The 72,089-nt window shown below is 35.7% G+C and overlaps 2 protein-coding genes and 3 pseudogenes across 3 annotated transcripts; 4 read left to right on the forward strand and 1 right to left on the reverse strand.

Moving 5' to 3' along the window:
- The first annotated feature begins 8,864 nt into the window (after positions 1 to 8,864).
- LOC127084824 (sodium/hydrogen exchanger 4) lies at positions 8,865 to 13,635 on the forward strand. 2 transcript variants are annotated; one of them, XR_007788801.1, is made up of 15 exons: positions 8,865 to 9,175; positions 9,488 to 9,606; positions 9,690 to 9,787; positions 9,890 to 9,949; positions 10,292 to 10,338; positions 10,426 to 10,617; positions 10,789 to 10,835; positions 10,994 to 11,060; positions 11,610 to 11,710; positions 11,792 to 11,893; positions 12,070 to 12,214; positions 12,305 to 12,367; positions 12,467 to 12,550; positions 12,846 to 13,334; positions 13,421 to 13,635. XR_007788801.1 is itself a non-coding variant. In XM_051025344.1 (14 exons), the coding sequence occupies exons 1-14, from the start codon at positions 8,984 to 8,986 to the stop codon at positions 13,143 to 13,145; spliced, it is 1,617 nt and encodes a 538-aa protein (XP_050881301.1). In that variant the 5' UTR covers positions 8,865 to 8,983; the 3' UTR covers positions 13,146 to 13,635. The 2 variants fall into 2 exon arrangements, 1 of the variants encoding a protein (XP_050881301.1); XM_051025344.1 differs by having other exon boundaries at positions 12,846 to 13,635.
- A 3,406-nt stretch (positions 13,636 to 17,041) lies between these two features.
- On the forward strand, positions 17,042 to 18,565 carry LOC127080780 (DNA-directed RNA polymerase subunit beta-like; annotated as a pseudogene).
- Positions 18,566 to 18,773: 208 nt separating this feature from the next.
- Positions 18,774 to 19,118, forward strand: LOC127080781 (DNA-directed RNA polymerase subunit beta). Its single transcript, XM_051021080.1, has one exon. It carries the CDS (start codon positions 18,774 to 18,776, stop codon positions 19,116 to 19,118), a length of 345 nt encoding a protein of 114 aa, XP_050877037.1.
- Positions 19,119 to 43,098: 23,980 nt separating this feature from the next.
- Positions 43,099 to 43,973, reverse strand: LOC127080782 (DNA-directed RNA polymerase subunit beta-like; annotated as a pseudogene).
- Positions 43,974 to 44,214: 241 nt separating this feature from the next.
- Positions 44,215 to 47,259, forward strand: LOC127080783 (NAD(P)H-quinone oxidoreductase subunit 1, chloroplastic-like; annotated as a pseudogene).
- The last annotated feature ends 24,830 nt before the right edge of the window (positions 47,260 to 72,089 follow it).

Here is a 72,089-nt window from a genome sequence, read left to right on the forward strand (position 1 = left end):
TTACCAAGAAAAGGCGACACGTGGAAGATGAGACCATATTGCTTGATGCACGGTGTAGCGCCATCATCCAAAAGACTCTCCCAAAGAAGGAGTCTGATCCGGGCCGGGTTGTTCTACCGGTAACCATTGGAAGCACATACGTTGGAAATGGTTTGATTGACTTGGGCTCTAGTATAAATTTAATCCCCCTCTCCATTGTAAAAAGATTGGGGAATGTTGAGATTAAATCGACGAGAATGACTCTACAACTAGCCGACAAGTCTACCACCTCACCATACGGAATCGCTCAAGACATGCTTGTGAAAGTGGACAAATTTTTGTTTCCGGTGGATTTTGTAATAGTAGAGATGGATGAGGACCGTGATGTACCCCTAATTCTTGGAAGACCTTTTATGAAAACTGCTCGGATGATGATTGACATAGATGATGGGCTAATGAAAGTGAGGGTGCAAGATGAAGAGGTAGCCTTCAATCTTTTTGAAGCCAAAAGGCATTTCAATGGTAAGTGTGAGTCTTTCCGAATCGATGCCACCAAGGAGGAACCAATGGAGATCGCAAACCAGGCTCATGTTTCTAACCCATCAGAGAAATCTCTTATCGGAGTCTACAAAGTTTCGACCCAAAATGAAGGAGAAGAGATGGAAGCAATGTTGCATGAACTAGAACCTCGCGGAGAACTTGTTTATCATGAAGAGACAAACGAAGGCTTGGATATGACAAAGGAAGTGGAAGAGCCAAAACTAGAGCCAAATTTGAAGTATTTGTTCTTGGGTGATGACTGTACTAAACCGGTGGTCGTTAGTAATACATTGTCCACAAAAGAGGAAGACAAATTGATTCAAGTGCTGAAAAAGAAGGAGGTTGTCAAACTATTGGAGGCCGGGATGATTTGTTCTATCTCCGATGGTGAATGGGTGAGTGTTGTGCAAGTAGTTCCGAAAACGGGTGGTATCAGATTTTATCGAAGGTTCATCAAGAACCTCTTGAAGACAACCAAGCCCTTGAGGAAGTTGCGTAACAAAGCCGGATCGTGAAGACCGTTGAACCGTCGAGCTCTAAACGACGTTAAACAAAGCGCTTGTTGGGAGGCAACCCAACGTTGTAAGTCTACATTTTAATTTTTTTCTGCTGTGTGAATTTCTGCTGTGTTAAATTTTGAAAAAATTGGGTTCTGTTTTTTACCGTTCGCCCCGCGAACTGAATTCACAGCTTCAGTTCGCGCCGCGAACAAGGTTCGCCCCGCGAACAGTGAATGGCAGAACCAATTTTTTTGAAATTTCCTTCAGTTCGCCCCGCGAACAAAGTTCGCCCCGCGAACTGAAAAAAAAAAAAAAAAAAACTTTTGTTTTATGTCATTTTCGTTTCATTCCTATTTTCACGAACTTAGGAGATTCTTTCAACAACCTCGCTACTCCACGTCCAAACCTCCAAATTTCAAAACTTCCCCTCTTCATTCCCTTCCTAAGAGGATTTTGTTGATTATGCTAAGTGGCCTGAGGGCAGGCAAATTTTTTTTGGGGGGTGCAGGAGGTGGTGTAACCCATGGCGATGAGTTGAAGGAAGATTGATGAGTTTGTTGAATTTTAGAGTTTGTCTTGATAAGTGCATGAATACTATTTGAGATTTATGTGTGTTTTTAATCAACTTGGTTTACCAACATTTCTGTTAAATTGTTCTTACTCTTAAGTCAAGCTTAAAGCAACCGAGAAATGATCGCAAAGAAAGAAGCATAGGACACTTCGAGCGGTGATGATAAGAAATAGTGTCGGTATTTCAAGGTACACTTTATCGCTTTCTAGACTTAACATGAGTAGTTTGATGGTTTGTGCAAATTTCATATCATAAACTCATTGAAATGTATGTCATCTTTGAATCAAAATAGGACTTAACCATTTGTGAGGAAACTTTCCATTGTACACTAAAAAGCGGGAAACCCGAGCATTATTTTAACTCATTCTTATCATGCTAAATCATGCATCAAGCTATTTGTGTGTAAATTTTTTGAAAATGATAGAGGCATTGTTTGTGAGAAAAACCACTTGACCAAAAAGTTTGAATCAACTAACCTTGTGAGGAATAATCCTAAGTTAAACCCCTTTGAGCTTAATTTAGGATTCATTTTATTGATCATTGAAAAATCAATTGAAAATTGTGAAATAAATGAATCCTAATTTCTTTCGTGTCAATTGAAACCTTAATTCGAGTTGTTGAAAATTTTGCCTTTTGCTTATGTCTAAGTAGGGAGCATTATTGAATAAATTTGGTTTTGGAATCTAAAGTTGGGGAGAGTAAAGTGAAAAGTTGATTAGAAACTTGGAAAAGTGAATTGTTATGAAAGGGTGAAAAGTTGAAAAGAAACAAGAAAAAGAAAATACCCTTGAAACCATAGAGCATAGAAAAAAGATTAGAAAAAGAATAGCAAAGAAAATGCTCATGGTTGTGTGGAGTTGAAAAGAAAAGAAAAAGAAAAAGTTAGGGACCAAGAAAAGGAAATTGTGTAGAGTTGAATGTTTGGGAATGCTCCCTTAGGATAGGCAACTTTGTAAATTCTCTTAATCATATCCTTTCTTGTAACCTAAGCCACATTACAACCTTTGAAAGACCTCTTGATTCTCATTTTTCACATGATTTGGTATTTGTTGTGATAACCGCATGATTTGAGTTGTTGTTGATTTAATTGCTTGGATGAGTGAAAGTAACCCTTCATGTTATTCATCATTATTATGATGTGTGTGTAAGTTTGATTCAATTTTGACATATATGGTTTTGAATTCCATTGGAATGATTTTTGCACTCAACCATTTTCCTTATTCATGTTTTGTCTAGAATTAAGATAGATGGACTGAGAAAAATTACCAAACACTTTTGAACCATTTGAATGTCCTTGGTAAATCCTTGTTCCAATCTTTTGTGTTATTGTCTTGGTTGTGAGGGTGGAAACTTTTGTTTAGGGACAAACAAAATGCTAAGTTGGGGAGAGTTGTTAGGGACCAATTAGTACTACTTTTTATATCATTTTATTGGTCCCTTTTACCAAGTTTTGATGTTATTACACACTTTTATTCACACTATTTTGTATAAATGCAATTAGGTTTAATTTATTTTGTTTTGAATAGTTATTTCACATATTTGTTAGTTTTGTAGAATTTTTGGATGAGAAAGCTTTGGATTGCAGCATCATAATATGGAAGATTTTGGATGAAGCTTGCAAAGCAAGGAAACTGAGGCAGCTTCAGTTCGCCCCGCGAACTTAATGACAGTGTCAGTTCGCGCCGCGAACCCTGCGAATCCAGCAAACTGATTTTTGGGTCAAAAGTGCTGTTTTGAAGGCCAGCTGGTTTTGCCATTTTGGTGTTTGCCTTGGAATAGCTTTTCTGCTTTGGATGAGAATGACCAATTAGGGAAATGTCAACCCTTTTTGTAAAGAAAAATACATTATTCTAGGGTATTCATTATCATTCACACATTGAGATATTTTGTAAGGGAGAAAACAGAGTTTTCTCTTCTTTAACATTCTGCTTTGTAACAATGGTGATGAGGAGCTAAACTTCCTTTTGTCAAGATTGGAGGTAGTAGCTATTCTCATCTGTTTATGTATTCACTTTGATTTATATATTTGATAAAGATTGTTGATGTATTGAATACTGTTTTTGCTTTACTTTGAAAACCAGATTTGAGTAGTTGTCGAGAGAGATTACTTGAGTTTAGACATAAAACAGATTTTCAAGTAGTGAATAAGTTGTAGAGATAGATTTATTCATTACTCTTCTTTGGTATTAAACATTAAAGATTGCTATATTGATAGTTAGGTGGAGAGATCGTCTAAGGATCAATATAGTGATTATCACGATATCATTTAGACATAAATGACTTTGAGAGGATACTTGAACATCATCAATAATCTTGAATCTATTTATTTATCATAAGGAATCATAAACATTTGAAATAGTGAACTCCAATCTTGCCAAGCTTTTATATTTGACTAAAACCACTTCATAGTTTTTGTTAACATTCACTCACAAAATATTTTTCCAAACAAAACAACCCTGTTACTTTCTAAACTTATAACATTTGAATTATAGAACGGCGGTAATATCAACCAATCTCTGTGGATACGATACAAAAATATTTGCCGAAGATATACTTTTCAACACGCACACGCACACAAATTATGAGAGGCCTCAACTTTTGAAAGTGTCAATATTTATTTCGTTAATATTACTAGACATAAAAATACTATAATAAAAATTCAATAAATAAAAAATATATAATAAAAACTCAATACATAAAAAATGAGATTGATTAAAAGTAAAAATAATTATAATTAAATTTATTTTTGATTAATATATAATTATATTTTTTATGTATAACTTTTAATTATTATAATTGCACTTTTAAAAAAAAAATTGGTCTATTTTTTAAATTAGAATGGGTCTTCGGGTTGATTGGTCCGACCCTGTTTACATCATTGTTAACTGATATTTTTAAGCGTAAATAATTAGGAGGTTACTTTTTTTACCCTTACATGTGCTCCCCCACCATCGTGAAAAGTCACAATTGCCCTTGACGTCTGGAGATGCATATTCGGACGCACCTTTTTCACACGCATCTCATATGAAATTGGTGAGATCCCTTATATTACTAAAAGTAAGTTCGGAGATATATCTCTGGATGCATCTTTTTCATACATACCTCATATGAAATTGTTGAGATCTCCTATTTTACTAATAGTAAGTCAAAAGATCCATCTCCGTATGTGTAAAAGGGTAATTTTGGAGATGCATCTCCGGAATATGTCATGTTAATTCAAACCATAAACAACCAAGAACAACGGAAAAATAATGAAACAATAACATAAATTAACTTCAAAATAAATATTACATAGATAAAATGTAACGTTAACATAGATTTTACATTACATTTAATTATAAACTGATGGTTCAGAACATCACAACATCTTTAGAATATCTTCGGTCAATCTTGCAATCGTTGCATCCAATTCAATCACACTCTTTATTGAGAAACGGTAAAATATACTCCACATAACCTTTAAATCTTCACCCGTCTTCAGCTTAAGCATGGTGAAACATATCTTCCCTTCATTATCAATCGAGGGTGAACGATACTCGAGCTCGACAACTCTCTGATTTTATGGTTAACACATGAGAGTATTCATTTTCGATTTTATATCGACGAGAAGTATGTCCTCGGAGAATCAAAGTTGAAGTGAGATTTTGCGACATTGAAATAAATAAATACAAGATGAAGGATATGTATTCATTTTAGTTTGTATAAAGAAAATGGAAAGAGAGACCCTATTTATATAAGTTGTATATTAATAAGGACCTTACAAACTCTATCATATCATCGAGGGGCTTTAAGGAGATGCACATCCTTATTATCCCCTATTTCATTTTTTAATGATTAAAAGGTGCCTCCATAGATGCATTTCTGAATATGCTAGATCTTTTTTCCAAAAATAAGTGGATTTGTGGAGATACATTCATAAAGTCCCCTATATTATTTTTTATAAGTAAAAGGTGTGTTCAAAGACGCATCTCCGGATCCATCCAACCCATTGTTCACACAAAACCAATGTATTATGCAGTATAAAAATTGTCCAAAAATTACCACCAAATTTTATAATATTATGCGACACATTACATACAAATAAGAGTTACATTATTAGATTAAAACTAAAATGCATTAAAATATATGTTACTACCTAAATCTATTGGTGATTCCTTCTTTGACCTTTCCTTATTTGTTTCTCTTTTAATGTCGCTCAACTTGGTGAACTCTTCCATTCTTTCCAGAATGTGATCCAACTAAGTTTCAACATCTTATATTAAATGTGTCGCCCACTCCGGTGATCTTTTTGGTATCGGACATCCCAATTTCAAATAAACTTGAACAAAATGTTGTTTTTTATAGCCAACCAATACATATGACACGTTTGGATGAATTTTGAGATGACTTACTCCGAAGTGGAAAGAATGTTTATGAGAAACCATATCGTGTTAAATAAATACACACCCTATCATAAGCATTTGCTATAAGATTTCCCATTTTCGGGAAGCACGTCCATTTTTAAACGGTGTCGGACCACTAAGACAAGGAACAAGAGCATTGATAATTGTATCATAATTTTCTTTGTTCCCATATAGCTTTGTGTATTATTCCCTATGCGTCATCATCTCTTGTATAAGATGACGATGAACAAATTTATTGTCGTCCTCTCCTTTACTGAGCAAACCCGAAATAGCTTGAAAACCACAATTGTCATAACCTTCAACATTTACAATCCACTCAATGTATTTGTGCATAAAAACAGACATCTCTTCAATGTGTTTTTGGTAACAACAATGAAGGAGATGGTTTACTAATGCGAGCATCCTTAAAAATATTTTTTTTTTGGGATTTTTGAGTCGGAGAATCTGGAAAATATGAGTCAACATATTCATAGTATGAAGGAGACCGTCATGTGGAGTTATCACTTTGTATCTGTTTGACCTTTTTAGGGACACCCTTTGTTTTAACCAATTCCGACGGTTGTTTCAAATCCAGTGTTTCTAGACAATCAATCTTCCTCATTGGCTCTTTAATGTGAAATTTCATGATGTCATTAACTTTCATGAATCTCTCTTGGATCACTTCCCACTCGATCATGATAGATATGTTTGATTGATCATCCTTCATCGCACCATCATCATCAAAACAATGTCTTTTCCAGTGAGTGAAAACTTCATCCATACATATTGATTTTTCAATATTCATACTATTTGAAATTAAACAAGCACATGGAAGACCATACGTCTTCCTAAGTGTACATCCATACTTTGAACTATATGAACATGCTTTATCTTCTCCCTTGGCTTCGTGAAAAATAAAATTCAATGTCGCCCGAGATATGTGGCCAACCAATTGTGAATAAATGATGTTGTCTTTGAGTCGGTGTTCTAACACAGTAGCGCTCCAACCAAAAGATGTATTTATCTTATTATGTTGGTTTAAGAGCATTTGGTTCACGACGCCCGAATCTCAACAAAAATTACCTTTACTATTTCCCAATCGATTCTTCAGTCTAACATGTGCAAATCCAACTCTATTGGTTATTATATTGCTAAAGTGTCGAATCTGATCGGTCCAGGAATAATCAATCTTCTCTTTAACCTGATCCAAAACATAGTGCCTTCAACATATTTAAGCAAATATAGATATCTCGCACACACACTCCTAAAATGTATTACAAATTTGGCATATAATTATTTCGTGGAAGAATTTATTATACCATTCCATGCATCCATTATATTTTCCACCACCACACCATGTTTGACCATTTTTTCATCTTTAAATTTGATTTGTTTGGTGCCAACCACATGTTTTACTCGACTTCTCACATTTTTGATTATGTGATACTAACAAAGTAATGCAGACGATGTGTGAAACACCGTTGCAACCAAATTCACCAATGTAGTGTTGCATTCGGTGATTATTACCTATGACACATTTTCTTAGTCCTTCAGCATAGTCTTCCATATTTTCAAAGCCCATGAAACATTTTCCTCTTTTTTGGATTCAAAAAATGCAAAATCAATTGAAAAAGTAATTCCCGTAGAAGTAACACCAATAATTTTCAAGAGTAGAAGTATATACTTGTTTGTTTTGTATGTTGAACCAATTATGAGCATGGTGGTAAAAGTGTTAAACAAATTGATGGAATCAGGATGACTCCAAAATATATCTCGAACAATGACTTTATCCTCACAAAAGTTTCAATATAGTCATCATTTTCCAAAAGTTTCAGCAATTGTTGCATCTCATATTTTGGTGCTCTTACCATCTTGTTGTTTCGAACACACACGTTCATTATTTGCTCGATATTTGAAACATTTATAGGTATTTTCCATTTCAAAGATGTGAATATGTTTTTCGGTGCCATCACGTTTAATGTCATGTCCTAAACAAGTTCACTCTCCTCCGGAACAAGGCGACACACAATGGAATGACCGACTAACTTGTCAGTCAAGGCATGATTATGTATATGAGAAATCACATTAAATTTACATGTTTCATCCGTCATATGTTATCCGCTCAATTTAAAAGGACACTCAGATTTTTTGGATCCAATGTCATCTCATTTCAACTTCCTAATTTGTGGTTGGTACATGCCACTTCTTTCGTATTCAATTTTCCGCTTGATATTTTTCTATATCCATCTTCAGAAATATCATTGAGTTGTTAATTAAATCAACTCAATGAATAAAAACACCATTAATGATACATGGAGTATCTTAGAGATGCATCTCTGGATACCTCTATTTTATTGACAAGGATATATATCTATCTGAATACACCTCCTATCTACGTAACCATTAATAATATATAGAGACACATCTTCACACTCTATTTTGTTCAATATTGATCCTATTTTATTCAATATAGGGTTTATAGGATGAATATTTTGTTCAATATCATGAAACTCACCTCCATTTCATAATTATAATACACATCTTAAGTAGGAGAGATACATAGAAATTAATATATAAAATAATAATGATTTTATAATGAATGATGTTTTTCAATTTTAAATATACTATTAATTATTTTTTAACTAATATTATTTAATAAAGAATATTTTGGTAAATTTTTTTATTTATATATATTTTTTACTAAGTGTCAAATGATCAAAACAAATATCCAAATATAATGTGATGATCCAATAAGGAAAGTACACATAACACACATAAATTAAAGGTAAAGAGTGACACGTTAACACTTCATGCATCTAATAAAACGTGTCATCTTTTCTGTTATATCCTTTCGGTTCATGCACATCTTTATTTTGTTTTTCACTTTAGGGTTCACTCAGATTCACCTAATATAAAAACTTAACCTGATTGTCTGACATCAACTTTTGCCGTACAAAAGGTTGTTTGAGTGAGTGAGAGAATCATTGTTCAAGAACTGAAGAAAAATAATAATGGCCATGATCATGAGCATGATGAGGGTTGCATTTGATATCCCATCTGATATGGAAAAAAATATGGCTCATGATCATGCACAGGTTGTTCCTATAACACTCTTTGTCGCTGTTCTTTGCCTCTGTTTACTCATTGGTCACTTGCTTGAAGAAAGTCGATGGGTTAATGAATCTATTGTTGCCATTTTTGTTGTAAGATCCATACTCGTTATGAAATCTATAATTTCTATTTCTGTTAATATTGCTGTCTCATCATAATTCTTGTTGTCTGTTTTATTGCACATAAGCCATTTGTTGTTAATCATGAACCGTTGAAAATTTAGTTGATTTCACTGATAAATCTGTCATGAACATATACAAATCGACACTGATAATAATTTTAGAAAAAATAAGTAAATTGAACGTAATTATATTCTGATACATGTCAGACACCAGACACTTCTTTGTTCAGAGGTCTCGGTGCTAATAATATACTCTATGCCTCTAACATATTCACTTTGGTAGGGGTGCATTGCTGGAGTGGTTATATTGTTAATAACTCAGGGAAAAAGTTCTCGAATCCTTACATTTAATGAAGAAGTATTCTTCATATATCTCCTTCCTCCTATAATATTCAATGCAGGGTAAAACTTTCTCTCTTGTTTCAGACTTGAAGCATCTCTAGACATTCCAAAATTTGATGTTTTTGAGTTATCTTTTCTGACAGATTTCAGGTGAAGAAGAAACAGTTCTTCCACAACTTTTTGACCATCATGCTGTTTGGAGTGGTCGGTGTTTTCATTTCAACATCTATTATTACTGGTGGTAATGACTGGTCTTTTAGTTTTTCTCTTTAGTGAAGTGTGTAACTTTATTATTTCGATTTCGATAATTTTCATGGATTCACCTTACATTTGGTTCACCTAGGCAGCTGGTGGCTGTTTCCCAAGTTGGGCTTCCCTTCCCTTACAGCGCTAGATTATCTCGGTAAGATTAACTGCATCATCTCAATATTATGCAAAAACACATACAATATTTTTAATTGGTTGGTACATTTCAAGTGTAACATTATTGTAAATTGGACAGTAGCATTTAAATACAAACCCTAATCTTAAATGCTAAGCTTGAGTAACTGAAAGATACTGCACTGCAGTCAGTCTGTAGTTGGACACGTAGGAACAATAATTTCGTGATTAAATCTCGTCTGTTCTTTGTTTGTGTTTTTCTTATCTATTTTCTTTTGAATCGGAGTTGTTGTTCTAAAAATAATGATCGATAATCTATATATACGTATTTGGTTAACAATTTGCTTATCTTAATTTGATTCAGCTTTAGGAGTAATTTTCTCCTCAACCGACACAGTATGTACGCTACAGGTTGGTTAGATTTGTGAATAGCTTTATCCATTTAATTATATATCCACATGATCTTAGTTTAAATACTGCATTTGGAGGCTCTTGTAGGTTCTTAATCAAGAAGCTACTCCTTTACTATACAGCTTAGTCTTTGGGGAAGGAGTGGTAAACGATGCAACATCAGTTGTACTCTTCAATGCAGTCCAAAAGCTTGATGTTTCAAGACTTGACGGCAAGGCATTCCGTGTTATCGGTGATTTCTTGTATCTATTCGCAGCAAGCACTGCGCTTGGAGTCATAGTGAGTATTGTTAATGAGCATTGTAGGCAACAAATGACCAAGATATGTTTTTTCAAGTGTTATTAGCTGAATTCACGGCTTCCTATAAATTCTTTAGTTAGTCGATCGCATTACGCTCGTAGTTTTTTCTCGGGAATTCCTGTTTACTTCGATGAATTTTTGTTTATGCAGGCTGGACTTGTCACAGCATATATCTTGAAAGCGTTAACCTTTGGAAAGTATGTACATTTTTATCTATAAGTTCTGTAAAACTAGTATTTAAAGATTGATCTGAAATGTAAACATCAAAGCTCAACAATCCCATTTCATATTCTTGAGTTATGAAGGTGAAAATTTGAGGACAAGTTAACAAATTTTCCCCTGCATATGCATGCAGACATTCAAGTGTTCGTGAAATTTCAATGATGATGTTAATGGCATATCTATCCTACATGCTGGCAGAGGTATTGGATGCTCACTTATTTTGTCTTTTATTGATTTCGCACCAGTTACAAGCCTAAAGAACTAAGGCCCAGTTTGAATAAACAACTTAGTTAAGCACTTAAAATATAAGTGCTTATTAAATACTAGTAAGCTCTTATGTATAGCTATTTCTACAACAAAAGATAAAATAAAGTTAAACTATTTCAATTTACCTATAAGTTGTTTCATAAGTTCCATGATCTATTTTGATTGACTTATTTTGAGCTTATCTACTTACATAAATTTTGTGAGACTATTTCCGTGAATTTATGAAAACAATTTTACTTTATTTTATCTTTTGCTGTACAAATACCTTATGTAAGCTTATACATAAGTGCTTATCAACTGCTTTCGCTATAAGCTGCAAATGAGCTATTTATCGAATTTTTATACCAGTATTTATAATGGCTGAAAAAATCAAATAAGTTTGTCAAAACAGACAGTCATATAACTTAGAGATTTTTGCTTTTTATTAAGTTTAGATACTTTTTTTTTTCCACCATCCATCTAAACTGAAAATTCTTATACAGCTACTTCAACTAAGTGGAATCCTCACTGTTTTCTTTTGTGGAATATCAATGTCACACTATGCATGGCATAATGTGACTGAAATTTCAAGAACCACAACCAGGTATTTGGTTAGTCCATGGTAGAGTTTAGTAATTTCCAGACTCAAGGTCTTAGATTTCTGATTTTGGTTTCTCTTCTCCAGGCATGTGTTTGCAACAATGTCGTTTATTGCGGAAACCTTCATATTTCTTTATGTGGGTATGGATGCCCTTGACATTGAAAAGTGGAGGATGACCCATTTAAGGTACTATACTTCTCTACGACTCTATACAATTAAGTGTATCTTTGGTTCTGCGATGATTAAAACTGATTTTGACTAAAATAAATTTGTAAAATTGACCTTGTGTTTCTAATATCGTCTTCAAAATAACTTGGGAGATTCATTGCAACATAAATATTTTCTTGTCAACTTCATTGCAGATTTGGAAATTTGTTGGGAATTTACAGTTGCTTAATCTTCTTAATATTGCTGGGGAGGGCTGCATTTATATTCCCCCTCTCCGCACTTGTCAATTATATGAATAGGCGCGTCGAAGAAACACCGGGTATCACATTACAACACCAGGTTACTCTTCCTGTTTTATATGATAGTCTTATAGTGTCACAGTTATCTGAGAAAATTAGATCGGTTTCTTATGTTTTGTGAATGATACAGATAATCATTTGGTGGGCTGGACTAATGAGGGGAGCAGTCTCCATCGCTTTGGCTTTCAAACAGGTATGTTCATGACGTTTTCATTTCTAGACATTGTCGTTAGAATGAAATTTATACCAGTGTAGCATAATGAGCCATTGAATTTTCATTTTTTTTATGCAGTTCACCTTCTCTGGGGTTACTTCAGACCCGGTTAAAGCGACAATGATTACCAACACCATTATTGTTGTACTTTTCACTACACTGGTGAGTTGTTATTCTCCTTCGATAGATTTGATAGAGGATGGTTGTCTAGATTATATTTTATAAACCGGCCTAGAAATCGGTCTGTTATGCCCTCATTTTTAAAATAATGATCTAACGTGTGACATCAGTTTTTTTCCCTATATGCTCTTAATCTTAGTAGCAACAGATAACAACTTAGGAATGCTCATGATGGAGCTATAAGAGATTAATTTTCCAGAGTTTATCATCAAGCAAATTATCTTTCATTTGATTATTCTCAGAATGTTTCAATATAACTAAAATGATGGCATTGCAGGTGTTTGGTTGTCTCACAAAACCACTTATTAGATATCTTCTTCCCCACCATGTAAGAAGGATAAACACCAGACATGAAGAATCATCGGAGCCGGGGTCACCAGTTGGGGACTTGAATCTACCTTTGCTATCCTTCCATGAGTCAACAGAAACCAACATTAGCCGCGCAAAGGAAAGCCTATCCATGTTAATAGGAAGTCCTGTGTACACCATACATTACTATTGGAGGAAGTTTGATGATGCGTACATGAGACCTATATTTGGAGGACCTTGCTCTAACCCTGACACTTTAGAGTGCTAGCAAAGCAATTCAACAAATCATATTGGATATCTAAGAGATGCACTTGAAAGTTGGAAAACAAATGATGAACTTCTATAGTCCATTTTTGAAGATTAAGCGGCTTCAACGCGCATTCAACGCCACTGTTTTGGAATGCAGTAGCAACTCAGGGACGAATATCACATAAAAGCGTGAACTTGAAGCTCTAAGGTAGTAGTTAGTTTCTTAAGACATCAATGGTTTTCTATATACCATCTCCTTGTGTTTCTAAATGTGCTTTCATGCGGATTTTATAGAAGTCAATATTCTCTAGAAAATAGAGGGGGTTTGTTGCTACTACCACCATCTTTGAAAACCGGGTTTGCGCTTGCGGAAGCCATCTTCTGGATCTAAGGAGCAGGTTACCAATAACCCGCTCTTATGCCAAATATAAGTTGAATATGCGCCTAAGAGAGGGGTGAATTAGGTTCTTTGAACACTTTTTCCGGTTTTATGAAAATTTGTTCTTTCTTTTCTGGTTTGATTATGCAATGAAACGGTAAAGTGCATAAAGTCAAGAACACCAAGATGTAAAGTGGTTTCCCTCACAATTCGAGAGTACTCCAGTCTCCTTACCACATGTAAGACATTTTATTATAGTTAGATTTTATGGACAAGACAACCTAGTCTTTCTATACAAACTCTAACAACAATACCAAGAACAATTCTCTTGTATTTTTCACTAAGTCCACTAAGAGAACAATCCTCTCTCAATGACTCTCTTGTTTTCAACAATCCTAGACAACAGGATAATAAGAACAATATGAATTTTTACAAGTTTTTGACAGATGTAATAATTATATCAATCTATTAATTGATCTTCTCCTTTTAAGTAATCAATTTTCTTTATGACATACAAGTGTTTTAAGAATGATATGGATGAAACTATATGAATGTATATTGTAATTATGTGTAGAAAATTTCCCAGAAAATTTAATCAAGAACACTTGATAGAATTTTAAAAGATGAAGAGAAAAGAATTGTTTGAAATATTTGTGTGAAGGAGGTCACTTCAAATTCTGAAAATATGACTTATATATAGCCCTTAGACATATTTCTAAATGGTCATAATTCATTAATGGATGTCATGCTTCATGAACACATTTCAGAAAAGGTTTTCATGAAAGAATGCATTTCTTTGTGTCACTGGTTCAATGGTAATCGATTATCCAATATGGTGTAGTCGGTTACACCTGAGCCAACGTTAAAATTTTTGAATTTTTTTACTGTGTAATCGATTACCCGGAACATGGTAACCAATTACCTGCTGCAAAACTTGTCACAGGAGACAGCACATACAACTGGTAATCGATTACCTCAAACTTGTTAACCGATTACCATCAAGGAAGAATGACAGAATACAGTGAAAAATGAAGTGTAATGTCAAAACCGATTACCATCAAGGCAGAATGACAGAATACAGTGAAAAATGAAGTGTAATGTCAAATGAAAATATTTAAGAGGCCTAAATGAAACATGATATGTATGTATGAAAAACCTTGAGCACTTGAATTAACATAGGGAGGTTGAGAACTTTATACCTTAATAATTTAATCAAATCAATAGAAATATTCAAGACTTTGAATTCTTTTATAAGTGAAGTTTGGCTTGAGCTTTAGTCTTGAACCATTCTTTTTACGATGCACATTTGCTTGTAGAGCATGTCTTCATCAAAAACACTTTGAGAAGTTTGTCTTCACAATTTCTTGTATTTTTCTCACCGTCAGTTGAAATTAGATCAGCTCTAATATCTTATTTTAGTACTTAATCATGTAAGAGTATAAGATGTTTGAGAAAAATGGTTGATCATTAAAATGTTAATGTTGAAGAAACAACTATTCCTTACTAAGTCAAACCTCTAATGTTTATTTCCCACATATTTGACCATTGAAAATATAAACTTTTATGTTTCTTCATATTTCTAGATTAGAAACTACGGTATTTGGTAGTTAAAGGTTATACGCATCTCAAAGATGATGAGGGAAATTATATGGATATGTTTGATATAAACCCTGAGGAAAAAAAGTGAACTCAAACCACATAAAAAGGCCATAAGAGTATACAAGATTCCTTACAATAAATCAACAAAGTTTATTATGATTCTTTGTGTCTCAAATATGAAGGTAAGAAACAATTAGAAGAGTTAAAAGATTTTTTTTAAACGTAGTATGAGTTATTTAAGATGAAAGAAGATGAAGATGTGGAAACCATATTTTCTAGATTTCTAACTATAGCTTTTGAACTTAAATTTTTGAATAAATGTTATACCAATCGCTTATGACCATGTAAAGAAAATTCTCAAGAGTCTTGTAAATAAATGAAGAACAAAGATAATTGTCATTCAAGATGAAAAAGCCATATACATCTAATCTCTTGAAAATCTAATCAGAAACCAACATTATCCGCGCAAAGGAAAGCCTACCATACATTACTATTGGAGGAAGTTTGATGATGCGTACATGAGACCTATATTTGGAGGACATTGCTCTAACCCTGGCCCTTTAGAGTGCTAGCAAAGCAATTCGACAAATCATATTGGATATCTATGAGATGCACTTGAAAGTTGGAAAGCAAATGATGAGCTTCTGTAGTCCATTTTTCAATATTAAGTGGCTTTAATGTGCATTCAACGCCACTGTTTTGGAATGTAGTAGCAAGTCAGGGACGAATATCAGATAAAAGCGTTGAACTTGAAGCTCTAAGGTAGTAGTTAGTTTCTTAAACTGATCAACAGTTTCCCATATACCATCTCCTTGTGCTTCTAAATGTGCTTTCATGCGGATTTTACAGAAGTTAAAATATTCTCTAGAAAATAAAGGGGGTTTGTTGCTACTACCACCATCTTTGAAAATCGGGTTTGCGCTTGCGGAAGGTTACCAATAACCCGCTCTCATGCCAAATGTAATTTGAGTATGCGCCTAAGAGGGGGTAAATGAGGTTCTTTGAACACTTTTTTCGGTTTTATGAAAACTTGTTCTTTCTTTTTAGGTTTGGTTATGCATTGAAACGGTAAAGTGCATAAAGTAAAGAACAACAAGACGTAAACTGGTTTCCTTCACAATTCGAGAGTACTCCAGTCCCCTTACCACATGTAAGACATTTTATTATAGTTAGATTTTAAGGACAAGACAACCTAGTCTTTCTATACATACTTTAACAAGAATACCAAGAACAAACCTCTTGGATTTTTCACTAAGTCCACTAAGAGAACATTCTCTCTTAATGACTCTCTTGTTTCAAACAGTCCTGGACAACAGGATAATAAGAACAATATGAGTTTTTACAAGTTTTTGATAGATGGAATAATATATCAATCTATTAATTGATCTTCTCCTTTTAAGTAATCAATTTTCTTTATGACATACAAGTGCTCTAAGAATGATATGGATGAAACTATATGAATGTATATTGTAATTCTGTGTAGAAAGTTTCACCAGAAAATTTAATCAAGAACGCTTGAGAGAATTTTAAAAGATGAAGAGAAAATAATTGTTTGAAATATTTGTGTGAAGGTGGTCACCTTAAATTCTGAAAATACTCTCATGGAGCCGAGCAAATACTGAATTTATTTTTTGGATATCAATCGAATTGGGATATGGAATATCATACTATACTAATAGTATACATAGAATTCATTTTTTTTAGATTGTAAAAAATACCCCGACCCGAAGTTTACGTGAAAGTTATCCATTTGTTTCCATGATATTACAAGTTTAATTCTATTTGTTTTGTTGGAAATTCTAATTGGAGTATCCAATTTCCTCTTTTCATAATAGGTATTTCATAGACGTAGTTAGGTAAAATTTCATGTGATTCGGTAAAGTAAAACGAACAAAAATTCCATTATTGATAAATCTATTCATGATATTCGATGAAGAATGACAGCAAATAATGGGATATTTTCTATTAAAAAAGGGGGGAAATAAAAAATGCTTGGAGTTGGGAATGAAGGAATGTCTACACTATCCGGATTGAATCAAATACAATTTGAAGGATTTTGTAGATTCATTGATCGGAGCTTAATAGAAGAACTTTTAAAGTTTCCAAAAATTGAAGATACAAATCAAGAAAGTGATTTTCAGTTATTTGTGGAAACATATAAATTAGTAGAACCCTCAATAAAAGAAAAATATGTTGTATATGAATCATTTACATATTCCTCTGAATTATATATATCCGCGAGATTAATTTGGAAAAACAGTCGGGATATCCAAGAACAAATTATATTTATTGGAAACATTCCTCTAATGAATTCTCTGGGAACTTTTATAGTAAATGGAATATACAGAATAGTAATCAATCAAATATTGCACAGCCCCAGTATTTATTATCGGCCTGAATTGGACCATAACAGAATTTCAGTTTATAGTGGCATAATAATATCAGATAGGGGAGGAAGATTAGAGTTAGAAATTGATAGAAAAGCAAGGACATGGGCTCGTGTAAGTAAACAGAAAATATCTATTCTAGTTCTATCATCAGCTATGGGTTCGAATTTAAGAGAAATTCTTGATAACAATTGTTACCCTGAAATCTTCTTGTCTTTCCTCAATGAAAAGGAGGGGAAAAAATAGGGTCAAAAGAAAATGTCATTTTGGAGTTTTATCGACAATTTGCTTGTGTAGGCGGAGATCCCATATTTCCTGAATCTTTATGTACGAAATTACAAACAAAAAAATTTCAACAAAGATGTGAATTAGGAGGAATTGGTCGGTGAAATATGAATCGAAGGCTAAATATTGATATACCTGAGAACAATACATTTTTGTTACCGCTAGATATATTGACAGATGCAGATCATTTGATTTGAATGAAATTTGGAATGGGTACACTTGACGATATGAATCATTTGAAAAATAAACGTATTCGTTCCGTAGCGGATCTCTTACAAGATCAATTTGGATTGGCTCTCGTTCGTTTAGAACATATAATTATAGGAACTATCTGTGGAGTAATTAGATCTAAATTGAGACGAACTCCTCATAATTTAGTGACTTCAACGCCATTAACAACCACTTATGAATATTTTTTTGGATTACATCTGTTATCTCAAGTTTTAGATATAACCAATCCATTGACCCAAATAGTTCATGGAAGGAAATTGAGTTCTTTGGGTCCTGGAGGATTAACGGGACGAACTGCTAGTTTTCGGATACGGGATATCCATCCTAGTCACTATGGACGCATTTTTCCTATTGACACCTCCGAAGGAATCAATGTCGAACTTATTGGATCCTTGGCAATTCACGCAAGGATTGGTCGTTGGGGGTCTATAGAAAGTCCATTTTATGAAATTTTTGAGAGATAAAAAAGAATATGAATGCTTTATTTATCACCAAGTAGAGATGAATACTATATGGTAGTGACGGGACATTTTTTAGCACTGAATCGAGGTATTCGGGAGGAGCAAATTGTTCCAGCTCGATACCGTCAAGAATTTCTGACTATTGCACTCCTCAGAATTTCTGATTTGCTCTACTGGGGATTTGTAGTGGGGATGAACCGGCGAAGCTTCAAAGTATTTTTCCCTTCCAATATATTTCTATTGGAGCTTCCCTCATTCCTTTTATCAAGCATAATGAGGCGAATAGAGTTTTAATGAGTTCTAATATGCAACGTCAATCAGTTCCTCTTTCTCGGTCCAAAAAATGCATTGTTGGAACTGGATTGGAACGCCAAGTGGCCTTAGATTCGGGAGTTCCCGCTATAGCTGAACACGAAGGAAAGATTGTTTATAATAATACTCATAATATTCTTTTATTTGGAAGTGGGAATGCTCTAAGTATTCCATTAATTATATATCAATGTTCCAACAAAAATACTTGCAGGCATCAAAAATCTCAGGTTCAGAAAGGTAAATGCGTAAAAAAGGGACAAATTTTAGCAGATGGTGCTGCTACAGTTGGTGGTGAACTTGCTTTGGGAAAAAACATATTAGTAGCTTATATGCCATGAGAAGGTTACAATTATGAAGATGTCGTACTCATTAGTGAGTGTATGGTCTATGAATATATTTATACTTCTTTTCACATACGGAAATATGAAATTCAGACTCATGTGACAAGCCATGGTCCTGAAAGAATCACCAATCAAATTCCACATCTAGAAGCCCATTTACTCCGAAATTTAGACAAAAATGGAATTGTAATTCTGGGATCTTGGGTAGAAACGGGTGATATTTTAGTGGGTAAATTAATGCCTCAAATGGCAAAAGAATCCCCCCATACTTGAACTAAACATTGGCCCCAATGTTTACGAACAAGGACGAAGGAGGTAACTCACATCACTCAACTAAGGAGGCGGGGGCGGGATATGCAACATCAATTACTGCATCATGAGGATCATTTCATCCAACGTTGCCCCTTGTCGGGCTTACTCGATGCCTTGCCGTGTTTGCTCGGTCCTCGGGTCACCGAGCTCGATTTGTACCCAGGCCCATTGATCGGGAGACCAGGAAGAGGATCTTGCTTCCTGATGGATATGTTCCAGAGGTGGGGGGTACCAACTGCTCTTGAGGCTCTGCCTCTTATGCTTTTGTTGCATCCGCATGGTCACCTGCAAACTGCTCACCTGTAGCAAAGTGCTCAGCGTCGTAGCCTTCTTCAGTGTCGGGGTCAACACTCACATATGGCCAGTTTACACAGTCAGTAATACTAACTCTTTCCAGATCTGGAAGAGCCATAATAAACCGTTTATGAATTAGAATATAATAGTAAGTGGGTGCAACGAAAATCATACATTGTCGTATCAGAGCTGCCATGTCAACTTTGGTCTTACCTTCCATCGGAGTGTCTTCAAGTAAAACCGCCTGATACCCAAAATGTTCCACAATCTGGTGATCATGCCTCCAACGGAGATGCCCCTGGAGTCCTCTCGACCAACTCTGCCCAAATAATCAGTTGCAAAGGCAGCCATATTGATGGCCTTGTTTTGCACCATCAAGTACATAAAAAATAACTCCCACTGAGTTGCCACCCTCGTGTTATCACCCCGTCCGAACAGGGTGTGTGCCAAGCCCTTATGGGCATAGCAAAAACATGGGTTCTGGATGCCGAAGGCTTTAGCACCCTTGGAGGTGTAATCAGTTCTCCCTGTGATGGCAATACAGAAATCTTTTGGCAAAAACCCATCCGGGACCGCCCCCGGTCCGTACAGCGGGAGTCGGAGGATTCCTGCCAATTCTGCCACACACAATTCATGATAATTATTAAACAGACGGAAACATAATTTCCCAAAATAATACCTGGTTGTGTCAACCCGTCTCTTTTTGAGTTGGAATTCCAGCGTGCTTAAAAATTCGAGCGTGATGCGCTTATACGTCAACGCTTCAAGGCTCATGAATTCCAGCATCCCCAATACGTGGAACATCATGTCCATCTCAATTTTTAGCCCTAATTCATTCTAGGTTTGCTCGTACATATACTTGGTAGGTGTGAGCTTTCGCTTCCGGTGAACGTGATACCTCTTTTCCTGCTCTGGATTGTTGAATAGAATGTTGTGCGGATTCGGGTTCTGGATGGGTCTCTTTCGTGACCTCGACATCTCGGCCAGTTACTGCTTTCCAGTCAAAATACTTCCCAGGGGCATTTTGGACCTGCAAAAAAACGAAATTTCGGATTTTTGGAAATAGAAAATTTTGAAACCGTGGTTAGGACGGGGGCGGAAAATGGAGTAAGAGTTGTGAAGGAGGTTTTTGCGATGAGGTAATGAAGGTGGTAAAGGTGGGAGCTTTTAGTGGGAAGGTTTAATGGAGGTTGAAGAGGATTTAAGAGAAAAAGTGTGAGGAAGATGAGATTGTGAGAGAGAAGGATAAATTAGTGGTTAAAATCTGATTATGGGGAATGGGGATAAGTGGGTAATGAGTGGTTAGTGGTTAATTAAGATGGTGGGTCCCACAAAATTTCAAATTTATCAAAAAAAATTGAATTTCGTCTGCCTAACACAGGCCGTGTCAGTTGACACGGCCGCCCGTGTTAGGCTACTGTTCAAAGAGACCGTTACACGCTTCTTGACACGGGCGACCGTATCAGGCCACTATCACAACCCCCAAAAAATCACCCTTCAGTGCTCCTGACACGGGCCGTTTCAGCTGACATGGGCGACCGTGTCAGGCCACAATTTTACTTTTGTTTTTCAGTCTTTTCCAAGATCCTGACACGGGTGCCCGTGTTAGACTGCAATTTTTCCCGATTTTTGGATCTTCCATTCCTTTTATCCTTAGGTATCGTTCTTCCCTTCAACACGACTTTTGTATTTATTGAAGTGCTTTTCCCCTCCTTTGTAGAGCACTGTGTAAACCTACAAAACATACACACACTGATTAAATTTAAAATTGCATGGGTTCCCTTCCATGAAGCGCTTCGTTTAACGTTGCATGGCTCGACGGTCCTTCCTCTTTTTAGGTAAGACAAACTTTCTCTATCAGACCACCCTACTGCCCTTGTAGGTACGGTTTAACTCTCTGCCCATTTACTTTAAACGTGTCTCTGTTTGTCGGGTTTCTAAGCTCAATGGCTCCATTCGGAAATACCTTATGTATCACAAAAGGTCCCGACCATCTCGACCTTAGTTTTCCAAGGAACAACTTCTACCTGGAATTAAATAATAACACCAGTTATTCTTCCTGAACTTCTTTCTTCTGAATGCGCCGGTCATGCCATGTTTTCGTTTGTTTTTTGTATATCTTGGCATTCTCATATGCTCGATTCCTGAATTCTTCTAGCTCTTGTAATTTAAGAATCTGGGATTTCCCCGCTTTGGAAAGATCATAGTTTAGAAATTTGGTACCCCACAATGCCCCATGCTCGAGTTCGAGCGACAAATGGCAAGCTTTACCATAGACCACTATGTATGCCCATAATGAGTCCTCTAACTTGATCGACCAATCCTTTCACGATGTGCGGACTGTATTTTCTAGAATCTACTTTATCTGCCAATTCGATATTTCAACATGTCCACTTGTCTGAGGATGGTACGGTGTGGTGATTTTATGCTTGACATTGTATTTCCTTAATAGGTTCTCCATCAGCTTGTTCAGAAAATGGGTACCTTCATCACCAATTAGTGCCCTTGGTACCCCAAACTGAGCGAAGATGTAATTCTTTAGGAAATTGATCACCACTTTAGCGTCATTCGTGGGTAATGCTACGACTTCCACCCATTTTTGACACATAGTCAACTACGACCAAAATGTACTGCTTTCCAAAGGACGGTGGAAAGGGTCCCATAAATTCTATTCCCCACACATCGAACAGTTCTACCTCCAACATGGCATTCTGAGGCATATGATCTGTTACCTGTCCTCTGACATTTGTTGCATTCTTTTACTATCCCTTGTGCATCTTTGAACAATGTAGGCCAGTACAGTCCAGACTAGAGGACTTTTTCTTCTATTCTATCTCTGCTAAAGTGTCCTCCATATTCTGAGTTATGACAATTGCTATGGATATCCCTTTGTTCTTCCTCTAGAACACATCTCCGCACCAACCCATCTATTCCCTTTTTGTACAGGAGCGGATCGTCCCACACATAAAACCTGCAATCATGCAAAAAAAAATCCTTTTGTTAAAATAAAAATCATCAAGTATTAGTCCACCTACCACAAAATTCGCGTAATCAGCGAACCAAGGGATATCGTAACGGCTAGGATATGTTCGTCGGTGAACTCGTCTATGATGGAGTGTCTTTCTTCTGTTTCTTGTATCGGAGTCATCCGAGACAAGTGATCTGCAACAGTGTTTTCACTCCCCTTTTTGTCTCTTATTTCCAAGTCAAACTCTTGTAAAAGTAGAATCCATTGCAGCAACCTCGATTTTGATTCCTGTTTGGTAAAAATATATTTTAAAGTTGCATGGCCAGTATACACAATTACCTTTGATCCCAACAAATAGGATATGAACTTATCAAAAGCATAAACAACTACAAGGAGCTCTTTCTCGGTGATTGCATAATTCATTTGAGCGGGGTTCAATACCTGGCTTGCATAGTAGATCACATCCAGGAGCTTCGCTTTTTGTTGTCCTAACACTGCCTCTACTATCACTTGCATCACACATGATCTCAAAAGGGAGAGACCAATCAGAGGCAATAACTATGGGGGCAGACACAAGTTCCTTCTTCAGGGTCTCGAAGGCTTCGCTGCACTTTTTGTCAAAAAGGAAAGGTGTGTCCTTCACCAGTAGGCTAGTTAGTTGTTTTGCGATCTTGGAGAAATCTCTTTTGAACCTGTGGTAGAACCCTACATGTCCCAAGAAGCTCCGGATGCCTTTTTCATTCACCGGTGGTGGTAAATCAACTATTACCTCCACTTTTGCTACGTCCACTTGGATGCCTCAGTTGGAAATCTTGTGTCCTAATACTATCCCTTCACGTACCATAAAATGGAACTTCTCCCAATTTAGGAACAAATTTGTTTCCTGACATCTTTCTAACACAAGGGACAAGTTAGTTAAACATTTATCGAAAGAAGAATCGAACACCGAAAAGTCATCCATAGATACTTCCATATGCTTTTCGAGCATGTCAGCAAAGATTGATGTCACACACCTTTGAAAAGTGGCAGGTGCGTTGCACAATCCAAATTGCATTCTTCTGTAAGTGAAAACACCATAGGGGCATGTGAAGGCGGTCTTCTCTTGATCTTCAGGAGCCACAACAATCTGATTGTATTCCGAGTACCCATCGAGGAAATAATAGTAGTCATGATCGACTAACCTTTCCAACATTTTATCAATGAATGGTTGGAATTAACTCTCCAACCTGTAACAGTTCTGGTTGGAATTAACTCATTCTTCTCATTTTTAATCATTGTAGATCCCCCTTTTTTGGTACCACATGGACTGGACTCACCCATGAGCTGTCGGAAATAAGGTAAATTAATCCCGCATCCAACAATTTTACAACCTCTTTGCGTACCACTTCTTTCATGGTTGGGTTAAGTCTTTGTTATGGTTGCACCACCGACTTAAGATCTTGTGCATGCAAATTGTCGGGCTTATACCTTTCAAATCCTCAATTGCCCATCCAATTTCACCCTTGTAATTTTTTAGCACTTGAATGAGTTCTGCTTCTTGGACACTTTGTAAACTGGCGTTGATAATAGCTGGCCATTTTTTTTCAGTATCTAGTGTAACACAGTGGGAGAACTGACTTTAGTTAAATGTTGCGGATAGCAAGAGTCGCCACCGACTTTTATTTTATCCAAAAGGAAAGGACATAAAAGAACAGGAAAGACCTTAAAAAGATTTTGAGTTCGGGGGGTAGGTTATACAAAGGGAAGGTATTAACACCCTTTATATCCATGGTTATCCATGGGCTCTTAGTTACTTAGCTCACTTTGTTTGTTTGCAAGAGTGTAGTGTGTGATTAGAAAAATTTCTTTAAGTACTTTGTAATGACCCTCGTATGGGTGTATACAAAGCCTAGTTTAGAAATTGTGAGGTGTAAAAGTAATTTTGAAAAGTGTGAGCAAGTAACTATGAGATACCTACCCTAGATTAAGTCTTTCGTGTTCTCGTATATTCTTTCAATGGTAAGACTGTCCCTATTATTAAGGAATAGGTAGTCATTACCTTGGATGTGTTTAAGGGACGGGCGTAGGGTCATCGTATGGTCAATGAAGGCAACATAAGGGGTGTCTTTAGCAACTCGTAGGGACTATCATCATATTTACCGAAGGGACAAGATCATTATATCGTAGGCAACCTCGTAGGGACTTGATCTTTTAAGTTTATAAGGACTTGATGATTTTTCTGTTTGAAGGGACTTTGCTTAAGACACCCCTATTTTCGAGGGACTTGACCATTTAAAGAAGGCAACCAAGAGGAATATCCTAGGAAGTACAGATGGCGATCAAAGATCGACCTACGTGTGTGAGTGTTATTTTTCAGATATTTGTCTTGAATTTAATTTTCTAAGTTCAATTATTTACAGTTAGTTTTTTGCACTCCCTAAATTACTAACCACGCAATAAATATTTACAAAAATAAAAGCAAGAAAAATAAATTCCTAAACTATTACATGGCTATGAGACAGATACATAATAATCAGGCGAGAAAGAATAAATTTACAACCTATACATTTGTTCCTAATATTATAAATAAAACAAAATTAAAATAAGGAAAATAATGAAGCAAAAATAGAATAGATAAAAGCAAATAATAATAAAATAATAAATAAACAATGGTAATAAAGCAATAATAAAATAACAATAATAATAAAGTGATAATAAAAAGGTTAGAATTTTAAAAGAAATTATTTTAGGTTAAACAAGTTAGATTTTTTTTTAGAAGTTATTAGAAAAATATGAGTTTAAAATAAATTAGTAATAATAAAAGAATTTAAAATACATTAATGTACAAATTATAAATAAAAGAGTTATATGAAAAATATTAAGTTAGTTATTTACAAAATAAATAAAGATTATAGAAAATATCAAATTATTAGATTAATAGGTTTATTATTATTATTCAATTAGAAAAATGGTCAATTAGATTTTATTTACAAAATATATAAGGATTTATTATTATAAGTAAGTAATAAAAAAGTTATTAAAATAGTTAGTATTTATTATTTATTTACAAAAATATAAAGGTTATAGAAAAATATTGAATAATTAATTTAGTAGGTTTTCACGCCCTACATTACTAAACCACGCAGTTAATATAGGATCAATGGCAGGAATTTAAATGGCAGAAAAATGAATGGCAGAAAAATAAAATGGCAGAAAATAAAATCCTAATTATTACAACGCTTTGGTGCAGTTACATAATAAAGATGGCGAAAAGTAAAACTGAAAATATTACAAGTTAAAACTTAAAATATTACAAGGGCGAAGCAGTTACAGTGTATGAATAACATAAATAAGAGTGAAAATAGGAAATAATAATAAGGTTTGTTAAGGTTTAAGAAAAGGTTTATGATTTAGAGGAAACAACACGGTTAAAGTTTTAGGTTTGAAATTTAGAGTTTGTGACGAAATTGTCAGGGTTTAGGAAAAATCAGGGTAGTTAGTTATGAAAAAAATGTGCAGATCTAAATATATGTATATAAAAAAAAATATGAATTAAAAAAACACACTGCGTTGCTAGCGCAAAATTGCGATCATCGCAACTGGATCGGATAACACAAATGTCACGCCTCATACACGTATATGTGAAAACGGCGTATTGACACGATCCGATCCGAAAACATAATCAAATTATAACATAAAATAGAAATATATATATATATATATATATATATATATATATATATATATATATATATATAATATATATATATATATATATATATATATATATATTATATATATATATATATATATATATTATATATATATATATATTTAACACACTAGTTACATATATGAACATGTATTTGAAATACAGTAACAAATATATCAACAAAATAGATAAAGTATATATCATATATAAACTATTACCAAACTGTGTGTACGATAGTATAGATCAGCCACTCTCAGTTTCTCTTTTTTTGTTCTGTCTTTTGGCCTCCCTCTATCAGTCATGCTAGTAATATATATAGGAACAAATTAGGTTAATGATAATGGGCCTAAGTTTATTTTGATACCCAATATTAAATTAAAAACTGAATAAAGTTAAATAATTAAAATAGTTAAAATTAAAATAAAAACTAATTAACCTATTTATTTATTCTAGACTCAATATAAAAATAAATAGACTAAAAAAATAAAAGTCGGGCACCAAAATGCTCGAAAAAATAAAATGAACACGTCAAAATAATCAGCGCGAAATAAATGACTCGGAAAAATACAGCGTTTGGTCGGATTTTGAAATAAAAATTATGACCGTTTAAACTGCTCAGACTGATCAACATATGACCAAAAATAGTCGTAAAAATATTTTTAGCATGTCAAATTAAACCACGTGAACCGCAGATTAATGTTACCGACATTTGCAAACTTAAACTTGACATTTTTTTGTTGACTAATTTTAGGCACAGTTAAAAAGTTAATTTGACCAGTCTGTTTGTAAATTCCGAGAAATTATTCCGGCTAATATTAAGACAGAAAAAAATGTTATGCTATGAAGATGATGCAAATGAATGTGAAACAAAAAATTGATTAGAGTTAAAAATAGAGGGCAAATTTTGGGGTGCAACAGCTGCCCCTGTTCAATTTTCTGAAACCTGAGGAGTTAGATTGGCCTGTGTGCCATTCGTGACTTGGAAGGTTGAAGGGGATTGAACACAAAAGCCCAAAAATTTGCACTCGCCGGTGCGTAAAGTAACACTGATGACTGGTTGTATATGCTTAAGTGGGCTTGAAGATGCCACTTGGAAGAACTGGAGATGGGCTTATAGATGCCATCCATAATATCAGGAGGTGATAATATCTTGATGTTGATACTGGATATCAGTACTAGGTCTTCGTATAGGCCGTCTCTGAATCGTATCTAAGAACATACTTTTAATTTAAGTGTCAGAACCAAATCTTCGTGGCGATTTCTTTCTGAATTAAGTATCAGCACTAGACCTTCGTATTGATCGTCTCTGAACTGTTTTGAATTGTTGAATAGACCAGTAGAAATAAATCTTCGTGATGATTATCTCTTCTGGAAATATCCTGGATTAGGGAATAGATCTTCGTATAGACCGTTTGCCTAATATCCAAGAACAAAAGAGTGTCAGGATGAAATCTCCTGAAAATATCCTGGACTAGGGAATAGATCTTCGTATAGACCGTTTGCCTACTATCCAAGAACAAAAGAGTATCAGGATTAACTTTCCTGAAAACATCCTGGACTAGGGAATAGATCTTCGTATAGACCGTTTGCCTACTATCCAAGGACACCTTGAGTAATGATTAAGTATCAGCACTAGATCTTCGTATAGATCGTTTCTGACCTGTTGTGAATTGTTGATAGTATTTTATCTGTATATAACCATCCTGCAAGGAAAAGGTTAGTTTATGCAATATGTATGCATGCATGGCATGGTGCATCTAAGTAAATGTATTATGCACTTATGGATATGCCATGGTATGATGTAAATGATATATGTATGAATCATGCGGCCTGAAGCGTCCGGATATCTTTGTATAACAACTGCTGGCTAGGGAAAATAAATCCCGATTCGTTGCTGAAGAATATGAGGAACTCGTTCCCGTCTTGTTTGATAGTATAGTATTTGTCACTTCCCGTATTCGTTCGTCGTACTTCTATTGAAGGAATAAGTTCCTGAGTATCCCGATTGAGGATAAAAGAGATGGACATAAATTCAAGGGGAGATGTAATTCGAAGCATCTATAAAGATAGATTTGCTCTACTGGGGATTTATAGTGGGGATGAACCGGCGAAGCTTCGTTGAACTACTACCCTCGTTCGTCCTTAGTAAATACTATTACTGCATTTTATGCATTTCTGGTAAACATCAATCGTATTCAAAAGCATACATACATTCAAACACAACCAATGGACGTTTTCGCTTATGTAAATAGAGTAAAAGTAAATCTGGATTCAAAGATGAAATTTTATTTATATCACAAAGTGACCTATACATAGGCAAGTTTGTATAAGGAGACAGAAATCCTAGTAAGAGGAATTCGTCGTAAATTTTTTATAAAACAAAGAAAACAGCTATGTGAAAAATGATCCTATTGAGTTTCAATTCTACTATTGCCATTATCTTCAAATATCTCATCTTCTGCTGTTGAGACAGAAACGATTGGATTGATCTTTATCTGTTTGAACTTGATTTAGGTAGCACCATCAGTTGAAGTTACATGAGTGATCCAAACGAGACATAGTCATACGCTTTAATCCCTAACTTTTGCCTGGATTGCCCTTTCAGGTTTTCAATCCACCGGGATACCCTTTTTTGCCCAAGCCGCCTTTTCAAGTTTTCGACTTGCCGGGTGTACATTTTTTTTATATATATCCCTAATTTTTGCCCGAACCCTTTTGGTTTGCTGGGATGCCCTTATTTTTGCCTAGGCCAGTCAACCTAGCGGGTCTCTTTTTATGCGTAGTATTTTTTAACTATGTCTGCATTTACAGGCTGTGGAAAGTCTTCACCATCCATAGTAGTAAGCATCATGGCACCTCCTGAGAATACTCTTTTGACCACAAATGGTCCTTCATATGTAGGAGTCCACTTGCCCCTAGGATCACCCTGTGGTAGTATGATACGCTTGATTACCAAGTCACCAGCCTGATATACCTTTGGCTTAACCTTCTTATTGAAAGCTTTGGTCATTCGTTTCTGGTACATCTGACCATGACAAACAGCTGCCAACCTCTTCTCATCAATCAAATTTATCTGGTCAAGTCGAGTCTGAATCCACTCATCTTCATCCAAGCCTGCATCCTTCATGATTCTTAAGGAAGGGATCTGAACTTCAATGGGCAGAACTGCTTCCATACCATAGACTAAGGAGAATGGGGTTGCCCCTGTTGAAGTACGTATTGTAGTACGATAACCATGAAGAGCAAATGGTAACATCTCGTGTCAATCCTTATAAGTAACAGTCATCTTCTGTAGAATCTTCTTAATATTCTTATTAGCAGCCTCCACGACGCCATTCATCTTTGGCCGGTACGGAGAAGAGTTATGGTGTTTTATTTTGAACTGCGTGCAGAGTTCAGCAATCATCTTGTTGTTCTTCCGGAGAGAGCAGGTTTCTCAGATGTATATTTGATAAGATCCATCTTAGAAATCAATAAAGTGGTATGATTCAACATATACTGTCTTAGTCGGCGAGCAGCCTAAGCCAAAGCATAGCAAGCTTTCTCGAGTTGGGAGTATCTTGTTTCACAGTCGGTACCTTTTGCTAAGGTAGTATATTGCATGCTCTTTTCGACCAGACTCGTCATGTTGCCCCAACATACACCCTATTGAATTTTCTAACACGGTCAAATACATGATTAGAGGTCTTCCTTCAACTGGTGGCATCAGATTTATAGGTTCTTGGAGATACTTCTTGATTTTGTCAAAAGCTTCTTGACATTCATCATTCCATATCATCTCTTGATTTTTCCAGCGAAAACCTCTACATAGTCACGTAACATCCGACTCAATCTTTCTTTGACACTGTTTTCCAAGCCTGCTCCTATTTTGACTTCTTTCTTGTCTACTTCAGTACCCAGATTTACAACCTCAATTGATTCCTCATGCGGCTGTGTAACTTTCTCTTCTTGTTGTAATAACCTAGAAAGCTCTACAGGTACTTCACAATCTTCATCCTTTCCATCTTCAGCTTGATAGATCGGATTCTCGAAATTATAATTGGCAATAGTAGAACTGTTATCAAAAGGATCCAGGGTGGATGAGGATCTGCATTTTAGTGATGTGGGTGTGTGTAAGAACACATAGCTGATGAAATAAAATAAAAGAAAAACAAAGAGCCCAATATTTACGAAAACGAAACGTCCATTGATTTTTATTGAATGAAGTATGCAAATGAAATGACATCCCGAAACAAGCATACCATTGTGCCCCGGGTAAGGCACAAGGCTTAAAAATAACAACGCAGTAATAGTATTTACTCCTGACTAAAGGAGATAGGAATAACGTCTTCAGTCTTCCAATTGTTGAGCCCATCACCCACAGTAGGAAAAATCCAGTTATCCAGATTGTAGTCTTCAATATAGTCACCCATAACATTGATTTGATCCTTCATGTTCCCTTGATTGGTGATACGAACAGCACGAGCACGACGAACAGCCTTCTGGGACTCTGCAGTGAAACCCAAACCAAACTTGTCAGACTTGTAAGGAATGTCGGGAATCTGACCCCAAATAGTACAACCACCTTCTTCAACCACAGCTCTAGCATCTTTGAGGAAAGCCATTGTAGGAGGTACTCTGGTAACCACAAGAACTCTTTTAACCACAGGAGGAGCTTCAGTAGCGGGAACGACCCAAGGAACTACTTCAAATGTCTGGCAAGGAGTCTCAACATATTCACCTTCCACTTCAACATACTTAAATGTATTCACATGACTGACCATATATTCTTCCTCTCCATAAACAGTTACGATCTTTCCCTTCACTGGATATCTCAGCTTCTGATGTAGAGTGGAGGTCACAGCACCTGCCCCAGGGATCCAGGGGCGCCCAAGCAAACAAGAGTACGCAGGACGAATATCCATTACATAGAAGGTAGAATCGAAGACTTGAGAGCCTACTTTGATCGGGATATCTATTTCTCCATGCACCACTCTTCTTGAACCATCAAAGGCTCTCACCACCATATTACTTGGTCTTAACACAGCATCTTTAGGACTGAGCTTGTTCAAAACCTCTTTGGGAAGTACATTCAATGAAGAGCCATTGTCTATCAACACATGAGTCAAGGTAGTGCCCCTACATTCAATGGAGACATGTAAAGCTCTGTTATGGTTTCTTTTGGCAGGAGTCAAGTCAGCATCAGAAAAACCTAACCCATTATCATAAGTCAGATGTGCAACACAATTTTCAAATTGATCCGCAGAAATTTCATTTGGTACATGAGCAGTCCTTAAGAATTTGATCAAGGCTTTAGCATGAGCCTCAGAACACAGCAACAAAGACAACATGGAAATTTTGGAGGGAGTATGCCCCAACTGGTCAACAATATCATAATCACTCTTACGAATGATCTTCAGCACTTCTTCCATCTGTTTAGAGAGATTTTCAGCAGTCGGTGCTTCAACTTGCACAGGTTCAACCACAGGACCTTTGCCTCGAGCATCAGTACTTGGCTCAGAAGTTGAGGTTGTAGTTGGAAGAACTGTATTTTTTGAGGTAGCTGGAGGAGGGAAAATTCTTCCACTTCTGGTGATCTTACTAGATCCAGCAATATTATCAACATCAAGGTTATCATCAGTAACAGGTGTATCAGTCAAAGGTTCCTGCTTAACACCATGGATATAAACATCAGAACCGTAATTCCAGGGTATAGCTTTATCCGAAGTATAAGGAATAGGGCCAGGAGTGGTAAAAATCATGGGAGGCACTCTAACTTCAGCAACAGTCTTCACCAGGCCTTCAGCAGTAATTTTGATAGGACCCTTGGAAGTGATCTTGACAGGGCCTTTGGAGGTAATCTTCACTGGCACTTTATCAACCATATCCACATCTTCAAACTTCTTACCTCGAGTTAGGTGTTCACACATACTTTCCACAGAAGGAGTTCTCTCAAACAATATAGTGTAATTGTCCATGAGGCGTTGAATACCATCTTTCAACTTCCAGCAGCTATCAGGTTTGTAGGCACAATAAAAACAGTCTTCGTTGCAACCTGGAAAGAATCCAGCCTGCACCAGCTTCTTCTTGATAATAGATAAGGGAGTAGTCACATCTGCTACTGAGGAAACATATGAAACTTCATCAACAACATTAACAGTCTTCTCATGATTGGGCATGGGAGCAGTAATCACATTTGGATTCCCAGGAGGGTCAAATTCAATCTCCCCAGCTTCAATCATATCTTGAATCTTATTTTTCAGCACCCAGCAATTGTTGGTGTCATGTCCCGGACAATTAGAATGATAGGCACATCGTGCATTAGGATTGTACCGAGGAGAGGAAGTATTAGGATTCTGAGGAGGGTCCTTCAAAGTAATGAGTTCCCCTTTCAACATGTGTTGCAAGGCTTGGGCCAGTGACATGTTGATCTTGGTGAATTGTCTTCTAGGCTTCTGTTGATTGCTCTGTGGTAGCTCTGGTGTTGCAGGAGTAGGATTAGAAATGTGAACTACTCCTACGGATTGGTGACTTCTGTTACGGCCAGGTTGACCATACACAGCATTAGACTCCTTCTTTCCACTAGGGGGCTTCTTTACAGTGCTTGATGAAGAGGCACCCACCTGTATCTTACCACTTCTTATACCACTTTCCACACGCTCTCCAGTCATTATCAGCTCAGTGAAACCAGATGATGAGCTTCCAATGAGGTGACTATAGAAAGGACTATTCAGCGTACTCATAAACATATCCACTAGCTCCCTGTCAGTCAGAGGAGGTTGAACTCTGCCAGCCAGGTCTCTCCATTTCTAGGCATACTCCTTGAAATTCTCCTTAGCACCCATTGACATGCTTTGTAGCTGCATGCAAGTAGGTGCTAAATCAGCATTGTATTGGTATTGCCTGTAGAAGGCCTCAGCAAGATCATTCCAATCACGGATATTGACACTCTCCAATTGATAGTACCATTCCAATTGAGCTCCAGACAAGCTCTCTTGGAAGAAATGAATCCATAACTTCTTATCAGCAGTATGTGGTTGAATCCTCCGGACATAGGATCTTAAATGCAGCTTGGGACATGAGACACCATCATACACCACAAAAGCAGGAACCTTGAAACCAATAGGTATAACCACTCCAGATATTAAACTCAGATCTTCAAAATCCAGCCCAGAAGATTTTTGTAACTCCATAGCATTCATTCTATCCACCAGCATCTTGTACTATCTTCATTAGGATCATGATAATAATTTGCTTCAGAATCAGAATCTCCCACAGTATCATGGGGACTACCTCCCTCTTTCTCAGAATTTTCAGACTCATAATCATCAACCTGTTCCTTTATCTTGATAGGGCCTCTGAATCTTCTTCCCAGATTGATAAGGCCTCCTGATCTTCTAGTCTTCTTCTTCTTCTTAGCCAGCAATGTCTTCAACTCATCTTGCCCCTTGGACAAGTTCAGAATCAACTTTTGGAATTGTGCATTCTGAGCCTGGAGATCTTTGACAGTCTGTTCAAGAGCCATTTCTGCTGAGGTAAACAGCGAGAAGATAAGATACCTGTTCATAAGAAACCTATGATGCAATAATATGGTATGTAGATGCTTATGCAATGTTTTCAAGGACCGTAGGATTTAAATTTGTTTAAACCACCAAAAAGTAAACTTTTATTAGTAATAAACTTGTTTGCCCCTTGGGCTTACAAAAAATGAAATGAATACAAAAAATGGGGTTTTAAGTCTCCCATGGACGTTTCCTCTTTGTGTTGAGGTATGAGTTGAGATTCCGCTCCTCGTGAAGTTGTTTTGTTAGCTCCAGGATTCTTTCCTGACTTGCCTTGTAATGAGTCTTAAAAGTATCTCTTTGCTCCTTCAACTGGATCCAGGACCTCTGTAACTCTTCCATGTCAGTGGGCATGTCTGGATGAAGAATGATGTAAGAAGTATCTCCTTCAGCAACAGGCTCCAGGTAACTGGCAGGATAGCAGGATATGGCATCATAAGAGTCTAAGCACGAGATCGTACCCATCTGAGATATGGTTCCATAGGAATAGTGTACTTGGGTTCCAGAGTCTTGTTGTCAACCTTGTTCACTTTACCCCATGCTCGTATGAACCTTTGACGGTAACCTTGAAGATCGTTGTCGTAGTCGAACACAATACCCTGAATAAGCATGTCATGAAGACCATCAGTCCGAGCGTAACCAAACTGACGTAGAGCTAAAGAAGGGTTGTAGGTAATGCCCCCTCTTATGCCAAGGAGTGGCACATTAGGGAACTCCCCACAACGGTCAATGATGGTAACATTCTCCATAGATCTAGAGCACCAACGAATATCTGAATGAGAAAGTGACATAATCCTCTTGGACCACCTGAACCCTTGTTCATTCTTCATCACTGATCGAGGAAGGTGAGAAATAAACCACCTAGATAATAGAGGTATGCAACACATCAGAGTTCCTCGTGCCTTCGTAGTACGGGTATGAAGAGAGTGTAAGATGTCTCCAAGTAATGTAGGCACTGGATTGCGAGTCAGAAATATGTTGATGGCGTGTACGTCTATGAACTGGTCTGGATTGGGGAACAATACTAAGCCATAAATCGATAGGGCTAAGATCTCCTCAAAAGCATCATAACTCATAGCCTTCAGGAATACTTGAGCTTTCTCCATCAATACCTTAGCAAGAATACCCTTAACTCCACTCCTTGTTTCTAGGACAATGTCTGATTTCTTTAAATGTAAGGTTGCAGCAATGACTTCAGGTTTAGGCTCTTTTTCCAAGCCTGTGAAGGGTTTCTGATCAAGAATAGGTATACCCAGAAGCTTGGAGAACTCTTCCATTGTAGGAACCAGCTGATAGTCGGGAAATATGAAGCAATGATGTTTAGGGTCAAAGAACTGAAACAGGACACTCATCATGTCTTCATTGAACCCTGAAGTGACTAGATCCAGTAGGTGACCATGCCTCTTGATGAACTGGGAGTTTTCAGAAACTTGAGAGACCAATTCCTTAAGCTTAGGAGGTATTCCTACAAAGTTGATCCGGATAGTATTTCTACGAGCAGAAGCCATGACCTGCAACAAAGAACAAAGATAAATCCTTTGGTCCTTGAAATGGTTAGTGAAAATGCTATGCTTATGATGCATGATGATGCTATGATGTTATGCTCAATCACAAACATGTGGCACACACAAACAAGTCACACAATAGCCCTAGGTTTGAAGGCTTGCATGAGGTTTAAAGGTAAGTACCCTCCCCTGAAGTTTAGTTGATTCATCCTGTCCTACAAAAGTAACCAGGTTCTAAGGGATCTCAAAATCATTGATCCTTCACAAGGGTGGTTGTTCAGTAGGCAACTTACTTGCCAACTAAAACCCTCCAAGTTTAGGATCTCAATGAGTGTAGTATCGAGTATCAACCAACTTCAGTCTTCACCAAAGCCGGTTATCTCACTACTTTCTAAAGGCCAAGATGGGATGACTAGGGTTCTAAAAGTCAGTTAGTGTATTGACAACATATGGCAGCCTCATATTATCCTCAACTTGCCTAAGGAACATAAGCACCAACCAAGAAGTCACACTAACTATGGCCACCAGATCAACCATATCGATATACATCGTACAGTTTCCTTGGTCTATTGCCATTTACCTAAGGTACACTAGATCCGGGTTAGGGTCTTTCACACATAAGAGCACCCAACAGATAAGTATAAAGCAAACAAGGCAAACAATTTTAAAGTGACTTTAGTTAAATGTTGCGGATAGCAAGAGTCGCCACCGACTTTTATTTTATCCAAAAGGAAAGGACATAAAAGAACAGGAAAGACCTTAAAAAGATTTTGAGTTCGGGGGGTAGGTTATACAAAGGGAAGGTATTAGCACCCTTTATATCCATGGTTATCCATGGGCTCTTAGTTACTTAGCTCACTTTGTTTGTTTGCAAGAGTGTAGTGTGTGATTAGAAAAATTTCTTTAAGTACTTTGTAATGACCCTCGTATGGGTGTATACAAAGCCTAGTTTAGAAATTGTGAGGTGTAAAAGTAATTTTGAAAAGTGTGAGCAAGTAACTATGAGATACCTACCCTAGATTAAGTCTTTCGTGTTCTCGTATATTCTTTCAATGGTAAGACTGTCCCTATTATTAAGGAATAGGTAGTCATTACCTTGGATGTGTTTAAGGGGCGGGCGTAGGGTCATCGTATGGTCAATGAAGGCAACATAAGGGGTGTCTTTAGCAACTCGTAGGGACTATCATCATATTTACCAAAGGGACAAGATCATTATATCGTAGGCAACCTCGTAGGGACTTGATCTTTTAAGTTTATAGGGACTTGTGATTTTTCTATTTGAAGGGACTTTGCTTAAGACACCCCTATTTTCGAGGGACTTGACCATTTAAAGAAGGCAACCAAGAGGAATACCCTAGGAAGTACAGATGGCGATCAAAGATCGACCTACGTGTGTGAGTGTTATTTTTCAGATATTTGTCTTGAATTTAATTTTCTAAGTTCAATTATTTACAGTTAGTTTTTTGCACTCCCTAAATTACTAACCACGCAATAAACATTTACAAAAATAAAAGCAAGAAAAATAAATTCCTAAACTATTACATGGCTATGGGACAGATACATAATAATCAGGCGAGAAAGAATAAATTTACAACCTATACATTTGTTCCTAATATTATAAATAAAACAAAATTAAAATAAGGAAAATAAAAAGCAAAAATAAAATAGATAAAAGCAATAATAATAAATAAATAAAAATAAATAATAATAAAATAATAAATAAACAATAATAAAAAAACAATAAAAATAAAATAATAATAAAAAATAAAAATTAGAATTTTAAAAGAAATTATTTTAGGTTAAACAAGTTTTTAGAAGTTATTAGAAAAATATGAGTTTAAAATAAATTAGTAATAATAAAAGAATTTAAAATACATTAATGTACAAATTATAAAATAAAAGAGTTATATGAAAAATATTAAGTTAGTTATTTATAAAATAAATAAAGATTATAGAAAATATCAAATTATTAGATTAATAGATTTATTATTATTATTCAATTAGAAAAATGGTCAATTAGATTTTATTTACAAAATATATAAGGATTTATTATTATAAGTAAGTAATAAAAAAAATTATTAAAATAGTTAGTATTTATTATTTATTTACAAAAATATAAAGGTTATAGAAAAATATTGAATAATTAATTTAGTAGGTTTTCACGCCCTACATTACTAAACCACGCAGTTAATATAGGATCAATGGCAGGAATTTAAATGGCAGAAAAATGAATGGCAGAAAAATAAAATGGCAGAAAATAAATGGCAGAAAATAAAATCCTAATTATTACAACGCTTTGGTGCAGTTACATAATAAAGATGGCGAAAAGTAAAACTGAAAATATTACAAGTTAAAACTTAAAATATTACAAGGGCGAAGCAGTTACAGTGTATGAATAACATAAATAAGAGTGAAAATAGGAAATAATAATAAGGTTTGTTAAGGTTTAAGAAAATGTTTATGGTTTAGAGGAAACAACACGGTTAAAGTTTTAGGTTTGAAATTTAGTGTTTGTGACGAAATTGTCAGGGTTTAGGAAAAATCAGGGTAGTTAGTTATGAAAAAAATGTGCAGATCTAAATATATGTATATAAAAAAAATATGAATTAAAAAAAAACAGCAGCGTTGCTAGCGCAAAATTGCGATCATCGCAACTGGATCGGATAACACAAATGTCACGCCTCATACACGTATATGTGAAAACGGCGTATTGACACGATCCGATCCGAAAACATAATCAAATTATAACATAAAATAGAAAATATATATATATATATATATATATATATATATTATATATATATATATATATATATATATATATATATATATATATATATATTTAACACACTAGTTACATATATGAACATGTATTTGAAATACAGTAACAAATATATCAACAAAATAGATAAAGTATATATCATATATAAACTATTACCAAACTGTGTGTACGATAGTATAGATCAGCCACTCTCAGTTTCTCTTTTTTTGTTCTGTCTTTTGGCCTCCCTCTATCAGTCATGCTAGTAAATATATATAGGAACAAATTAGGTTAATGATAATGGGCCTAAGTTTATTTTGAAACCCAATATTAAATTAAAAACTGAATAAAGTTAAATAATTAAAATAGTTAAAATTAAAATAAAAACTAATTAACCTATTTATTTATTCTAGACTCAATATAAAAATAAATAGACTAAAAAAAATAAAAGTCGGGCACCAAAATGCTCGAAAAAATAAAATGAACACGTCAAAATAATCAGCGCGAAATAAATGACTCGGAAAAATACAGCGTTTGGTCAGATTTTGAAATAAAAATTATGACCGTTTAAACTGCTCAGACTGATCAACATATGACCAAAAATAGTCGTAAAAATATTTTTAGCATGTCAAATTAAACCACGTGAACCGCAGATTAATGTTACCGACATTTGCAAACTTAAACTTGACATTTTTTCGTTGACTAATTTTAGGCACAGTTAAAAAAGTTAATTTGACCAGTGTGTTTGTAAATTCCGAGAAATTATTCCGGGTAATATTAAGACAGAAAAAAATGTTATGCTATGAAGATGATGCAAATGAATGTGAAACAAAAAAATGGTTAGAGTTAAAAATAGAGGGCAAATTTTGGGGTGCAACATCTAGAAATACATACTTCAGATTTGCTGGTAGTTGTTTCAACTCTGCCCCTGTTTTGGGTTCTTGAGTGATTTCTGATGGTGGGGGTGGTCTTAAATCTTCCCACTGGTATGGCTTAGATCTAATCCATTCAGGTTATTTCTCCATCATAGCGAGCACTTCAGAATCCCCCTCATCTTCATCACTTTCGAAAATTGATAAACTCAAAACACGTTCTAACGGTGATTGGGGCATTTTCTTTTCAATTTCTTAAGCAATTACCTGGTCTATCATCTCTATAGTGTGGCTTGTATCAATATCATCTTTGTATTGCATCGCGTTCCGCACATCAATTTTTATCTTTTCATCATAGACTTTGAGGGTCATCGTTCCTTCCTCTATGTCTATCATGCATCGTCCTGTCTCTAAAAATGGTCTGCCCAATATGAGAGGAATTTCCTCATCTTCAGGCATTTCCAGAATGACAAAGTCAACTGGAAAAACAAACTTATCGATCTTTACCAGAATGTCTTCCATTATTCCATAAGGTCGCCTAACAGAGCAATCGACAAACTGAAGCATCATCCGAGCATCTTAAACAGTACCAAGGCCTAATTTCTTGTAGATTAATAGTAGCATCAAACTCACACTTGCTCCCAAGTCAATCAGAGACTTCTTGAATTTTCTATCACCAATAGTGCAAGGAATAGTAACCGATCCCCTATCTTTCTTTTTCACTGGGATTTTCATACCTTGAAGAATGGAACTACATGTTTCAATCAGGATGATCGGGTCTATATCAGTGGAGCGCTTTTTGGAGATGATGTCTTTCATGAACTTGGCATATATTGGCATTTGTTCTAGCGCCTCAGAAAATGGAATATTTATTTCAAGCTTTTTGAACATTTCCAAGAACTTCTAAAAAAAATTCATGTTGATCTTTCTTCTTCTGTCTCGGAGGGTAAGGGAGTTTGATGACTGGTTTAGGAACTTTTTCTTTCTCCTTGACAGGCATTAGTATTACTTCTTTATTTTGGTTCTTGGTTTCCTTGATTTCTAAATCCACTTCTAACAATCCATCTTCCTCCATATTGTTTTCTTCCGTTGACTTTCCACTTCTGGTTACTACAGCGTCAACATTGTTATGCTCCCGCGGATTTGTCACCGTACCACTGGGTAAGGTGCCCGGAGCTTGAGAATTTGAAGCTAAATGTTATGCTATCTAACCCATTTGGACTTCGAGATTTTTTATGGAGGCAGTGGTGTTTTTCTGATTGGTTCTAATTTCTTCTTGGAACTGCATATTGTGGGCGGCTAATTTTTCAATGGTAATCTCCCATTCTTCCTTTTTAGGTGCTTGTTGTTGATACTGAGTCTGATATTGTCATGTACCCTATTGCGGAACATTCCCTCTCTGATCCTTCTAGGAGAAATTATGATGATTCTTCCAACCTGGGTTATAAGTGTTGGAGTAGGGATTATTCTGCTTTAAGAATTTGATCTCTTAAATTTGTTGGGGGGTAGCAAAGTAATAAACCGTGTGACGAGGTCCATTAAAGATTTCACAAGTGATGGCTTGAGTCGGCTGGACTTGAGCTATCTGTTGAGTACCTATATTCATAGCTTTTAATTTCTTTTCTACTTCGGTAGCAACTGTGTCTTCCAGACGAATTTTATTAGCTTCCAATTTTAGATCAATTACCCCTTCTAGCTGGCTAGTACACCTATCGTATAATTCTAGATGCTCATTGGCAGCTATTGCTTCAATAATCCTTTTAATACGATGGATATTGAGAAATTTATTGAGCCACCGACTGCTGTATCAATCAACTATTTTGTCTTTATTTTCAGCCTGTTAACAAACATCTGCATTTGTTCAGTTTGATCCATATTATGAGTTGGACACGCTACTAAGACCCTTTTGAATCTTTTGTAGGCACCTCCCAATGATTCACCATCCTTCTGTTTGAAGTTCAGTTTTCATACCTTTTTCTCAGGAATACTGATGTTGGAAAGTACTCATTTAAGAATGCAATTTCCATCTCCTCCCATGATGTGATACTTCCGGCTGAGAGAGAATAGAAACCATTCTTCCGCATCTTCAACTAAAGTGAACGGGAACATTCTCAATTTTTTTGCTTCATCAGTATGACCATCAATTTTCAAAATAGTGCTCATCGTCAGAAATCTTTGTAGGTGCTTATTGGCATCTTCATTAACCTTTCCAGTGAAAGTTTTTCTCTCCAGTTGATTGATTGTGCTAGGATGCAATTGAAAATTCGTCACATTTACCGGTTGGTTGACAATAGTCAGTCTACCACCCAACGCCTTTGCACCTTCATAGTCACCTATGAGTCTTTCCGGAGGTGGAGGAGGTGGAATCGGAGGACTATCAACCATTGGTTCTTCTTCAAAATCGAAGGGATCATAGGTAACCTCTTATTTGGAATCCACTCTTGCGTTCCTGCATCTCCGGTGAAGGGTTCTCTCGATTTCTGCATCAAAAAGAAATTTAGCTAAGGGTTCTCCTCGGATACACAAACTAGTAAATTATACTATATAAATGACAGAAAAATAATTTTATTGTAGAGCAACAAAATTTTAATTGAACTCTAAAAGGAAACTCTATATTTTGGCAGTCCCCAACAAGGGCGCCAAAAACTTGATCGGAAAAATAACAAGTGTACTATTTTTCCTGTTATAGTAATAAATGGGAAATTCCCTGAATGTCGATCTCAAGGACTACAAGTTAATATTGAGTTCAATTCATCGTTCAATTAAACAAAAATTATAATTGGGATTTTTAAATTCAAAAATATAAAAATAAAGGCAAATGAAATAATAATGAAAAATAAGGGTTTGCAAGGTAAGAGGAACAATGTCAAGGAAGGTGTATGATTTATCCCTGTAACAACTATGAGTCACTATTGCATCAACAAATATCAATTACTATCAGTTCTCAAGGGTATTTTCTCCCAAGTCCTTGGTGAGAAAACCTTTAATCATTCTACCCTAATTTCTATGTCCATAGGCAATTAGGGTGAAGTTAAGCTTTATTATATCAAGAATGCTCTGATTCATACAGGGTATCCCTAGTCCTAGGTGACATCTACTATAGAGTAATCTAATGAAAATCTTATCAATGGCGGTCCAGCCTTATTGATAACCATACAACGATCTCGATTGGTCCGAAAGAGAAAGCATTAAACACATCAAAAGATTACCATAAAAATAATATTATAAATCAATTGTAAACTCACAATCATTACAATTCTAAATCAGGGACACCCCCTAGAATTGAGGGGTTTAGCTACTCATATTGTTCAAAACAAATTCAAGATAAAAAATACACATTACAAGTAATTGGATGACTTGGATCTTTAATCGCTTCTGCTCATGAAAACCTTCCGCTCTCCGAATTCCTTGATCTCTATAATCCTTGCCTGTCTGACAATATTGTGTTCGCCTCGTTCCAAGATGATCTTTTATTTGGTAGAAGGTCCCCTAATATAGTGAAAATCCCTAGGCAAAAGGTGAAAAACTCTAAAACATCCTTACAACTCAAGCCCGAAAATGAGAAAATTATGGGTCTGGGCTGACACGGGTGGCCATGTCAGCTAACTGCCTAGCCTGACACGCCCATGGAGATGTAGCACGGCTTGGTATTGGCCTGACATGATCGGCCGTGTCAGGCTTCTGCCTTCAATCTTAGTTCTCCTTCTGCCTGACACGGCTCGTGTCAGGTGACATGGGTGGCCGTGTCAGGCCTCTTGTACTGAGTGTTTTCCTTCCTTCGCTTGCCTGAACTCCTCAATGTCTTGCTTCGAGTTCCTCGGTTCTTCTACCTGGACCTGTATGACAAAAACACAGACATCCCACGCATAAAATCACGAAAATATAAAATAAAAATGATAATTAATAGAAATTCTAAAATATCTTACAGGGAATTAAAATTGACTTTAAAGGTACCAAAATGCTTGCACAATGTCTCAAAATCCTCGGTTTCTTGCCGGATCAGTAACGAAAACTCAATGAAAATGGTGACTGATCATATATCAATATTTAGCCTTCGGTTCATATTTCTCCGACCAATTCCTCCTAACTCACATCTTTGTTGAAAATAATTGTTTGTAATTTCGTACATAAAGATTCAGGAAATATGGGATCTCCGTCTACACAAGCAAATTGTCGATAAAACTCCAAAATGGCATTTTCTTTTGACCCTACTTTTTTCCCCTCCCTTTCATTGAGGAAAGACAAGAAAATTTTGGGGTAACAAACGTTATCAAGAATTTCACTTAAATTTGAACCCATAGCTGATGATAGAACTAGAATAGATATTTTATGTTTCCTACTTACACGAGCCCATATCCTTGCTTTTCTATTAATTTCTAACTCCAATCTTCCTCCCCAATCTGATATTATTGTGCCACTATAAACTGAAATTCCGTTATGGTCCATTTCTGACCGATAATAGATACCGAGGCTTTTCAATATTTGATTGATTATTATTCTATATATTCCATTTATTATAAAAGTTCCCAAGGAATTCATTAGAGGAATGTTTCCAATAAAAATAATTTGTTCTTGGATATTCCGACTGTTTTTCCAAATTAATCCCGCAGATATATATAATTTAGAGGAATATGTAAGTGATTCATATACAACATCTTTTTCTTTTATTGAGGGTTCTACCAATTGATATGTTTCCACAAATAACTGAAATTCACTTTCTTGGTCTGTATCTTCAATTTTTAGAAACTTCAAAAGTTCTTCTGTTAAGCCCCGATCAATGAATCTACAAAATCATTCAAATTGTATTTGATTCAATCCGGGTAGTGTAGACATTCCTTCATTCCTAACCCCAAGCATTTTTTATTCCCCCCCCCCCCTTATAGAAAATATCCCATTATTTGCTGTCATTCTTCATCGAATCACATGAATAAATTTATCAATAATGGAATTTCTGTTCTTTTTACTTTACTGAATCACATGAAACTTTACCTAACCACGTCTATGAAATACATATTATGAAAAGAGGAAATTGGATACTGCAATTAAAATTTGCAACAAAACAAATAGAATTGAACTTGTAATATCAATGGAAACAAATGGATAAATTTCACGTAGACCTCAGGTCGGGTATTTTTTACAATCTAAAAAAATGAATTCTATTTATACTATTAGTATAGTATGATATTCCATATTCCAATTCGATTGATATCCAAAAAATAAATTCAGTATTTGCTCGGCTCCATGAGAGAAAGATATAAAAAATAAAATAATCAGAAAAAAGCGAGAATCAATTTGCAAATTCTTCCTCAATTAATTAAAAGAATGAAATTGGTTGGTATTATGACAATACTAGGTAGCATAGATATCATTACGGGAGAAGTTGATCATTAAAATGATAATTTATACAACGAAAGTCCAAGATATAAACTCCTTTTCCGGATTGGAATCTTTCAAAGAGGTCTATGGAATTCTATGGATACTTGTACCAATTTTGATTCTTGTCTTGGGAATCACACTAAGTGTACTAGTAATTGTATGGTTAAAAAGAGAAATACTTGCAGGGGTACAACAACGTATTTGACATGAATATGTTGGTTGTTTTGGAATTCTTCAAGCTCTAGCAGACAGAACAAAACTATTATTCAAAGAGAATCTTATTCCATCTATGGGAGATATTCGTTTATTCAGTATCGGACCATCCCTATCAGTCATATCCATTCTAATAAGTTATTCAGTAATTTCCTTTGGCTATAACTTTGTTTTATCTGATTTCAATATAGGTGTTTTTTTTTCATGGATTGCTATTTTGAGTATTGCTCCCATTGGACTTCTTATGTCAGGATATGGCTCAAATAATAAAATATTCCTTTTTGGGTGGTCTACGAGCTGCTGCTCAATCGATTAGTTATGAAATACCATTAAATCTATGTATCTTATCAATATCTCTATGTGTGATTCGTTGAAACCGAAAAAGCTATTTGATGTTATTACTATGCTCCTCTATTTATAGTACTATATTTCTATATAGTACTATATATGAAAGGAGGCTAATAAATTGAATAGAAACCTTCATTATCCTTATTTTCTTTTTCATAGTTCTGATTGAAGAACTAAATTAGATAGTTATATGAGTGAAATAAAACAGCTTCTATTTAATCTAATTTCAGAATACTCTATTACTCCTAGTTAGTAGATAGTATAATGATTTGAATGAAAGGGCAGTAAAAATATGGAGTCTCATTTTCTATGTATAATAATGAAATAAAATGATAAACAAAAGAGGCCATTTTACCCAAGATTGGATAATTTGTCATCCTGTTTTGAAGCGGTCTCAAAAGCCCAACCTTATTGAGTTTTAGTTACCATTTTTATGAATTCTCATAGATATATAAAAATAAGGGGGATTAATAAAAAAGAGTGAATGGTTAGAAACACCAAGATACACAAAGGATTAGTAACACAGATTTTATAAATTATCCAAAAGAAAATTTATGCAGAATATAAAAAGAATACTAATTGGGGCTTTAAGTTGGTAGAAAAAAGAAAGCAGTACTCCCCACAACTCCGATCCAGAGTATGCTTCAATCCACTCACTAAATAAATTACTATCAGGAATGGAAAAATCCTTTAAAAATTTTGCAAGTCCCTTTTTCATAGCACAAAAAAGAAGAATAGGAAGAAAAATAATAAGAAATCAAAAAGGAAAAATAGATTTCTCTTTCGTTTTTGATTTATTATATCCATACTCATGGAGATCAAATTCACATCATAATTAAGAATTAAGAAACAAATGTCTAATTATTTTTCGTCATTCAAAATCATGAGGATAATTGAGAATTATAAAAGAGTATTTTATTGAAGAATTCAGTTATTACTCAACAAAGTTTTTTTAGGGATGAGATCAATTCAGAAGTGCCTTAATTGGATCTTTTATTAAAATAGATTTTTCTTACTTATTTCGTTATTTGTAGAACAGACAGCTTTGAATTGGTCTAATTCAAAACCGTTCCATAGATTTTCATTTTTTATATCTTAGGGATATATCAAGAGATAAATAATCGATTCGGTCCTTAGATTTACTTAAGACTTTCCAGGAGCCGCATGAGGTGAAAATATCATGTACGGTTCTGTAATAGAGATGGGAACAATAATGTTATCATCGACTAGGATTATCTAACAGTTTAAGTACAATTGATATAGTTGATGCGCAATCAAAATATGGTTTTCGGGGTTGGAATTTGTGGCATCAACCTATGGGTTTCATCATTTTTATAATTTCTTCGCTAGCAGAATGTGAAAGATTACCTTTTGATTTACCAGAAGCAGAAGAAGAATTAGTAGCTGGTTATCAAACAGAATATTCAGGTATTCGATTTTGGTTTATTTTACGTTGTTTCCTATTTAAACCTTTTAATTTCTTCATTATTTGTAACAATTCTTTACTTGGGCAGTTCAAATATTTCTATTCCGTACATATTTTTTTCTGAATTTTTTGAAATAAATAAAACATACGGAGTTTTTGGAACTACAAGTGATCTCTTTATTACATTAGCTAAATGCTATTTTTTATTATTCGTTTCTATCATAACAAGATGGTCTTTGCCTAGGCTAAGAATGGATCAATTATTAAATCTTGGATGGAAATTTCTTTTACCGATTTCTATAGGTAATCTATTATTAATAACTTCGTCTCAATTGTTTTCGCTGTAAAAGAAAGATGGATCTTTTATATTCATTACTTGTCTCAAATAAGAGAAAGAAATCAAACAAAACTATACTATTCATAGATATTTATGATATGTTCCTTATGGTAAATGGGTTCATGAATTATGGTCAACAAACACTACGAGCTGCAAGGTACATTGGTCAAAGTTTCATGATTATCTTATCTCACGCAAATTGTTTACCTGTATGTCCTATAGATTTACCCGTTGTTGATTGGGAAATGGAAACAGATATTCGAAAGAAGCGATTGCTAAATTACAGTATTGATTTCGGAATCTGTATTTTTTGTGGTAACTGTATTGAGTATTGTCCAACAAATTGTTTATCAATGACTGAAGAATATGAACTTTCAACTTATGATCATCATAAATTGAATTATAATCAAATTGCTTTAGGCCGTTTACCAATGTTAATAATTGATGATTATACAATTCAAACAATTCAAATCGAAAAAGATAATTTTTTATAATTAAATACAGTTCTTAAAAAAACCTAAGAAAAAAAGAAACTTTATTTTGTAGTACTTGATCTGGTCACTGATTGTGAAATTTCATTCTTGTATTCCAAGAAGCATAACTATATTGATTGCGTCTACTCGAAAGAGACCCTTGGTACCCCATTGACAATCGTAATACAAGTTATATATAACCCTTAGACACCTTTCTAAATGGTCATAATTCATGAATGGATGTCATGCTTCATGAACACATTTTAGAAAAGATTTTCATGAAAGAATGCATTTCCTTCTGCCACGGGTTCAATGGTAATTGATTACCCAATATGGTGTAATTGATAACTCCTGAGCCAATGTTAAAAAATTTGAAATTTTTTACTGTGTAATCGATTACCCAGAACATCGTAACCAATTACCTGCTGCAAAACTTGTCATAGGAGGTAGCGTTGATAGCTGGTAATCGATTACCTCAAATCTGGTAACCAATTACCATCAAGGCAGAATGATAAAACTTGTCACAGGAGGTAGCGTAAACAGCTGGTAATCGATTACCTCAAATCTGGTAACCGATTACCATCAAGGCAGAATGACAGAATGCAGTGAAAAATGAAGTGTAACGCCAAATGAAAATATTTAAGAGGCCTAAATGAAACATTATATGTATATATGAAAAACCTTGAGCACTTGAATTAACATAGAAAGGTTGAGAACTTTATACCTTAATAATTTGATCAAATCAATAGAAATCTTCAAGACTTTGAATTCTTTTATAAGTGAAGCTTGACTTGAGCTTGAGTCTTGAACCATTCTTTCTATGATGCACATTTTCTTGTAGAGCATGTCTTCACCAAAAACACTTTGAGAAGTTTGTCTTTATAATTTCTTGTATTTTTCTCACTGTCAGTTGGAATTAGATCAGCTATAATATCGTATTTGAGTACTAAATCATGAAGAGTATAAGATGTTTGAGAAAAATGGTTGATCATTAAAATGTTAATGTTGAAGAAACAAGTATTCCTTACTGAGTCAAACCTCTAATGTTTGTTTCACACATATTTGACTCTTGAAAGATAAACTTTTATGTTTCTTCATATTTCCAGATTAGAAACTACGGTATTTGGTAGTTAAAGGTTATACACATCTCAAAGATGATGAGGGAAATTATATGGATATGTTTTATATAAACCCTGAGAAAAAAAAGTGAACTCAAACCACATAAAAAAGGCCATAAGTTTTCTCATGAATAATATTTCCTTCAAAGTGTATAATAAGATTCCTTACAATAAATTAACAAAGTCTTTTATGATTCTTTGTGTCTCAAATATGAAGGTAAGAAACAATTAGAAGAGTTAAAAAAAAAAATTTAAAGGCTGTATGAGTTATTTAAGATGAAAGAAGATGAAGATGTGGAAACCATATTTTCTAGATTTCTAACTATAGCCTTTGAACTTAAATTTTTGAATAAATGTTATACCACTCGCTTATGACCATGTATAGAAAATTCTCAAGAGTCTTGTAAATAAATGAAGACCAAAGATAATTGTCATTCAAGATGAAAAATCCCTATACGTCTAATCTCTTGAAGATCTAATCAGATTCATCTAAATTCATGAGATAAAGCTTAATGAAGATGAACCTTGATGAAGCTAAAACCTATTACTTTGAAGTATAAAAGAAAAAGAAATAAGGTTAAGGCTAATGCTCTGCAAGCTGAAGAACGTGATGATGGAGATTATGAAGAAGTGGTAGATAATGATGAACTTTCCCCCGTTTCCAAAAAATTACAACGTCTATGGAGCCGAAGGAAGAAATAATTCTCCCAAAAATAATTCAAGTATTCCAACAATCCAATAGATAATAATGAATCTGACAAGAAGGTTATTTGCGATGAATGCAAAGAACCTGGACATTTCAAAAATAAACATCCTAACATATAGAAAGAGAGATCCAAGAAAAATGGATATAATAGAAAGAAGAAATGTCTCATGGATACATGGGATAAATCTAACTAATACTTGATAAAGATAAGGAACATTCAAATGTTTATCTAATGGGTTCAACATCCTCTATTATGTAACTTGATGATACAATATATGATGATAACGAAGATGAGATATTTTCAAATTTATCTTGTGATGAATTATTTTATTGCTTAAATGAATTACTTAGTAAGGTTTAAAAAAATTACTCGTAAGTATAAATGTCTTATAAATATCTATGACCTTCCATTAAAACATCGCAAAATTTTAGAGAAAAAGATTGTTGTTTTGAAAAAGGGAAATTTTTCTTTAAAATCTCAAAAGTCTCAATCTTTAGAGATAAGTGAGTGTTACTCTGAAAAATGCAAAATATATTTTCAAGGGTTCCTGACTAACCAATATAGAGAAAAACAATATAGCTTCAATGATATCTATGGTGTAAGCAGGAAAAAGAAAGGATTGAAATATGTTGATGAAGTTTTAATTAAAGCTTGTGATCCTAATGATATGTGATCTTACTATTTAAAATAAGGTCATAACCAAATAACTTATCCTATTTAAAATAAGGTCATAACCAAATAACTTATCCTATAATGAGTTTTATCAACTTGTGACCAATTAGTGAATACTCTAGAACAATGTTTTAAAAATTGAACCGAAGATCCAACTAGTGAAACTTGTGGTTTAAGGTTTAATTGGTTCAACCGGTTAAACCTACAGTCGAACCGTTTATTAAACAAACTAATAATGTCAAATTAAATTTTATAGATATGTTACACATAATCATACGTTCACAACTTAATAAAATAAATATTTCAAAAATCGATTACAAAGTTAATACAACAATATCAATAATACATATAATAACATAACATAGTTCGACACTTTATTTCAACGTTTATTTAAGAATAGTTTGACCAAATTAAATAATTACAATAAAATAAGTTAAACTAACTCAAATCAAAATTAAAATAATATAATATAATTACTAAAATAAATTTCAAATAATTAAGATAGAATATCAAAAATAAATAATACAATATACTTCATTAAACAACAAAAAACGAATTTGAGTTGAACTACGACAAAAAAATCTTACTTGACAACAACAAACAATATTGACTTGATCGACAATCAATATTGACTTGAATATCGTGACTATGCTTAAAAGAGACGACGTGATGATGATGAAGTGTGGTTGAAAGAAAAACTATAACGGAGTGACAAATTTTAAAAATTTGTATTGTTATAAAAAAACATGGAATTTTTTGGTGATAGAGAAATGTATGTTAAGTTTTGATATTAACATATTAAAATTTAAAAAAAAATTAAAAAATGGTCAATTTGATGCATTTTTTTAACTGGACGGTTTTACAAAATTGACTCCGGTTCTTTGGTTTGAATGGTTTTTGACGGTTCTGTGAGGGAAAATATGTCTAGTCCTTATTTTAATGATGTCAAACCTCTCTAGTCGCCCACAACATGTCTTTGGATAATATCATCATAGCATAGAAAGCATTCATCCTTTAACATGTTCAAAATATAGGTTCCGTGTGTCCAAGCATACAGGAGCATATCTTATATGTGAATCATGCACTTAATCATAGTAAATATCCTAGATTCATAGGAGATCGGTTTAAATTGGTCATAATATGCTGCAAAACTCATTTTGGAAGTTTAAGCTCTGTGAGCCGACTCATGACTCGGAGGAAAACCTTCGGGTCCAAACCGGTCAAGTCACAGGTCGATTCATTCCTGGGAAACCTAAATGAGTCGACTCATCCACTCTTTAGGTCGACTCGTTTCCAACTTTCTTTTGAACCATATTTCCACGGGTCCAAACATGTCTAGTCATAGGTCGACTCAACCCTGTAGTAAACTCTGTTTGAGTCGACTCATCCCCTGTTTGAGTCGACTCGTCGCCTGTTTTACTTAATTTTTTGCTGTGTAACTTTGTGAAATTTTTCTGTTATGTTAGTTATTTGTCCATACATCATACAAATATTTAAATGTCTCTTCTTCAACATTTTAACAAGAAAAGTGAAAGAGATACACCAAAGTGCTCATCATCTTCATTTTTCATTGCATTTCTCAATAATCACACATAATCATCTTTGTTGAGAATTGTGCATTGCAGCTGTGATAATGTCCAAAGAAGATTGGATTATCTTAATTTGGGTTGACACTTTGTATGGGGTTTTCTTGAATAAAACCTTTGAGGTTTTGTCCTCCAAGAATTGGGGGGTTTTTGCATTAACCTTTGCTTCGCAGATTCAGCCGTGTGAAAAGTTTGAAGAACGGAAAGGTTCGGTCAAACAAGTAGTGGTAAACAGAGGATTCTGAAGAAAGCTTAGGGTTCAAGCGACTTGCGTTCGAAATTAGCCGAGCTGAAGTTTTGGAGAACAAGGCGTTCTTCCAATAAGGTAGCGATAACTGGAGGTTTGCTCGAAGTGCTTGAAGAACTTGGTTCAACTCGAATCAAGGGGAGAGAATAGAATATGATCTACAACAACTCTAGGGGTTGATCTCCAGTGATCATTTGTTCTCTTGTATTGACTTTGCAACGTGTTAATAAAAACATCTCAACTTTAGATTTAGAATTGCGGGCAGACGTACCCTAAGCGAGGACGATAGGGGAACTGCCTCAATAAATCCGGTCTTGTTCTCTCTATCTCTAAACTTTTTAAATTCTGCATTAATTACGTTTTGTGTGAAATTAATCACAAAATCAATATCGCTTGAATTGTGTGCATAGCAATTGTTCGATAAATTATTGCAATCACTTTGATTGTAACTGAGTAAAATTCTGCACATTCAATTTGAGTGAAATTGACACTTGGTGTGAAGTGCACACCAAGTGTTCGACAAAATTAATTTCGCACAAACTTAGTAATATTTTCCTTAATCTCTTATTGTGTTAAGAATTGTTAGAGGTAATGATATCAAGGATCATAGTAGTTAATTGATTGATTTAGATAGGGGTTGATATTCTCTATCTTAAGTAATTCTATTCGGTTTCACGTATATCCGATCTTTCCATTAACAGATCGTTTAGACGATTACAATCTAGGGTGCTTCCACAACTGTTGAAAACATTTTTAAAAAGCACTAAATTTCAAAACTGATATATTCAACCCCCCTTCTAGATCGGTACTATCGTCTAACAGGTTCAATCTGGGTTTTACGGTTTTATTTCGATTTTGACCCACTAACGGTTTTGAAAGGTTAATCCAACCGAATTCATCTCCGATTCCTGGTCCAACCAATTGAATTGGCCAGTTCGGTCCGATTTTTAAAACATTGCTCTAGAAGTTTATTATTTTGAAAATAACTTTGATAATTTCCTTCACAAGGTGAAGACTTCAAATTTTAGAGATAGTTAAAAACAATACACATAGTACAAATGTAAAAGTTATGCGTGACAATATGATACAAAGTATTGGATGAAAAATTCTATTATGAGTACAAAGTCGTGTATTTAGCCTGTTGTAATAGTACAATGATTACTGTAGCGGTAAATTCATGACCATCAAACTATGGATAAGTTTAACGTCAATAAAACCAGAGTCTCTGCGGTGCTTTTATTGTTTCCAAAGGAAAGGGAAAAGTACGAACAAAACCCAATGATAAGAAGTTTTCAAATCAAAAACTAATAAAATGCCAGAGATCACAGGTAAAGGGGTTGGTTACACAAAGGGAGTGTGTCTTCCAACTCCTCTACATCTTAGTTAGGAAGAGTTGATGGCTCAGTCATAACCAAAGATATAGGTCTTTCCCAAGCGTACGATATCTTCAGCTCCAAATCTCTCTTCTTCACCCAAATAGTGTAAGCTTCCAAAGCTACACAGTTGCATGGACCAAGCTCTGATCTTCCTTTCCTATGTACATTATGCCAAGCATGTATCATCCTTTGCTTCAAATGTTGGGGATGTTTACCCTCTTGATAAAATAAATCTTCTAACTGAGTGTTATTAGGTTTATCTCTCAAGGGGAACCCAAGTTGACGACGAGCTAAAGCAGGGTTATAGTTGATTCCTCCTTGTGTACCAATGAGAGACACATTAGAGAATTCACCACAATTGTCAATAATGTCCAAGCTACTTAATGCAGAATCATACCAAACAATATCATCATTAGTGAGAGACATAAGTCTCTGAAACCACCATAGACATTGCTTGTTCTCCAAAAAAGAAGGCGTCTGAGGCAAGTGCGAAATAAACCACTTGTATAGAAGAGGAACGCAATATACAATAGTCCCACCACCTTTAGAATTCCTCAAATGCAAAGAGAAATACATGTCACCCAACAGAGTAGGAACAAGATTCCCAATCAAGAAGACTCTAATGGCGTTAACATCAACAAAATCGTCAATGTTAGGGAACAAATCTAAACCATAGATGAGCGATACAAAGATGGCTTCAAAAGCGTCCTTAATACCGGCTTGAGCAAAGACAATAGCTTTTCTAATGAGGAACTCAGAATTCAACCCAAGAATACCTCCTTTCTTCACCAAATGAGCCTCAATCTCAAATTTCTTTAGATGAAGAGCTTCAACTATAACATGAGATCTGGGAATCTCCTTCAATCCACTAAAAGGTACTTTGTCGGGTACGGGTATTCCTGAGAGATGGGAATACTCCTCTAACGTAGGTATAAGCTGATAATCGGGAAAAGTGAAGCACCGGTAGAGAGGATCATAGAATTGAACCAAAACACTTAGAAGTCCTTCAACCACATCAGCAGATAATACAGACAAAAGTTTTCCATGATGTTGCTTGAAGTCCAAGGGATCTAGTACAAAGGATGACAACTTCCTCAGCTCTTTCAAATCAGGACATCTGAAACCGTACTTCTTAGTGTTCCTTCGTCCATAATCCATGGTCTGAAAATATTTGCAAATGAGACCTTAGTTTCCTTGAAATTTATTTTTCTATGATGAATGCTATGATGCGCATGTATGCATGAATGCAACAATCACAAACAAGGGATCACACACAAGGTAAACACAAACAAAGGTCAAGGGATAGATCAAGTTATCATCAAGATCAATCATCCATTTTGGTGGATTATGATTTTCACCTTATCAACACCCAAGTTCCATTGATATTGATGAGAGTTGATCGAATCAACTGATAGTCAAATGGTTTGTTGTGAGTCACGAGCATGGAATCAGGTTAAGAACCATCTCAAAGGAGTGTACTAAGGATAAAAATATGTAGATCATGTTCTAAAAAGTTCCCAGAGTCTTGATCTCATCTATCAGATATTACAAGTTAGGATGACTGACTCATCAACCTATAATATTCTCAAGAGAAACTCGTCTGAGTATAGTATCGTGTAACAACTGTTATCAGGTCTACACATAAACAGTCTCTGCACTACGTCCTAAATAGGCCAAGTTGGGTTAAATGTTCTACGATCCTCAGCTTCTCGGACCCCAAATTAGAGAAAGTAATGCCTATCCACAAATAACTTGTGTGAGATTAGTAACTCCAAAAGGGTGTCCACTAAGTAGATGGGTCTCAAGCCAACTTGTTAAGGACTACTCCACACAAGTTAAACATGACTATACCATCCTCCTATCTTAATTGTACTCAAGTTCGGGTTAAAACTGATCTCACCACACAGAGATCACCAAGCACAACAAACAGATTATATCATAAAAAAATATACAAATATATACACATAAAAAAAAGTAGGCTAAACCCACTGAGGACTACTCCCCAACATAGCCACCACTTAATTTCTGTAGCGGAAAATTATGACCATCAAACTATGGATAAGTTTGATGGTCAGGTCTACACATAAACAGTCTCTGCACTACGTCCTAAATAGGCCAAGTTGGGTTAAATGTTCTACGATCCTCAGCTTCTCGGACCCCAAATTAGAGAAAGTAATGCCTATCCACAAATAACTTGTGTGAGATTAGTAACTCCAAAAGGGTGTCCACTAAGTAGATGGGTCTCAAGCCAACTTGTTAAGGACTACTCCACACAAGTTAAACATGACTATACCATCCTCCTATCTTAATTGTACTCAAGTTCGGGTTAAAACTGATCTCACCACACAGAGATCACCAAGCACAACAAACAGATTATATCATAAAAAAAATATACAAATATATACACATAAAAAAAGTAGGCTAAACCCACTGAGGACTACTCCCCAACATAGCCACCACTTAATTTCTGTAGCGGAAAATTATGACCATCAAACTATGGATAAGTTTGATGGTCAGGTCTACACATAAACAGTCTCTGCACTACGTCCTAAATAGGCCAAGTTGGGTTAAATGTTCTACGATCCTCAGCTTCTCGGACCCCAAATTAGAGAAAGTAATGCCTATCCACAAATAACTTGTGTGAGATTAGTAACTCCAAAAGGGTGTCCACTAAGTAGATGGGTCTCAAGCCAACTTGTTAAGGACTACTCCACACAAGTTAAACATGACTATACCATCCTCCTATCTTAATTGTACTCAAGTTCGGGTTAAAACTGATCTCACCACACAGAGATCACCAAGCACAACAAACAGATTATATCATAAAAAAATATACAATATATACACATAAAAAAAGTAGGCTAAACCCACTGAGGACTACTCCCCAACATAGCCACCACTTAATTTCTGTAGCGGAAAATTATGACCATCAAACTATGGATAAGTTTGATGGTCAGGTCTACACATAAACAGTCTCTGCACTACGTCCTAAATAGGCCAAGTTGGGTTAAATGTTCTACGATCCTCAGCTTCTCGGACCCAAATTAGAGAAAGTAATGCCTATCCACAAATAACTTGTGTGAGATTAGTAATTCCAAAAGGGTGTCCACTAAGTAGATGGGTCTCAAGCCAACTTGTTAAGGACTACTCCACACAAGTTAAACATGACTATACCATCCTCCTATCTTAATTGTACTCAAGTTCGGGTTAAAACTAATCTCACCACACAGAGATCACCAAGCACAACAAACAGATTATATCATAAAAAAAATATACAAATATATACACATAAAAAAAGTAGGCTAAACCCACTGAGGACTACTCCCCAACATAGCCACCACTTAATTTCTGTAGCGGAAAATTATGACCATCAAACTATGGATAAGTTTGATGGTCAGGTCTACACATAAACAGTCTCTGCACTACGTCCTAAATAGGCCAAGTTGGGTTAAATGTTCTACGATCCTCAGCTTCTCGGACCCCAAATTAGAGAAAGTAATGCCTATCCACAAATAACTTGTGTGAGATTAGTAACTCCAAAGGGTGTCCACTAAGTAGATGGGTCTCAAGCCAACTTGTTAAGGACTACTCCACACAAGTTAAACATGACTATACCATCCTCCTATCTTAATTGTACTCAAGTTCGGGTTAAAACTGATCTCACCACACAGAGATCACCAAGCACAACAAACAGATTATATCATAAAAAAAATATACAAATATATACACATAAAAAAGTAGGCTAAACCCACTGAGGACTACTCCCCAACATAGCCACCACTTAATTTCTGTAGCGGAAAATTATGACCATCAAACTATGGATAAGTTTAACGTCAATAAAACCAAAGTCTCCATCGCGATTTATTGTTTCCAAAGGAAAATGGAAAAGTATGAACAAAACCCAATGATAAGAAGTTTTCAAATCAAAAACTAATAAAATGCCAGAGATAACAGGTAAGGGGGTTAGTTACACAGAGGGAAAATGTTAGCACCCAAAGTGTCATAGGTACTCCTAGGGAGCCTTTTTTTATGTGTGCATGTGTTTTTGGTATAAATGATGTTGAGAAAAAAATAGTGCGTGTGTGGGGGGGGGGGGGGGGGGTGAGAAAAGAATTCATTGATTATATTTTTGTGTTTGACAAGACCTTCGATCTTATGCCTACGTACCAACATAAAAATGAGGGATCAAAACCTCGTAGTTCATGGTAAAATTTCAAATAAGTTGGTGAGTTGCTTTTAACAAAAGGTTAATTAGAAGGGGCAAAGGGACAAAAGTTTGAATGAAGTTGTTAGTTCTTTTTATCTTTTGAAATTGTAAGTCAATATGATTAAGTTTATTTACAAATTTGATTTAAGAAAAGAGTTTGAAAATTCAATGGCATAAGGCCAAAGTTTCTAATTATTAAAACAAGTCTAAGTTTGAAATCACAAGCAAAGAAAGTTTTTGAATAGAGGGAGAGATTTTGAAATTTAAGAAGTGGGAGGAGATGAAGAGGTTATCCTAAGCATAAATTTAAAAGTTAAGAGTTGAAAAGATCTTACCAATGGGATGCAATCCAACAGACAAGAATGTCATATAGAAACTCGTTTTCCTTTGTACTTTTATCAAGCAATAATCAATAAGCAATGAGCAATATCCAGACAGCATGAAGATCAAGGTATCAAATAAAGATAACCACATCCAAGCAAACACTTGCAATAGCTAGCAGTCTTCATTATATTCTCATGTATCAAATGAAATATTCCTTGATCAACTCAGAGCAAAGTATCAAACATAATATCAAAATAATAATTAAGAACAAAGACAGAATAGCAGATGATCTCAAGAAATTCTCAAGCGCTTGTATCAGATGAAGGCCCAATCTCAAATGTTGGCATTGGCCATGTCCTTTTTGCACAGGGAATGTTGCCTAATCCTAAGTCCAAAAGTTCAGATCAAGATCAACAGTCCTCCAGATGTTTTTTAGGGTTTTATTTTATTAAGTATTTTAAGGTCTTTAGACCATAAACAAAAACCAAAACACACAAACAAAATATATACAATCACAAGATATGGCTCAAATGAGCAAAGTGAAAATGACATAAACATAAACAAGTTATATGAAATGTAAATGGCAATGAATGATAAATAACTAATATTTAAATTGCATAAAGTAAATAACTTGAAAGTAAAGCAATATTAACAAGAGTTAGTCAAATGTTAGTCAAAAGTAAGTCAAGTGTTAGTGGTGATTTTTAATTGATTAAGTCATTCTTTGGAGAACACTCAACCATTCATTCACAAGTATGAATCCTTAAACCAAGACATCTTCCATGAGAAGGGCTCCAACTTGGATAATTCAACAAGTATGCCACTAGCTCCCATGAAAGGAAAAAAGGTCAAGTCTACACACAATGCAATGAAGAATGAGAGACTTACAATCTCACTTACTAGAATGTTATGCCTTGAGGGTCAAATTTAGCTCTATGTTAAGCAATCGTAATTGGACTTATGTAGAAGTCACAAATATCTGAGGTCAGGCAATAAAAATGTAGGTGTTAATGCATGTTAGAGATTTGGTATGAAGAACCAAACTCCTAAAAACATACCACACACTAAAAGAAAAGATCAAGAGGGAGGGACTTATCTCAGTCATACTTGTATTGATTCATCTGACACAAGGTCATTGATGAATCAATTAGCCTTTAGACCTTAGAGATTTCATTGGTCAAATGAGGGAATGAGGAAGAATATGGATGAAGAGGGAGGGGAAGATAGAAATACAAATAAATTATGAGAGGAATTTCATCAAATCAAAACATCCATTCATTTTGGGAGATGAAATGTACATTTCATCAATCCCCTAAATCCAATGATTTTGATCCAACAAAAGTCAAATCAACCTTGACCAAGGCCCAAACAGAAAGTCAAACATCACAAGACCATAAAAATGGCTCAATAATATTTTTAAACATTTAATCAATTAAAAATCAATTTAAAAAATGAATTAAAATGCATTTTAATTTGGTCAAAACCTAAAATCCCTTAAAAACACAAATCAATGCCCAAGGGATTTATCCTAGGTCAAACAAGGTCAAAGGACCTTAGACAAAAAATTCATGATTTTAAAAAGTCAGAAGTATTTTTGAACAATTAAAAATATGCATAAAAACATTTAATTCATGAAAAATACCAAAATTAATCCAAAAAATAATTTTAATTCAGAATATGGAAGAGAAAAATATTTAAAGATTTTTGGTGAAAGTCCCATATTTTTTTGGATTAAAAATGAAATTCTATGAATTAAATAAAATAAGTGGATTAAATGGAATTCATAAAATACAAAAAAACAAGGGCCATCAGATCTCCCCCATTAGTTGAGGTGGCAGATCTGATGGCCAAGCGTGCTCGTTCCATGGTGAACCTTAGTCAATGCATCACACGCGTGGTAATCAGAACCAAGGGCCAAGATTAAAACATTTCAAATGGATCAAAAGGTTGAGAGAGTGTCAACACACACCGGAGCCCTAGCTCCGGTCTTATTCTTCGGTGGACCTCACCAGACTGGTCTACCACAAACCTTCACCAAAATGAAAAATAAGGACATGGTTTTAAAGAAAAAATGCTCAGGAGCTCGAATCTGGCCTCAATTTTCTCCAATTCCAAGTATATTGAAAGATACAAAGATTTGAATTTGAGGATCATGAACTGAGTTACTTCGATTTGACCTCAAAGCAACTCAATCTTGTTTCCTACATTGGAAGGACTTCAGCCAACCAAAAATCAAAGAGAATGGTGAAGAATTGAGAGAGAAAGTTTCTGAAAAATCACCTTCGAGTAGCTTCACAACTCTTGCTTGATCTTGCTTCCAATTAGCCTTGGCTCGACTCCAAAAGCTTGCAGGAAGTGAAATGGATCAAAAAAGGCTTGGATTCTTGGAGTTTCAATCTCAAAATAGAAGGAGATTTGAAACTCGATTTCAAGTGAAATCTTCAAGTTTATCCTTTAAGGAAGGTTAGGGAGGAGGAATGGTTCAAAGCTTGGGCAAGCAGGGATCCCCTTTCTGATCACAATGGCCATGTATTTATATTGTATCAAGTTGCTTTTCACACACTTTAAAAATGTGCCAATTTTAGCAACTTTGGTGCATGGATACATGGGCAATGATTTGGGCCAAATTCATGATGTGATCACATTCCAATTCATGCACAATGGATCCTGCAACATTAACATGTAAGCATGCAAAAGGAAATGGACAATTGAATTCAAATCTTGCCAAAACAAACCTACAAAAGGAACCATGCGCAAGTCCCTCAATATTGGTCCAAATGAGGTGATCTTGGACTTTTTAGAAAGGTGAGATCAAGGGTAACATCTTTCATGTTAACACTTTTCCATTTGAAGCTTGTATCATGACTAATTTTGAGGTGGAAGTTTGGAAAATCAAACATAATTGAAATTTTCTAAGTACCAAGTCAAATGTTCACTTCTTCCATCTTGAATAACTTTTTCTATGAGCTTCAAATGGAAAATATTCCTTCATAAAGGTCGTATCTATTTCAAACCTATTCAATTTGGTCACAGATTTGACCATATTTGGATTTGGCATGAAGGAGTTATGCATTTTAGAAGTTGAGGTAAATTACTTGTTCAATGGTAATGACCCAAATGACCTATAATATTTCCTCTTGGCACATGCCCTTACAAGTTGAATTTAAAGTTTCTCAAAGAATAAAAGTTGGAAAATACATCCTGAATTTATCATGAAACTTGGATGGCCTTCATCTCATAAAAATTGAGCAAGTTATGGTCCTTGAAGTTGACCTCCTAACTAGGGCACAAACAAAATGACCTATAATCGTTCACCATAAAAAATGATTTTCCAAACAAAACTAGATCTTGACCTCAACATAAAAGTTGTTTGGAATTTCATAAGGAGTAACGTTTCTATTGGAATCATTTTCATATGACAAAAATTGTAGGAGATAGGGTCTAGGGAACCCCAGTTTTGAACAGTTGACTTTCTCTAGTCAACCACCATGGACCAACTTGCAAACTTGAAGTTCTCTTGATATTTTGGACTCATGGTGGATAATATATGCTTTAGAGGAAGTAAAATGAATTATCCCTTGATATCTTTGACAAATTTTGAAGAAACTTGTCGAGGAAGTCACACAAGATACCCAAGTGAATTAGGGCTTCCAAGGAAGACAAGCTTCAAACTCTTGATGATTTCTTGATCAAAACAATAAATGAAGATCATGGGGATCCATATATGATGTCTAGAACCAATGTGAATCATATTTTGATTGATCTCCTTGCATTGAGAGTCTCAAACCCTAGTTGTGGGCTTGATGAGGCATTGGTGGATGCACACACTACCTACAAAAGAAGTAAAGCTATACATAGACATATTTTTGGTATTTTGGTTAGTAAGTAATAAAAATCAAAGTATGATACAATAAAATGTGCTTAGTGATCTCTCTCAATGCAAACCCACTGAATGAGGGGTAAGGAGAATGCCAATGTGTGATCCCAAAGCCAGTGCAAATGATGAGATAGCATGAGGGATCTTAGGGTCAAAATTGGGGTCTTACAATTACAACTACTCCTTTACCAATGTTTCTCTCACAACCATAAACTATATATAAATCATTGCACTACACTGAACAATATTTTGAATAGAACAATACCTTCAGAAAAAAAAAATAACTTTCAAGAACTAATTTTAGAGGAGAAACTATACAAAGAAAAAAACAACTCAATCAAGTGACTCCTTTTTATACACTTTATGTTGAGAGATTAAACATTTTTATTTGTGCTTAACTTTATTTACATTTTCTGTGAGTGATATTTGTAAGCACACACAATTATCTATTATTTGAGCGTATTTTCTCAATTATTTAGTCGAAAATAAATTTGGTGGTGTAAAAAACAAATTGATTATGTATTAAAAACGTTTTTAAGGGAAGATTTTTGAGATAGTTTGAGATAAAATGTTGAATAAGGTATGAGAATTTGATAGCTCTCTCTCTCTCTCTCTCTCTCTCTCTCACACACACACACACACACACGCGCGCGCGCACTGTAACACCCCGATAAAATATGATAATTATTTAAATTAAGTTAATAGTATATTATTAATTTAATTAAATAATTGGATTATTATTGGAATATTATTTGGAATTATTATTATTGGAATAATAAAGTTGGAATATATATAAAGAGTTCCATTTGGTAAAAACGGTTTTTTCACGTGAAAACCAGAGAAGCGACACAGAAAGTGAGAAAAGGGCAAGGAGGAAGAGCAAGAGAACGAGGGGTTGAAGAAGGGAAAAGCTTGAAGTTAAAGGATTTGCCGGATTAACTCAGGTAAGGGGGGTTTATCGTCGTTTAATGGGTATTATGGATTAACATGTGATGGGTAGTAATAAGCCATTGATTGACTCTAATTAGATTTTGAGAAATGCCTTGAATGTGATGAATGAATTACGTTAAAAACCGTGAATGAATCTATATTTGGATGAGTTGTGATTTTCTGGACGTGTAGCCGTTTACGGAATCGAAATCGGAGGTCCGGAAGTCCTCCGACGGCGAAAAATGCGGGTAATTCTGCATTCTGTTCGTGTTAGCGCAGGAACAGCTTTCTGTCTTGCGTTAATCGGTTAACCCAGGGTGTTAACCGGTTAACACTGTTATGATAATTAAAAGAATTAATTTCTGTTCTGCGTTAACCGGTTAACCCAGGGTGTTAACCGGTTAACACTGTTATGAATTATGAGAAATTGCTGTCTGTCTTGCGTTAACCGGTTAACCCAGGGTGTTAACGGTTAACACTGTTGAAATGTGCCAGGAAGCGTGTTCTGTGTTGCGTTAACCGGTTACCCAGGGCGTTAACGGTTAACACTGTTGGAAAAGTGAAAATTTGATATTCAAATATTGTGTACATATTTGACGTTTGGCCTATATTGGTGTATGATATAGTAGGGATCATTTCCCGTTGTTTTGAGCAGTATAGGTATTAGTAGAGTGTGCTAATACTGTGATTTATTATTTGGCATGATATGAATATGATTATGTGATAAATATGCTGATAATGTATGATGTATGCATAATGCCGTGAATATATCTATTATGTATGCAATTGGGATGGACTGTTTATGGCTTAGAGTGTGAGCATATGTCCATTGTGGATTGTTGTTGATGGTTGCATGCTAGGTGATTTAGCGTGCATAGTATGGCCTTTATGGTGGTAGCTAATTCCCATGGTGAGGAATTAGTGAGTGAATTATTGTGGATTGTTGTTGATGTTTGCATGCTAGGTGATTTAGCGTGCATAGCATAGCCCTTGGGGTGGTAGCTAATTCCCATGGTGAGGAATTAGTGAGTGAGTCACTAGGTCTCAAATGAGTGGGACTAGTGAGCTTGGTAGCCGTATCTGGATTTGATCGGTGAGGTTGAAGGATGTGTTCACGAATAGTCGGTACCGCATGCATGGAGTCTCATTGCATAATATATGTATGACGTATAATATGAATGGATGTATTCCAATATTATACGTGTGTTTTGTGTGTTTGTGTTGAGAGATGATTATGAGTTGATGTTGCCGTTGCTGAATGTGTGATATGATTAGGGTGATGAAATGTGTTAATTTACTTAGCATTACATGATATTTATAATGCTCATTATATCGATTGAGGAACTCACCCTTACAACTATGTTTCAGGTGACGAGCAGTGATTGAGTAGAAGCTAGTGCTTGGAGTCTAGTGTAGTTCCTTAGTGGGTCATGCTCTGGTAGATGTAACATCGGGACGGGATGTTTTACTTTGTTTTCATTTTGGTTGTTGAACAACTTTACATGTAATGTGTTACATGGTTTGCATGATTGATTAGATCTCTATCCGCTGCGAATTATGCAATGTTTTAATTTGATTAATAAATGAGCATGACAAGTTATTATGTTGAATGGTGTGAAGTGTCAAGTGTGACACCCTTAAATTGCATATCTACTCTGATTTATATTTTGTGTTTAATTAATTATTGGGGTATTTTAGAAGGGTGTTACATTAGTGGTATCAGAGCATAGTCGGTCGAGTCGAGTCGTAATTATTTTGTTTCCCTGTATGGGATAGGTGTTGTGTAACCCTATCAGTACTTATTTTTTAGCTTGTTGGGTCTCAGAATAGAGATGGCTGGAAGAGGTAGAGACGATGCTGCGATTGCTGAGGCTCTGGGTATGCTAGCTGGAGTACTTGGAGGAAATCCGAATGTTGTGGGACTGGGAGCTGCTCGTCAACTGAGTGAGTTCCAGAAGAACAATCCTCCAATGTTCAAGGGAGCATACGATCCAGATGGTGCTCAGAAGTGGTTGAAGGAGATCGAGAGGATCTTCCGAGTGACTGAGTGTGCCGATAACCAGAAGGTCAGGTTCGGTACGCATATGCTGTCAGAGGAAGCCGATGATTGGTGGGTTGCTGCCCCGCACTGAGTTGGAAGCTGCTGGGAGTGCTGAGATCACTTGGGCGGTGTTCAGAGAGAGATTCCTGAGGAAGTACTTTCCAGAGGATGTCAGAGGAAAGAAAGAGATAGTAGAGTCTTAGAATTGAAGCAGGGCAATCGGTCTGTTACTGAGTATGCTGCTAAGTTCACAGAGCTGTCGAAGTATTACACTCCCTATGATGAGGCTACTGGGGAATTTTCGAAATGTGTGAAGTTTGAGAACGGGTTACGTCCCGAGATCAAGCAGGCTATTGGGTATCAGCGGATTAGAGTGTTTTCTGACTTGGTTGACTGCTGCAGGATTTTTGAACAGGATACCAAGGCCAGAGCGGAGAGCTATCAGCAGAGGGTTGATAGGAAGGGCAAGAATCAGAATGATCGTGGGAAACCGTATGCAGTTGGCAAAGGTTTCCAGAGACAGAGTGGGATGAGGAGACCTAGTGGGGGAGACTCCAGTGCCCCTGCTAAGTGTTACAGATGTGGTCAGGCTGGACATCGTTTCCATGAGTGTACCAGTACTGAGAAGAAGTGTTTTAAGTGTGGCAAAGGTGGTCACTTGGCTGTAGAGTCGGTTGAAGACTATGACTTGTTTCAACTGTGGAGAGGTGGGTCATATTAGCCCACAGTGTCCTAAGCCGAAGAAAGAGAACCAGTCGGGAGGCAAGGTCTTTGCTTTATCGGGTTCTGAGACTTCTGCAGATGATCGTTTGATCCGAGGTACGTGTTATATTAATGGCTTTCCTCTTGTAGCTATTATTGACACAGGTGCGACTCATTCCTTTATATCTGTGGATTGTGCTGTGTGAAACTTAAATTAGAGATATCTGGGATGAATGGGGGTATGGTGATTGATACTCCTGCGAAGGGTTCAGTGACTACTACTTCAGTTTGTTTAAATTGCCCTTTGAGTATTTTTGGTAGAGACTTTGGGATGGACCTCGTGTGTCTTCCCTAGTGCAGATTGATGTTATCCTGGGTATGAACTGGTTGGTGTTTAACCGAGTTTATATCAACTGTTTTGATAAGACTGTGATCTTCCTGAGATTGAGGAAGGAAAGAGTTTGTTTCTATCAGCAAGGCAGGTGAATGAGGCAGTAGCAGGGGGGCAGAGTTGTTTATGCTGTTAGCGACTTTAGAGGCTAAAGATAAACTGGTGATTTGCGATCTAGCCGTGGTGTGTGATTTTCTGATGTGTTTCCTGAAGAAGTGAATGAATTACCGCCAGAGCGTGAAGTTGAGTTCCTCGATTGATTAGTACCTGGTACTAGGCGATATCGATGGCTCCGTACCGTATGTCTGCTGTTGAGTTAACTGAATTGAAGAGTCAGTTGGAAGATCTGTGGATAAGAAATTTATTCGTCCGAGTGTGTCACCGTGGGGCGCACCAGTGTTATTGGTTAAGAAGAAAGAAGGTACTATGAGGTTGTGTGTGGACTAGGCAACTGAATAAGTGACGATCAAGAATCGGTATCCTTTGCCGAGGATTGATGATTTGATGGATCAGTTGGTTGGTGCGAGTGTGTTCAGCAAAATAGATTTGAGGTCGGGGTATCATCAGATACGTGTGAAAACTGAGGATATTCAGAAGACTGCTTTCAGAACAAGGTATGGACATTATGAGTATTCTGTAATGCCTTTTGGTGTGATAATGCGCCTGGGGTATTTATGGAGTATATGAATAGGATTTTCCATCCGTACCTAGACAAGTTTGTTGTGGTGTTTATTGACGATATTTTGGTGTATTCGAAATCTGAAGAAGAGCATGCTGAACATTTGAGAGTGGTTTTAGGAGTTCTACGAGAAAAGAAGTTATTTGCTAAACTGTCCAAGTGTGAATTTTGGTTAGAAGAGGTTAGTTTTCTTGGTCATGTGGTTTCAAGAGGTGGTATTGTTGTTGATCTTCTAAGATAGAAGCGGTATCTAAGTGGGAAGCTCCAAAGTCAGTTTCTGAGATAAGGAGTTTATTGGACTGGCAGGTTATTATAGGAAATTCATTGAGGGATTTCTAAGTTGGCGTTACCGTTGACGGTGTTGACTAGAAAGGGGCAAGCGTTTGTTTGGGACTCAAAATTGGAAGAAGGTTTTCAAGAGTTAAAGAGAGGTTAACTACTGCTCCTATTCTGATATTACCAAGTCCATCGGAACCATTTGAGGTTTACTGTGATGCTTCATTGTTGGGTTAGGTGGTGTTATGGTGCAGAATAAGCAGGTTGTAGCTTATGCTTCGAGACAACTGAAGGTTCATGAGAGGAACTATCCGACACACGATTTAGAGTTGGCAGCTGTGGGTATTTGTTCTGAAGTTATGGAGGCATTACTTGTACGGGTCAAGATTTGAGGTTTTCAGTGACCATAAAAGTTTAAAGTATTTGTTTGATCAGAAAGAGCTGAATATGAGACAGAGGAGATGGTTAGAGTTTCTGAAGGATTATGACTTTGGTTTGAATTACCATCCGGGGGTAAAGCAAACATAGTGGCTGATGCATTGAGTCGGAAATCATTGCATATGTCTATGTTTAATGGTTAAGAATTGGATTTAATTGAGCAGTTAGAGACTGAGTTTGGTGTGTGAGAGTACTCACAATAGTGTTAAATTGGGAATGTTGAAGTTAACGAGTGGTATTCTGGATGAGATTAGAGAGGGTCAGAAATCCGATGTGCTTTTGGTTGATAAGTTGACTCTAGTGAATCAAGGTCAAGGTGGTGATTCAGAGTCGATGAGAATGGTGTTTTGAAATTTGGTAATCGGGTGTGTATTCCGGATGTTACCGAACTTAAGAAGAGTATTCTTGAGGAAGGACATCGTAGTGGCCTGAGTATTCATCCTGGGCTACGAAGATGTATCATGATTTGAAAAAGTTATTTTGGTGGCCGGAATGAAAAGAGAAATTGCGAGTTTTGTTTATTCTTGTTTGACTTGTCAGAAGTCAAAGATTGAGCATCAGAAGCCGTCTGGGCTAATGCAACCGTTGGCTATTCCAGAGTGGAAGTGGGATAGTATCAGTATGGATTTTGTTTCTGGTTTACCGAGGACAATTAAGAATTTTGAAGCTATTTGGGTGATTGTTGACAGATTGACAAAATCGGCTCATTTCATTCCGATCAGAATGGATTATCCGTTAGAGAGATTAGCTGAGTTGTATATTGAGAAAATTGTAAGTTTGCATGGTATTCCGTCGAGTATTGTTTCGGACAGAGATCCTAGATTTACATCGAAGTTCTGGGAAGGTTTGCAGAGGGCTTTGGGAACTAAGTTGAGATTGAGTTCTGCATATCATCCGCAGACTGATGGTCAGACTGAGAGGACGATTCAGTCACTGGAGGATCTTTTGAGGGCTTGTGTTTTGGAAAAGGGAGGTGCTTGGGATTGTTATTTACCTTTGATTGAGTTTACCTACAACAATAGTTTTCATTCGAGCATTGGTATGGCACCGTTTGAAGCTTTGTATGGTAGGAGATGTCGGACACCTTATGTTGGTATGAGTCCGGTGAGAGTGTTGTGGTTGGACCGGAGATTGTTCAACAAACTACGGAAAAGATTAAGATGATTCAGAAGATGAGGAGAAGATGAGGATTGCTCAGAGTCGTCAGAAGAGTTATCACGACAAGAGGAGGAAGTCACTTGAGTTTCAAGAGGGAGATCATGTGTTTCTTCGTGTTACTCCGATAACTGGGGTTGGTCGAGCTTTGAAGTCGAAGAAGTTGACACCTCGATTTATTGGTCCTTATCAGATTTTGGAGAGGATAGGGGAGGTAGCCTATCGTATCGCTTTACCACCGTCACTTGCGAATTTGCATGAGGTTTTTCATGTGTCTCAGTTGAGGAGGTACATTCCTGATCCGTCGCATGTGGTCAAAGTAGATGATGTCCAGGTGAGAGATAACCTGACTGTTGAAACATCACCTATGAGGATCGAGGATCGAGAGTTGAAGCAGTTGCGGGGTAAAGAGATTGCTTGGTAAAGGTAGCTTGGGGAGGACCAGCAGGTGGCAATGTGACTTGGGAACTTGAGAGTCAGATGAAGGAGTCTTATCCAGAGTTGTTCGCTTGAGGTATGTTTTCGAGGACGAAAACTCTTTTAGTGGGGGAGAGTTGTAACACCCCGAATAAAATATGATAATTGTAATTAGTTATAGTATATTTTATTAATTAATTAAATAATTGGATTATTATTGGAATTATTATTTGGAATTATTATTATTGGAATAATAAAGTTGGAATATATATAAGAGTTCCATTTGGTAAAAAGGGTTTTTCACGTGAAAACCAGAGAAGCGACAGAAATGAGAAAAAGGGCAAGGAGGAAGAGCAAGAGAACGGGTTGAAGAAGGAAAAAGCTTGAAGTTAAAGGATTTCCGGATTAACTCAGGTAAGGGGGTTTATCGTCGTTTAATGGGTATTATGGATTAACATGTGATGGGTAGTAATAAGCCATTGATTGACTCTAATTAGGTTTGAGAAATGCCTGAATTGTGATGAATGAATACGTTAAAAACCGTGAATGAATCTATATTGGATGAGTTGTGATTTTCTGGACGTGTAGCCGTTACGGAATCGAAATCGGAGGTCCGGAAGTCCTCCGACGGCGAAAAATGCGGTAATTCTGCATTCTGTTCGTGTTAGCGCAGGAACAGCTTTCTGTCTTGCGTTAATCGGTTAACCCAGGGTGTTAACCGGTTAACACTGTTATGATAATTAAAAGAATTAATTCTGTCTGCGTTAACCGGTTAACCCAGGTGTGTTAACCGGTTAACACTGTTTGAATTATGAGAAATTGCTGTTGTCTTGCGCTAACCGGTTAACCCAGGGTGTTAACCGGTTAACACTGTTGAAATGTGCCAGGAAGCGTGTTCTGTGTTGCGTTAACCGGTTAACCCAGGGCGTTAACCGGTTAACACTGTTGGAAAAGTGAAAATTTGATATTCAAATATTGTGTACATATTTGACGTTTGCCTATATTGGGTATGATATAGTAGGGATCATTTCCCGTTGTTTTGAGCAGTATAGGTATTAGTAGAGTGTGCTAATACTGATTTATTATTTGGCATGATATGAATATGATTATGTGATAAATATGCTGATAATGTATGATGGTATGCATAATGCCGTGAAATATCTATTATGTATGCAATTGTGGATGGATTGTTTATGGCTTAGAGTGTGAGCATATGTCCATTGTGGATTGTTGTTGATGGTTGCATGCTAGGTGATTTAGCGTGCATAGTATGGCCCTTATGGTGGTAGCTAATTCCCATGGTGAGGAATTAGTGAGTGAATTATTGTGGATTGTTGTTGATGTTTGCATGCTAGGTGATTTAGCGTGCATAGCATAACCCTGGGGTGGTAGCTAATTCCATGGTGAGGAATTAGTGAGTGAGTCACTAGGTCTCAAATGAGTGGGACTAGTGAGCTTGGTAGCCGTATCTGGATTTGATCGGTGAGGTTGAACGATGTGTTCACGAATAGTCGGTACCGCATGCATGGAGTCTCATTGCATAATGTATGTATGACGTATAATATGAATGGATGTATTCCAATATTATACGTGTGTTTTGTGTTGTGTTGTGTTGAGTATGATTATGAGTTGATGTTGCCGTTGCTGAATGTGTGATATGATTAGGGTGATGAAATGTGTTAATTTACTTAGCATTACATGATTTTATAATGCTCATTATATCGATTGAGGAACTCACCCTTACAACTATGTTTCAGGTGACGAGCAGTGATTGAGTAGAAGCTAGTGCTTGGAGTCTAGTGTAGTTCCTTAGTGGGTCATGCTCTGGTAGATGTAACATCGGGACGGGATGTTTACTTTGTTTTCATTTTGGTTGTTGAACAACTTTACATGTAATGTGTTACATGGTTTGCATGATTGATTAGATCGCTATCCGCTGCGAATTATGCAATGTTTTAATTTGATTAATAAATGAGCATGACAAGTTATTATGTTGAATGGTGTGAAGTGTCAAGTGTGACACCCTTAAATTGCATATCTACTCTGATTTATATTTGTTTTTTTATTAATTATTGGGGTATTTTAGAAGGGTGTTACACGCACACACACACACGCGCGCACTGTTAGGGACCAATTAGTACTACTTTTTATATCATTTTATTGGTCCCTTTTACCAAGTTTGATGTTATTACACACTTTTATTCTCACTATTTTGTATAAATGCGTTTAGGTTTAATTTATTTTGTTTGAATAGTTATTTCACATATTTGTTAGTTTTGTAGAATTTTTGGATGAGAAAGCTTTGGATTGCAGCATCATAATATGGAAGATTTTGGATGAAGCTTGCAAAGCAAGGAAACTGAGGCAGCTTCAGTTCGCCCCGCGAACAAAGTTTGCCCCGCGAACTTAATGACAGTGTCAGTTCGCGCCGCGAACCCTGCGAATCCAGCAAACTGATTTTTGGGTCAAAAGTGCTGTTTTGAAGGCCAGCTGGTTTTGCCATTTTGGTGTTTGCCTTGGAATAGCTTTTCTGCTGCTTTGGATGAGAATGACCAATTAGGGAAATGTCAACCCTTTTTGTAAAGAAAAATACATTATTCTAGGGTATTCATTATCATTCACACATTGAGATATTTTGTATGGGAGAAAACAGAGTTTTCTCTTCTTTAACATTCTGCTTTGTAACAATGGTGATGAGGAGCTAAACTTCCTTTTGTCAAGATTGGAGGTAGTAGCTATTCTCATCTGTTTATGTATTCACTTTGATTTATATATTTGATAAAGATTGTTGATGTATTGAATACTGTTTTTGCTTTACTTTGAAACCAGATTTGAGTAGTTGTCGAGAGAGATTACTTGAGTTTAGACATAAAACAGATTTTCAAGTAGTGAATAAGTTGTAGAGATAGATTTATTCATTACTCTCTCTTGGTATTAAACATTAAAGATTGCTATATTGATAGTTAGGTGGAGAGATCGTCTAAGGATCAATATAGTGATTATCACGATATCATTTAGACATAAATGACTTTGAGAGGATACTTGAACATCATCAATAATCTTGAATCTATTTATTTATCATAAGGAATCATAAACATTTGAAATAGTGAACTCCAATCTTGTCAAGCTTTTATATTTGACTAAAACCACTTCATAGTTTTTGTTAACATTCACTCACAAAATATTTTTCCAAACAAAACAACCCTGTTACTTTCTAAACTTATAACATTTGAATTATAGAACGGCGGTAATATCAACCAATCTCTGTGGATACGATACAAAAATATTTGCCGAAGATATACTTTTCAACAAATTGGCGCCGTTGCCGGGGATTGGTGTTCGATATTACAAGCATTGCAATAATTCATGTTTTAAGTTTTGTTACTTTTACTGCTATCCCTCTTTTATTTCACTTGGTTTGTTAGTTTTGTAGATTCTAGTGCATGCGAGGAAAAGCAACCGAGGAGCAACTTCTATTCGATCCTGAAATTGAAAGAACACTTCGGAAGCTCAATAGCAAAACACGAAGAAGAAGGAAACTAGCCGAAGAGAGGAACCGGAGAGAAGAAAGCATCTACTTCCGCACTTGTTCCAATCGAAGAAGTGGTTGTAGAGGCTTGTGAGGAAACATGGCGGAGGATAATCGTACCGAAATGTCCGCTAATAGTCCAAGAAGAAATGCTCAATTTGCCCGGGAGGAAGAAATAC

This window comes from Lathyrus oleraceus, chromosome 5 (genome assembly GCF_024323335.1).
Source record: "Lathyrus oleraceus cultivar Zhongwan6 chromosome 5, CAAS_Psat_ZW6_1.0, whole genome shotgun sequence".
NCBI classification, from domain to species: Eukaryota; Viridiplantae; Streptophyta; class Magnoliopsida; order Fabales; family Fabaceae; genus Lathyrus; species Lathyrus oleraceus.

Bases quoted from the DNA above. Each gene is read 5' to 3' on its own strand.
- LOC127084824 (XM_051025344.1), top strand. From the start codon at position 8,984: ATGGCCATGATCATGAGCATGATGAGGGTTGCATTTGATATCCCATCT. The intron at 11,894-12,069 runs GTACTATACTTC...ACTTCATTGCAG, and splicing joins TGGAGGATGACCCATTTAAG to ATTTGGAAATTTGTTGGGAA. The intron at 12,215-12,304 runs GTTACTCTTCCT...TGAATGATACAG, and splicing joins GTATCACATTACAACACCAG to ATAATCATTTGGTGGGCTGG.
- LOC127080781 (XM_051021080.1), top strand. From the start codon at position 18,774: ATGCAACGTCAATCAGTTCCTCTTTCTCGGTCCAAAAAATGCATTGTT.